General features: G+C 45.3%; 1 protein-coding gene, 2 long non-coding RNA genes and 1 other non-coding gene across 6 annotated transcripts; 1 reads left to right on the top strand and 3 right to left on the bottom strand.

The window, feature by feature from the left end:
- Positions 1–722: 722 nt before the first annotated feature.
- On the bottom strand, positions 723–2,960 carry LOC123838758 (glycosylation-dependent cell adhesion molecule 1-like). Its single transcript, XM_045867786.3, has 4 exons — positions 2,863–2,960; positions 1,929–2,000; positions 1,212–1,442; positions 723–959 (listed from the first exon to the last, which is right to left on the bottom strand). Exons 1-4 carry the CDS (start codon positions 2,924–2,926, stop codon positions 829–831), a joined length of 498 nt encoding a protein of 165 aa, XP_045723742.1. The 5' UTR covers positions 2,927–2,960; the 3' UTR covers positions 723–828.
- Positions 2,961–9,135: 6,175 nt separating this feature from the next.
- On the bottom strand, positions 9,136–11,131 carry LOC135364331 (uncharacterized). Its single transcript, XR_010411211.1, has 3 exons — positions 11,049–11,131; positions 10,345–10,411; positions 9,136–9,728 (listed from the first exon to the last, which is right to left on the bottom strand). It is a non-coding gene; the product is annotated as an uncharacterized LOC135364331 (long non-coding RNA).
- A 1,399-nt stretch (positions 11,132–12,530) lies between these two features.
- On the bottom strand, positions 12,531–16,301 carry LOC123838745 (uncharacterized). Of its 3 annotated transcripts, none has more exons than XR_006789501.3 (4): positions 14,956–15,076; positions 13,752–13,856; positions 13,269–13,337; positions 12,531–12,794 (listed from the first exon to the last, which is right to left on the bottom strand). It is a non-coding gene; the product is annotated as an uncharacterized LOC123838745 (transcript). The 3 variants fall into 3 exon arrangements; XR_010411210.1 differs by lacking the exon at positions 14,956–15,076 and adding an exon at positions 16,204–16,301 and having other exon boundaries at positions 12,532–12,794; XR_010411209.1 differs by lacking the exon at positions 14,956–15,076 and having other exon boundaries at positions 12,534–12,794; positions 13,752–13,918.
- Positions 16,302–29,774: 13,473 nt separating this feature from the next.
- Positions 29,775–34,638, top strand: LOC135364330 (uncharacterized). Its single transcript, XR_010411208.1, has 3 exons — positions 29,775–29,910; positions 31,260–31,421; positions 34,059–34,638. It is a non-coding gene; the product is annotated as an uncharacterized LOC135364330 (long non-coding RNA).
- The last annotated feature ends 26,310 nt before the right edge of the window (positions 34,639–60,948 follow it).

The raw sequence follows: 60,948 nt of genomic DNA, 5'->3' as shown, positions 1-60,948 counted from the left end.
TTATTTTCCCATTCTCTTCTTTCTCCACTGAGTCCCATATGCCTTTACAGTGAACACTGGCCAGGGTTGGGGGGAGTTTGGCACACATGAGGGAGATGAGTATGGTGTGTGTAGGCCCTTGGTGGATGTTTGGTGAGTGGGTCAATGGGAGCCACCCACCCTGAGGTGAAGCAGCAGTCTTGTAGATGGGGATGTAGAGGAAGAAAGGCGGAGAGAAGACAAGAGGGCACGGGATGGGACCCTGGGAACGAAGAGTGCACAATCAGGAAATGTGCCAGGAAAGGAATGGGGGGCTCGGAGAACCAGTCGAGTATAGCACATAGGAAGGTCAGTGAGGAGAAAGTTTCTAGAAGGGGTAACTGTGTCCAGTTCTGCAGAGATAGCCAGGAGAGTAGGGACCAGAAATAGCCACCGGGCTTGTTGCTGTCGGTGATTTGGGGCTGGCGGGTGTGAAAAGGCAGATGGCAGGGGGATGAGGAGTGCAGGGGGGTGAGGGAGCATGGAGGCAGTGGGCATGAGGAGGACGAGGGACAGCTTGAGGGGAGTCAAGACCTCGCAGAGGATATTTTGGGATGTGGAGACTTGAACAGGTTTGTAAGCTGAGGAGAGGTTTAAAATTAGAGCGACGGGGTAACTCAGGAAGCATCCTAGTAGAGTTGGGGCCTCCAGCCTTGCTTCCTGGCCCAACAAAGCCACCAGAGAGCCAAGCTGGGGATGCAACGCTTTAATAAGGAATGTGAGGGGCTGAGAGCTGGCGGTCGGGGCGAGCAGAATGTGGGTGCTGTGGACACCGGCTTTGGCCCAGCCTGGGATTGGGCCTCCTTGTCACTAGGGCCTCGTGACTTCATAGGCATGAGGGAGTAGGCTTTTCAGATAGTTCATGGTCTCTTTCATGATCTTGTCCAGATTCTTCCCGATTTTATGGCCGAGCTCGGCCAGTGTTCCCTCTGGGGTGGTTGCTGGGAAATATTGGGAAAGAAATGTCAAGGTGAGGCCAGTGCCCCCCATGCCTCCCCCACACTCCAGCCGCGGCCTTCCACGGTGCTGTTGCAGGCGGTCAGTGGGTCCTTTGAGGCTCATTTACCTTTAATTCTTGTACCTTCCTTATTCTTTCTAACCCCAACATTTCCCCCCAAGGGGGTGTCGGGCCCTTGCCTTTTTCTGTTAATTGCCCTCCCTCCCAGCTTCTTCCCCTCGGCCCTGGCTCCTACCAGTCCTCGGAGTGAATTCCGTAGTTTCTTCTGACTGAGGGGTAGTGTTTCTGAAACTGGCCTCCTGGGGGATGGGGTGAAGCAGCTCGAGCTTTTGACTCTTTGGTCTCCTGGTAGATTTGATCACATCTTCCTCTTCAAAACCCAGCTCTTCGCTGGAGATGGGAGTTTCCTCAGAAGAGTTTTCAATGGAGACATGGTCCTTTTCAGGAATCAGCTGAGTAGCTAGGACTGAGGACATAGAGGGAATGAGGGGTAGGGAAAGAGCTCACGGTAAGAAACAGCCAGCTGGTGCTCTGCCATATCCCTTAACATGCAGAGCGGGTCACCGCTGAGTCATTACCCAGTCGGTGTAGACCTGAATTGAGGTCCCATGCCAGCATCCAAATCTATGAGCACCTGAAAGGCACATCCTTGATTTTGAATGCCATGGAATAGGAATTCTACTTCTAGCAAGTTCACCAGCCTCCTCATTTCAGGGTGAGCTGACACTCCCCACCTGCTAGCATTTGGGTTTGAGATGTAGTTCCTATGCCCATCTTCAATGACTATGCAGCATGAAGTGCTGTTCAGATTGTTCCTGGCCCCCAGGTGTTGGCCAACTAGTGCAGCGGAAAGGATTAAGGTCCAGCACCAGGAGGGATGCCTTTGCTCTGCTTCCTCCTCAGTTGGAGAGTTCATCATTTGCTGGACAGTCTTTTACTACCACCAACTTACTCTGAAGGTGGCCAACATGAGACTTATAGGCATGTGTGGGCTGAGGCTCCAAGTGGATTTCATCTTCTTGCTCTGAAAAAGAAGAGGTTAAAGTCTCCAGGGGTCTTAAGACATTTAACATGGGAGATGCTTCTAGGTACCCCCTCCCACCCTAGCATGTCCACCTTCCTTATCCTGCTCTAGGTCTTAGCACTTCTAACGCACTATGCAGTTTATTTAATATGCTGATTCTCTGTTTCTTTCTCCTGGAAGGAAATCTCAATGATGACCGAGGTCTCTGTATTTTGTTCGTGTAGCCCAAGTGCCTAGAGCTGTGTATCTGCGACAGGGTAGGTGCTCAATAAATAGCAGCTAAATGAATGCGTGCGTATGTCTTGGCCTCATTGTTACAGAGGGAGGCAGGGAGGCCCAAAGAAGGCAGGCGTCCAGCATCCTCAGAGGTGGGAATCTAATCTGAATCTCTGTTGACCCACAGTCCACCTTGATTTGGGTCCAGGGGGCTCCTTGGGCCCCAACCCCAGGCTTTCTAGGGTACAGGATTCCTGGGGTCATGCGTCCTAGTCCCCTGCCTTCCTACCTCAGTCCTCCCAGGTGTGCGCTTTTTTTTTAAGATTTTATTTATTTATTTGAGAGAGAGAGAAGAGAGAGAGCATGCAGGGGGGAGGGGCAGAGGAAGAGGAAGAAGCAGATTCTCCATGAGAAGGGAGCCCAAATCGGGGCTTGATCCCAGGACCCTAAGATCATGACCTGAGCTGAAGGCAGACGCCCCACCGCCTGGGCCACCCAGGCGTGCACTTTTGGTTATGCATCTCCAAACGTCTCCACACAGCACATTACAGGATTAAGGAGAGCTCATCCTAGTGCTGAGGACTCTCCAGCTGACAGCTCGATGACCTCTGAGGACAACAAAGAGTGTGACAGAAGCCAGACTCACCATTAGGGATGGCGAGAGAGGTGGAAGCTAAGCTGACCAGCAGCAGGATGGCGAAGCATTTCATGGTGGAGCTGTAGCAGGATCTATCTGCCCTGGGGAGGCTGCTTAGCGTTGCTGAGGGAGCAGCCTGGCAGGGCCTTTATTTATCTTGGGGGTAGGGAAGGGCTCTGGGGAACCTGGTTCAGGATTGGATCTGGGGGCATTCCAGGTTTCCCCTCCCAAGTTCCCTATTCTATACATTTGTTTTTGGGAACTGGGTCTTCTGGGAAACCAGTTAAGAGGAAAGTGAGGCCCCTAGCATTCCCCTGGCTTGGGCCATGCCAAAGGTATGCCAGCCCCAGGCTCCATCTCGGGAAGTCCTTGCAATAACTAAGTGGGTGTGAGTTTCTCTCCTTCATGGTACTCATTATTGGTATAATTTTATTTTTATTTGTGTGATCACTTAATTAATACCTACCTACTCCAGGAGAATGGAACTTCCATGGTGGTGGGATTAGGTTTTTGCTTGCCATTATTTTCCCAGCACCTAGAAAGGAGCTGGGGCATAGAAGGCGACCAGAATCCGGTAGTAGGGCGAATGAACGAAGGAAAGGTTAGGCCGTCTGCTAGGCTACAGATAAAACTTCCCGTCAGCTCGGGAATGAAAGAGTGAGGCAGTTACAGGAATGCTGACTACATGGCAGGCACTGTCCTGAGTTTGTTCATGTGGGACATTTTATTTAATTCATCATGGTTGTGAGGTATGTGTTATTTATCAAGCCGAGAAAGTGATGTTCACAAAGGTGAGGTGACTCGCACAGGATCACAAATCTGGGTGGATTTGAACCCAGGTTAGTCGAACTCTAAACTCTGCCTGCCACAAGCAGGGTCTGGTGGTTCCAGGAGTGGGTGAGATGGAGCAGTGAGTTAGTTGCCCAAAGGGGCACATGAGAGGCAGTGGGGGAGGCACCTAGGACTTGGGGCTGGTCCTGGACCTAGGGCTGAGTTAGTTGGTCTCCTGTGCCCCTATCAGGTTGGAATTTTTTTCTTTTAAGTTTTTATTTAAGTTCCAGTTAGTTACCATACAGTGTAATATAAGTGTCAGGTGTGATTCAACACCTCCATACATCAGCTGGTGCTCATCACAAGTGCCCTCCTTAATCCCCATCGCCTATTTCCCCCAACCCCCCACTCCCCTCGCCTCTGGTAACCAGCAGGGTGTTCCGTATAGTACAGAGTTTGTTTCTTGGGGAATGTGTGGGTGGCTCATTTGGTTAAGCATCTTGATTTCGGCTCAGGTCCTGATCTCAGCCCCCCACCCCGTCAGGCTCTGCGCTCAGCAGGGAGTTGGCTTCTCTGCTTCTCCCTCTCCCACGGCCCCTCCCCCTGCTCACACGCAAGCTCGCTCTCTCAAATAAAATACATCTTTAAAAAAAAGAGTCTGTTTCTTGGTTTGCCTCGCTCTCTCTTTTTTCCCCCTTTGCTTGTTTTGTTTCTTAAATTCCACACATGAGTAAAACCATATGGTATTTGTCTTTCTCTGACTGACTTATTTCGTGTAGCATAATACCCTCTAGCTCCATCCATGTTGTTGCAAATGGCAAGATTTCATTCTTTTCGGTGGCTAATATTCCATTGTAGATATACATCACATCTTCTTTATCCATTCATCAGTGGAGGGACGCTTGGGCTGTTTCCATAACTTGGCTATTGTTGATAATGTTGCTGTAAACATCGGGGTGCATGTGTCCCTTTGAATTAGTATTTTTGTATTCTTTGGGTAAATATCAGGTTGGAATTTTTGATGATCTCTCCGGGACATGTTTTGGGATCCTCTCCAGGAAGGAGGGGGCTGCTGCACCCCGAGACTGAACCTCCTGTCCTCAACAGGGAGCACAGCTTGCTGGGCACGGGGCCCCAGTGAGGGTAAGACCCCACCTGTAGCCCACAGTGAGACAGCACTCTGTCACCAAGGGGAGGCCTTCTCCCTCGGGCAGCTGCCGCAGGGAAGAGCCTAGGGGCTGGTGGTCATCCTCCAATCGCTCTCACCCCTCTCTCTCCTTAGGCAAGCCCGTGAAGTGAAGGAAGTTTCTCTTGGGCCGCCTCCCACCTCCCCTCCCTCCCCAGTTCCCCCTCTCAGCGGCAGCCTCCCCACCCACCGCCCAGGGCACTTAGGAACAGGGCGGGGACAGATGGGGCCATTCACAGCGAGTCCTTGAGGACGTGGTTTAGCCCTGCAGGCGTATTTCCCAATATCCCCTGTAACCCATAAGTTTGGGCCTCTGTCGTTTGCATACTAGGTTACTTCAGTAGTTTCTCACTGGACTCTGGCCTCCAGTCTGTCTCCACTGCTGTCCACCCTCCATGCTAATGCTGGGGGGATCTTCTGACATGCAGGCCATGGCTCGCCTCAAAAAAGTCTTTAAGGACTTTTTGGATTTTAGAATCACCCCTAGGATAAAGCCCAACCCCCTCGGCCATGTGTTCCAGGCTTACCTTTCTGGCCTCATCTCTCACCCTGTGAATGACTCCCTGAAGTACTCTGTGTGTTCATGCTGTTCCTGGCTTGGGAAGCCTCTTTCCTCTCTGTCTGCTGCCTTCCCACGATCCACATCCGCTGTCATCTCCTCCCTGGAGTGAACCCAACTGGCTCACCCTTGAGCCTCCCTCAGTTGGTCACCTCACCTCTGTGGCCCTGCAGTACACTGTTCCTATCTCCATCTTTTCATTTTTCCATTGTGCTGCTATTTATCAAGGGCCTGCCAGGTTGCAAGTTTTGAAGATAAGACGGTGAGCCCAATCTACCTGGCGTTGGCCTCCGGGGACATTGTCTAGCATTTATCATACGCTATTGTAATTCTCTGTTCAGATCTATTGCTCCTACTGGTTAATTACCATCTTGAGGACAAGATTTATAGGTTATTTATCTCTGTATTCCAATTTATTTAGCGCAGATCTTCACACTAGCTAAGTGCTCCAGTCTAGTAAATTGAATGAGTCCATTTCTGTGTTCAAAGCTGGCCCCTTGGGGATATATTTACTTTTAGTGGGGAGGGAGGGACCTCTGAGAGGCCTTCTTCAGCAATTAAATATTTCAGAAGAATGTACTGAGTGTCTACCACATACCAGGCATGAACTAGGTCGTGGAGCTGCAACACTGGGCAAAACAGACCTCGTCCCTGCTCTCCCAGGTAGGGTTGCCAGACAAAAATGCAAGCCACTCGGTTACATGTGATTTTCAGATAAGCAGTGAATAATTTTTTTTAGCGTAAGTATGTCTCAAATATTAAATAGTACATACTTATACTAAAAATTTGCTTGTTGTTTATCTGAAATTCACATTTAACTGGTGTTCTGTATTTTATTTGCTAGATATGGCAATCTTACCCCGGGGCTCCAGACCAGCCTCCAGACTCCACCATCTGTCCCTCCAAGAGCCCAGCCTCATCCTGTGTTCTCAGTTAAGGATTCTGGCGTAGGGGAAAGATGGATGACAGAGGTGTCCAAGGGCCATGCATGTAGCTCCCTTCTGAGGAGAGAGGTCACAACGGTTCTCTGCACACAAGTTCCAGACCTTGGGCAGACGGTCCTGTTACTCTGGCCACTCCTGTTTGGTGAGGAAGTCAGGGTCTTATCTGGAGGTAATCACCAACAGGCTGGGTGTAAGGAAGCCCAGTGGCTTCTGTGGAGGCCTGGTCCTCTGGTCCTCCCTATTGGATGCTTCCAAATAAGTCAATGAGCTGCCTCTCAGTGAATTTGGAATGTGAGACGGAAAGAAGGAAAACTCACCAAGATGTAAAAACTATAGATGCAGAGGAGGAGAGGAGGACAGAGATGCCAAAGAGACAGAGAGAGGTCAGCACTCATGCTTGGGGGGCCTGAAGTTACAGCAGGATGGCTGCTGCTGGGGCACCCCATGAGGCCTGCCGAGATGCTTTCCTGATCTTCCTTTCTTCCCCTTCACGTCACTGGCTGTAACCTGAGTGAGTCTTATTAACCTGAAAAAGCCTATTTCATTAAAAAAACCATTAACTTTTAGTTAGGACACCTGCATTCAAATTCCAGTCGGTCATCACCTGCCTGTGGGCCTTCAGCAGCTGCTCCGCTCTCTGGGCCTCATTCTCCTCAACAAAGAGAAGAAAGGTCCACAGGGATGTCTGAGGATCACCAGGATGATCATTAAAAGAGGGGGTACAGCATCAGGCTGGTTAGTCTTGAACCTCAGGGTACCCCAGGATCAGCTGGGAAACTCCCTCCCCCTCCACTTAGCAGGTCTGGGATGCGGCCCAGGAATCTGCGTTTTGAAATCAGTGTCCAGGGCATTTCTGATGCAGCGGTGTTGAGGGACACACTCCCTTTGGCTGACAGAATGGCTTCTAGACCAAAGCTCAAATTTTTCTTTCTGAGAAGAATTTTGGAAGGCAGGGAGTCTTGTTTTGAGTGTGTGTGTGTGTGTGTATTTGTGTGATTATTATGGTGGTTGCTGGCTGGAATGTTGTAGGTTGGAGAGAAGGAGGAGGAGACTCACATTCTGTGAGATCTGACCTTGAGCCAGGCACACAATGAATTTAATTCTCCCACTGATCTGCAGGGTGGTATGGATGGCAGACTGGGATCCTGAGGCTCAGGGAGGTTAACCAGATTTAGCAAGGTGATAGAGATGTCACCTGGCATGACTGGGATTTGAATCCGGATCTGTTTGGCTCTGATTTCCGTGCTCTTCCCACCGTGGCTCACAGGACGGCAACCATCAGCCCTTGCTTTCCCAGTGGGGCTCCGTTTTACATATTCTGTGCTGTTTCTCCCACACCCATTGACTATCCTGGGAAATCAATGTTTCTGCCCGTAAACACCTCCCAGCCTGCATCTCATCCCCAGGGGCAGCAGGGGTCTGTTACTAGAACAGAGAGGAGAATAGGGCCATTGCCAGGGTTGCTCAGAGGGTAACAGAGCCAGAGGGAGGGATCCACAATGGAGGCGGAGAAGGAGGGGATTCAGGGGGGAATCAGCAAGGGGCAGCTAAGGGCAGAAAGATCTTACTTCCAGGGCACCCTGGAGCGTACAGGGAGGGAGAGCAGCGTCTGTCCTGCTTCTCAGTCAGGCTCCAGCCGTTCTTCCTGAGTGAGGCCGTTCTTCCCTTCTTCAGGGTCCAGTTTCTCTGTAGGAAGGTCTGAGCCAGACTTGGCTCTGCCTGGGCAGCCTGTGGGAAACCTTTCCATCTGGGAGATGGGGCCTCGAGAATGTTGCCCACGAGCCCCAGAAGGCCTGGCGCGCTGGGCTGGGGGTCTGTGAGAGCGGCAGTTACCAGGATGCCTCCTGAGCAGCATCCCCCCCTCCCCCCACGGGGCTCTGGGCATGCTCCTTCCCTCTCCTCTTCAGGCCCCTACCCACCTCCCTCCAACCACACACACGATGTCCACTCCACTGTTGATGCCCTATCGCCGTCTGATTCACAGGCCCCATTTAAATGTTGCCAGATGTCCCAGCAATGTCCCGTATGACACTAGGATCCAGTCCAAGATTACGTATGGAATGTCATTGTCACAGTTCCTTAGTCTTTCCTTGACTTTTGTGGCTTTTCCTCTTCAGCACCGTAGAGGCCCCCTTGTGTAGAATGTCCCCCAGTTTGGGTTCATCTGATGCTTCCTCATGATTAGATCGAGGTTCTGCTTTTTTGGCAAGAATATCAGGAAGTCATACTGTATTTTTCATAGTATATTCTATCAGGTGGTTCATAATTTTGATTTGTTCCATTTTTGTGGTGTTAACTTTGCTTGATCATCACTGATTAACGTGATGTCTGCCAGTAATCCACAGTAATCCACTGTGGATTACTCTCCCCCCGCTTTTTTTTTTTTTAAAGATTTTATTTATTTATTTGAGAGAGAGAGAATGAGAGACAGAGAACATGAGAGGGAGGAGGGTCAGAGGGAGAAGCAGGCTCCCTGCCGAGCAGGGAGCCTGATGCGGGACTCGATCCCGGGACTCCAGGATCATGACCTGAGCCGAAGGCAGTCGCTTAACCAACTGAGCCACCCAGGTTTTTAAAAAGATTTTATGTATTTATTTGAGAGAGAGGGAGAGAGAGAGAAAGAGCATGAGCAGTAGGGAGAGGCAGAGGGAGAAGGAGAGGGAGAAGCAGACTCTTCGCTGAGCAGGGAGCCACAAGAGGGGCTTGTTCCCAGAACCCCGGGATCAGGATCGGAGCAGAAGGCAGATGCTTAACCAAGTGAGCCACCCACTCTTTTCCCTCTTTGTAATTAATATATATTTTGTTGGAAGGTACTTTGAGGCTATGTAAGTATCCTGTTCCTCATCAAACTTCTACCAATTAGTTTTAGCCCTCATTCATGCTTCCTGGCTGAATTATTGATTCCTGTGGCTGCCAAATAGTGATTTTTCTAGTTCAATCATTCCCACTATGTTCATTAGCTGTCGTTCTGCTGTTAGGAAAATTTTTTCTCACTTCTCCATTTATTCATTAATTTATTTCTATCAATATGGACTCATGACTTCCTCTTTAGTCAATGAATTATAATTGTGTTACTATCATTATTAATTATTATTATAATCTTTTATAATCTTTTTCTTTTCCATGGAACGTGGTTAGCCTGAGACAAGCGGGCAGTGGTGGGGGTAAGTGGGCCTTCTGGTCAGCTCCCGTATTCTTTTGTCATGTCTCCGTCATTCTTTGAGCGCTTTTTGTTCCTTCTGGCACAACAAAGCATTCCAGACTCATCATGTTCTTTGCTCTAGCCCCGCCTGGTATCAGCCATTTCTCCAAGGACCTCTGCTCTCTTACTGGTATTTAGATGCAAGGATATGGGCTCTAGGTGTGCTCATGGTTCTTGAGATGTCGCTGCTTCCAGGCCCTTCCATGGTCACAGCTGGGAATATACGTAGGTATGTATGTACATACGTACACGTGTATGTGTGTATGTATGTGCATTTGTACAAATAAGTAACACATGCAACGTTTACATCTAGATGTATTTCTACATCTATTTATATATACTGAAAACTGTGAGTTCTTTTTTATTAAAAGATTTATTTGAGAGAGAGGGATAGAGTGCACATGTGCACACATGAGTGGGGTAGAGGGAGAGAATCCCAAGCTGACTCCCCACTCAGCACAGAACCCGCTGCGGGGCTCCATCTCATGACCCAGGAGATCATAACCTGGGCCAAAACTAAGAGTCCGATGCTCGGCCGACTGAGCCACCCAGGAGCCCCTGAAAACCATGAGTTCTTATTGTTACGTCCCATTTCAGTCTGGCACCAGACAGTTCAGGCCCACTCACCCTGCTATGGGTAGAGCCCCCTCCCCATGCTGCTTGGGCTCTGATACCCCACGCCAGGCCGCTATTTTCCCTCTTGCCCCTGCTGCCCCTGGGCGTCAGACACCCTCCTCATCTCTCTACACTTCCAACACCGAGCTCCGGCTTCCCAGAAATCCCCCTGCCCTGCCCTGCCCTGCCCTGCCCTGCCGGGGTGGATACCTACCCTGCTGGGCTCTGCCTGCTGGTGCTCCTACTGAATTATTCAGGGAGGAAGTCAGCAATGGGGCAGGCTGAGAGGAAGACAAAATGAAGCAGTTACGTTGTTATTGATTTATCTTTTAATTCATTGTTTACAGTTTAGTTTTGCTTTGTGGTCCAATCCGAGAATCTTTTGCTTTTAATGCATGAATGTGTGCTTTTTAAATTTATTCATATGAGAGGTGTGTTTGGTCCTAGTTTTATCTTCTTCATGCTGTCCTTCCATCTTACAATATTTTATCATTCATATTTTGCTATGTGATCTGTGTTTCTTTTTTCTCTTTTATGTGAAGTACTTCTGATAACATAAAAGATTCATAGTTTGGTTATGGTTCTATTGATTATCTTTATAACCATAACTTCAAATGATGTACTCAATTCTGTGTTATGTAGAGTTGATTCCCCCTACTAGCAATAATTAAAATAGTGTATTTCTACTTTCTCCCTTTCTCTTGACCATCTGATTTTCATGGATTATGGACTTATTACTTCCTCTAGTAATTTCCTTTATACTTTTGTTACTTGCTTTAGCAGGTTAAAAATAGTTTTTGATACTCTAACTACAAAAGTTGCTCACATCAGCTTATTTATATTAACTCCTGTTTGCTTTTCTACCCCCTCATCCCCACGCTGATCTTTGGTTACATACTCATAGTTCTTAACACTTACCTTCTGCCCTGTAATCATAATTCCTGCAACAACTTTAGCTTTTTTTCTTGCACTGAAATGGATTTAGCACTCACAGCTAATCCTTTTACCTCATTTTCTCTGTTTATCTCTTGGCTGGCTAGAGTTTATGTCTAATAGTGTTTTTGAAAAGGGTTCATAGGAATGAAATTCCCTGAATTTGGCATGCTGGAAATATTTGTCTGTTGCCTTTAGCCTGGTAAAATAGTTTGATTTAGTACAAAGTATTTGGGTCTCACTTTTCTTCTCCCAGAGGACTTTAGAGATTTCTTCACTGTCTTTTGGTGGTGTAGTCTGGAGGCAACCTGAATAGTTTTTTCCCCTCAGTAAATGTGTTGATAGTTTTGCCTAAATGCCCAATGACCCTTTCTTTGTCTTCGAAGATAAGGAATTTTATTAGGCCAGTTCTCAGCATTGGTCTTTTTTAATTTAACTTAATTTTATTTATTTATTTGAGAGAAGAGAGAGAGAGAGTGAACGAGCAGGAGCAGGGGGTGAGGGCAGAGGGAGAGGGAGAAGCAGGCTCCCAGCTGAGCAGGAAGCCCAATTTAGGGCTCAGTCCCAGGACCCCGAGATTATGACCTGAGCTGAAGGCAGCCGTTTAACTGACTGAGCCACCCAGGCGCCCCAGCGTTGATCTTTTTGAATCACTTTTTCCTTTCAACCTATAGATTAAAGTTTTCTACTTTTAATTTTAATTTTTAACTGTGGTAAAATACCCACAACATAGAATTTACCATAGAAACCACTTTCACTCTACAGTTCACTGGTTTGAAGTATTTTCACTGGTAGTTGTGCAACCAATGTCCAGAACTTGTTCATCTTGCAAAACTGAAACTCTATACCCACTAAACAGCTCCTGGTTTCCCCCTCCTCCCAGCCAGATTCCAGTTTTCTTCTCTTTTTAAGGATCGCTGTCTTCAATTATGTTTTCCTTTTGTGGAGCAGAAAGTATACATATGGCAGATCTGGTTACAAACAAGGTGTTCTTGATTTTGCTCTTCTGAGTATATCATGTCCCTTAGAGAAGTACGTTGTCAGCTCTGCCCATGAGCTGTCACTATGGGACCCACTGTGTCAGCATCCTCCCTGGATCTAATTCTAGTCAAGTGCCGGCTATCATTGCAGTGGCTCATTATTTTACTGATCTGATCTAATTAACCACTGCCATTCCCTTTGGCCCAGTGTAGGAAGTGTGAATGGAAGGCAGGAGGGATGAATTCTTATTAAGGGCACCAGAAAATGGCTTTAATAGAATGACTCAGGCTTTGACTATTTTGGGGATGACAAATCCTGGTTCTTTGGAGGTTGATTTAATTTTTGGAAACGCTAAAATGTCACTAGGCACTGTATGTGAAGGATTAGGCCAGAACCGGAGTGGCATTTGCAGTAGAAGGAGGCCCAGCACGTGGGGCGGTGGCTCAGTGTGAATAAAAGGGCTTGTTAGAGGCTGTATCCTCAGGGCAGGCTGTGACTGGCCGAGGGCCCGGGTCAGGACACCCAGGGCCTCTTGGCTTTCTAGGTAGGGCTTTGCTCTCCATCTCCTCCAGGACCCACCCCACAGAACACAGACACACAGCGAGTTGGATGCTTCAGTTTAATCATGCTGGGCTGCAAGCATGTTTAAGGCTTTGAGTCCAGGGACCCCATTCTTTTCAGCTTCTCAGACTGCAACTACATTGAGTTTTGCAGCCAAGTTTTTCAGATTTTTGTCCCATTCAGCTACATCTAGAAGGAAGCAGAGGTGAGAATGAGGTTCATGGGCTCCAGGCACCAGCCCCACCCTGTCCATCCCCCTCAACTCTGTCTTCTGCTTTCCAACCTCGCCCAGCCCCTGGAGGGCCTTGCACAGAAGTTGGAGGGATGGAGGGAGGTTAGATTCATAGATTCACCAAAGGCTGTGGGACATGCCCCTTCCCCACCTGGGCAGGCTCTGCAGTGAGAAGGCTGGGGCTTAGACCGCAGGGGCAATCTAGTATCAGGCAACCATGTGGTTTGAGTGTGGGTGAGAAATTGGGAGACATTTAAAGGCACAAATGGAGACATTTGAAGGAGGAAAGGTTCAAGGGGAGGGGAGGGGCTGTGGTGGTTGCAGGTGTCCTGTGTGGGGTGGAGTCAGGTGTTCCTGCCCACCTCTTGCCCCTGGATGATGGATGGTGAGTATTCCTGTTCCCACAAGGCTTTGCCTTGGGATGCACTCACCCTCATAAAGACGTCCTCTAAACTGAAGTCTTTTATGCATTGCTTTTTTTGCTCTTTCTAAGCCATGTCCTGTGACCAAGAGACTTTTGTTTGTCAGGGATTCTAATTTTGGAGCAGAACAATCACAGTAGCAGAAAAGTCACATCACTTTCAAGAAAACTCCCACCTCCCCCTCCCACCCCTCACCAGACATTGTCCCGATACAAATTCCTCAAGTGAAGAAGTTTTGCTGAGGGGCCCAGCTTCTTTCTTATAGGAAGGCCCTCTTATAGGAGGGTCAGGAAAGAAACCACACAGGCAGCAAAATCCTCCGTGGCAGAAGCTCCGTGTGTGGGTGCGGTGTGCACCCCCGTTTGTGCCTTCGTGCTCAGGTGAATGAATATGTGTTTCTCCCCGGGCTCGTCTCTGTGGGTGGAAGCGTCATGGAGGCCTGCCACCAGAGACTTCTCTGGGTTGTTATCTGGCATAGAGACAGAGACTTACTCAGTGGGTTTAGCTCTTCTGGACTTGGGGTGGCACCATGTGGCTCCTGGGCTGGCTCTTGGGGTGAAGCAGGTTTTGCAGCAGATGTAGTCCCTTCAGGTTCAGCTACAAACACACCAGTTGGTTGATTTTAGCAAAGTCAAAGTGTTTTTTATTTTTGGAACGAGTGGCAGGGCCCTGGGTTACCTAATACGTGCTGGGTGCCAGGACCCAGAAGTGATAAGATTTCTACACACAAGTGCCTGTTATGGACTGAATGTTCTCCCCCTCCAAATTCATATATTGAAATCCTAACCCGTCGATATGATGGTCCTAGGGTGTGGGCCCTGGGAGGTGATGAGGTCATGAAGGTGGAGCGCTCATGAATGAGGTTAGTGCCCTTATAAAAGAGACTCCATGGCTCTTTCTGCCATGTGAGGATATAATGAAAAGTTAGCAGTCTGTCACCAGGAAGAGGGTCCTTACTAGAACTCAAGCATGCTGGCACCTTGATCTTGGACCTCCAGCCTCCAGAACTGTGAGAAATAAATTTCTGTTGTTTAAGCTATCCAGTCTATGGTGATTTGTTGTACAGCCCAGATGGACTAAGACAGTGCCTCTTGGAAGGTGGGCAGGGTTGGGCACTTCTAATGGGTAGGGTTGGGGAGAGATTTGGGCTAGGATATTTAGGTGGAATCAGAGAGCATGTCAGAGAGAAGCTGGGTCTTGAAGGGCAGGAATTTGGCAGGAGGGATATTCTAAAGGAGCTTCATTGGGGGTAGGAAGTCAGTCAGCCAGGACTCAGGGCGAGGAATGTATGGGACAGGTGTGGGGAATGCAAACCAGTTCAATTTAGCTGATGTGGGCGGTACATGAAGGAGAAGCATGGAAAACAGGGTTAGAAATGATGTCTGAGGCTGAATAGTGGGCACCTTGCTAAGGAGTCGGGAGTGTGCAGGTGAAGGTATTAATACCACATGGGAAATTTCCCTTATCATTTAACCTCATCTTTTTCTCCCTTTTATTCACAACTTTCCCATTCTTGCTATTGATTTTGCATGCCTGGGTTGTTCCATTTCATCCTTAGGCTTGTCCCACCCCAATCCATTATCACCAAGAGCAGGACACAATCCCGCCCCCTACTTCCTCTCCCAGTCTCTACCCCCATCCCCTGCTGTCAGCCTCTCCCCTTGAAGGCAGGGACAGGAGGGAGGGAAGGACTCACTGGCCGCAGCCCCCGGGGTGGGATCAGAGGAAGCACTTTCTGCAGTGGAAGAAAGAGGCGACAGTGAGGACTGAACCTGACCCCTGTGAGCCCTCCTACCTCCCACTCCTTAGCCTCAGCTCTCAGGGGCATTTGTGGACACAGGGAGACCCATTTCCCTATTGGTTAAATGTGCCCTTCTGCCTCATTGGTAGATCCGCCAGGGCCGTCTGTCTGGTGTTTAACCCCTCCTACAGCTGTTTGAAGCAGGTTCTCCTGGGAGAAGTGTAACATTCTCTGAGAACTGCCCTCCCCGACATTACCCCTGGCTTGTGAGGGTGTTCTGAGATCCCCGCTGGGGAACCAGCTGTGGTTGGAGGGGCTCAGGCTCTTCTGTGGCAGAAGGGGACAGTGCACGGGCCATGGGCCATGCCTGAATGATTTCTGGGATTAGATCCCAGCCCTCATTCTCTTTATTCTTTCAACATGATGTTTAGCTCTCTGCTAAGTGGAAGGGATTCAGTGATGAGGAAGTGGAAAGACCCCGCCCTGACCCAGCGTCCATTCCAGTACATAATTCTCAAGTCATGGTGTGATGGTGCTGGAAGGGCAAGTCCAGCGTGGTGTGATAAGGGGTCTAATTTTTCCTCCATGTTCTTTTTTGAAGAATTGATATCTAAACTGAGATTTGACAGATGAGAAAGCGTTGGACAGGTGACATTCTGGGTTGGCTGGGGGAAGGGGACAGGGAGAGGAAAAGAGTTCCAGGCAGAGGGAAGAGCAAGAAGGAAGGTCCCAGTGTTCGTGGAGCAGCAGGGCTGTCCTGGCCTGAATAGTGCCTTTTTGGCTCTTTTCAGGAAGAGGCATCCTGAGAGACAAGGCCACTGGCAGGCCATTCCACTTAGCAAGTGGAGTGTGGGCTAAATTTTAGCCTCCACTACTCCCTGCCTGGCACCCTTGTGCTGGGGACAACCTGCCCAGCTATATTCGGTGGCCCAGAAGCCCTGCAAGAAGGCCAATGTGGTTAGAGCATAGTGGGTAAAGGATGGTGTGTGAGGGGATGAGCCGGGAGACCAGGCACGGCCAGGGGATTCCTGCTCCCCGACCAATGGGGTAAAGAGGCTACGTGTGGAGAACTGGGGGGAGGAGTTACTTGCAGAGGCAGGAGGAACCAGGACAGCACTGGGAGAGAAAGAGAGGAATGAAGAGTGGAGATAAGCCTGGGACTGTCAGGGTTTGGGTGGGGTGCAGGGGGAGGGCCATACTCACTGGCATAGACCAAGGCTCCAGCCAGAGCTGCTAGGAAGAGGAGAGCCGAGAATCTCATGCTGTGGGATGAGAAGTGAGTATAACCACAGAATCCTCAGAGGGTCCGGGAATACCAGTGCTGATACTGCTGGGCCCTTTTAAGGATACCAAGGGCCAATGGGAATCAAGTTTGGAGGGGTGTGACTTCCGTGTCCTCCTCCTCTTCTTCCCGAAACTGTCACTCGCTAAGTCAACAAGGGCTAGCTGGGGCTGGCTGATGCCTGGCATCCTTGCTGGGAGGTCCTTTCCTGACTGACTTCCAGCCATCCCTTTCCTCCCTCTTTTCTTCTTCATCCCACTCGCCCTATGGTTTCAATCTCTGGGATCTCAGGGACCAGAGGCAGAAAAAGTTTTGTTTGGGGAGATCCTGGAATGTGTCTGTTGAGGGTATTGGTAGGACTGGCATCACCCCAGGAGGAGGTTGGGGGTTTGGAAGATCATGTTGTCTACCCCTTGCCTTGATCTGCACAGGACTTAGTGCAGAGGCTTGAAGGTTTCCCCACACTAAGTGAGTTTCCTTCCCTGGGAGGCCACACTCAGAACATTTGGGGACTGAGTTCATGGCTCCTTTCTCCTCTTGAGGGGATGGCTTTGGAGGCATGAATGACTTCTCTCGAGTTGTTTCCTGCTCTTGAAGTTATTATCTATCCCCTAGGAGGAACTCCCCAAACTCCACATGGGCCCCTGTCAATGTCTATCTTCAGGTCCAACTGATGGGAGCCCACATTTCTGAGAGGATCTTCTGATTACAGGACCATGGTAGTTCACTGAAGTTGGAACTTGGTTCTCCCTTCAGTAGGGGAGCTGATCCATGGTGTCAACAATCAAGAAAAGCAGATAATTCTCTTTGACTTGGGATTTCTTCCTTCCTTGAGCTAGGATTCAAAAGGCCCAGACCTTGAGTTCTGGGTTTGTCATATACATAGGGCAGTACACTGTTATATACTGAAAGACTTTCGGGTTTTCCTTTGTCATCTAGGAGTTATGGCTCCTATGTAGAGGACAGTGATGGAGATTAAGATAATACACGGCAAAGCATTTTTTAGACAATAAATTTCTATGCAGATGTGTGGGATACTTGTAGTTTGCAGAGGGCTCATCTTTCTGGGTAGGTTTGGCTCAGGCTGGTGTTAAATGCTAAATAGAATGGAATCATGGAGAAACAGGAGCCATTTGGGGGGCTGGTGAGAAGAGAATAGGGTCCTGGATACCAGTTTGTGATTCTCCATTTGCTCGGTGTTGGCTTTCACCAAGCCCCAGGTTGTTCTCCAGGCTTTTCTGCCTCAAGGCTACTCTGGAGATTGGTGTGGAAAGGGGGTATCAGGAAGTTTATAACATGATGGTGCTTGGCTGCCTGGGTTCAGAGCATTAGTCTCCTCATTAGATAAAGGAAGAGAAAACTGATCAGGTGGGACATTACAGGCATGAGGAGTGGGTCCTTTTGGGCTATCCTTAACCCACATTTCACCCATCCTTAACCTCCAGGTAAGATGACCGTCACATTCAGGAAGCTGATCTGCTCCAGACATGGTGAGTGGGAACAGGGTTAAATTAACTGCTCGCCCACTACCTCCCTGTGTGATTTGATATTTAAGATTTATATGGCATCTAATGGTGGCCAGTAGGTGAAGAAGAGGGATGCATTGAATTAATGGAGGAATAGGACTTGGCATTGACTGCCTGCCTAAGGGTCCAGGCCTGGGAGCCTTGAAGATGGTGGTGGCCTTAACTTGATGGGGAGATCTTGAAGGTCAGGAGAGAGTTTTGACTACATCAGTGCCCTGGGTTGTATGTGCATGTGTTTGTGTGTCCGTGTATACACCATAGTAGGAGAGGCTCTGACTCTAGATCCCAAACAGTCTCCATGAGCACATCAAAAAATCCAGCAGGAGCAAACCATGATATTTACACAAGTTTTCTAAGAGGAAATTAGAACTTTGGCATCAACACTAGAGCTGTCACAGAGCAGGGTCTTTCCAAATGTCACTGCTCAGCCCTTTTCTTCTCCTAATCCTCCCCTTGGCCTCATGAATTAAAGAGGCAGGTATTGACATAAATGGGAGTGAGACATTTGTTACAGAAAAACATTTTTTTTTAACTTATTTATTCGACAGAGAGTGAGCACAGGTAGGGGGAATGGCAGGCAGAGGCAGAGGGAGAAACAGGCTCCCCACTGAGCAGGGAGCCCAATGTGGGACTCGATCCCCGGACTCCAGGATCACGACCTGAGCAGAAGGCAGATGCTTTAATGCCCTGTCACCTTGTAACAGGGCCCAGGTGAAATATTACCCCAAAGTATAGGGCCTGGAAAAGAATTGGATACAGATATTAAAGAAAAGAGATACATCTCATGTATCTAGGTGAAGAGCTGTCTTCTGTGATGTCTCGTCTCCTAGGGTATCTGACCGCCATGATGACCCTGTCAGTTGCCCATGTGTCTTTTCTCATGTTCTGGTTATTCTCTATTCATCGTTCTTTGCTCCCCTCCCTGCTTCAGATTTATTCTCTGCCCATCTCTGCACTGGGCTGGAAGGATGACCTTTGTTGGGTACATCAACTGGGCTCTCTTGTCCTCTAGTGTCTACTTGAGTTTGGCCAATGGGAGACACCAGTGGGAGGTCAGAATGGGAAGAGAGAGAGGTCGAGGCATTTGTTCCTTCTGTTCTCTCCCTGCTTTCGCAAGTGTAGCAGGTAGGTGCCTTGGTAGGTAGACTTCTAAGATGGTTCCCAAAGATCCTCACCTCCTGGTATTCATTCCCTTGTGTAACACTCTCTGCCAAGCATGGACTGGACCTAGTGATTCGCTTCTGACAAATAGAAAATGGCAAAAGTTATAGGATGTCATTTCTGAGATTAGGTTATAAAAGACCATGACCTCTGTCTTGCTTATACATGCGCACACACACACACACACACACACTCTCTCTCTCTCTTCCTCTGGGTCTTCTCAGCTTTTTCACCCTGATGAAGTGAGCTGCCATGGCATGAGCTGCTCTGTGGAGAGGCCCACGTGGGAAGCATAGCCTGCAGCCAGGGAGAAACAAAGGCCCTCAGTCCAACAGTCTATGAGAAACTAAATCTTACCAACAATCATGTGATTGAGTCTGGAAGTGGATCCTTCTGTAGTTGAGTCTTGAGGTGACTGCAGTCTTGATGATATCTTCATCATGCCTTGTCAGAGACTCTGAGCAGAGGACCAGCTAAGCTACAGTTAGACTCCTGGTCCACAGCAATTGTGAGGTAAGAAGTGATGTTATTTGAAGCTGTTAGGTTTTGGAATAATTTGTTATGAAGCCATAGATAATTAGTGCAACATGGAGTAGCAATGGCTGTGTTCTTCCATGACAGTTGCTTCTGCCTGGTGGAACTGGTTCCACAGCTCCATTTCCTAACTGGTGTCAGGGAATGCCATTTCCTCACCCTGCTGCTTCACTGCTAGGAATGCTAATGCCTTTCTGCTGTCATGAGTACTTACTTGCACCTCTGTAAATATATTTTTTTTTCATTAAAAAGTCTCTTAAAAAGGTCTTTCTGAGTGTGCCATCTGTTTTCCGCCAGGACCCTGAGTGATACACCCCACCCTGTCTGACCCATGCTGAATGTCTTTTCCTTGTTCCCCTCCTCCTGGGTGTTAAACCCCGTCCTGGGGTTAGAGGGTTGGCAGACACTCCAAAGGAGGAAGTGACACAGCCTCTTGAGGTAGATAGCTCACATATTTAAGACACAGACATAAGCTGTATTTACGAGGGGTATGTTACCCTGACTGCTGTGGTTCACGTGGCTGGTCTTCTCTGCCAAGCTCTTATGCGCTTGCCCAAACTGCCATACTCTACTGATGCCCCTGATCATTCATCTTACCAATGGGGGAGGTATGAAGACAAAGCAATAGAGTGGAATTTTTTTAAAGACTCTTTCTTATTCTACTTATTTAACAAACATACAGCATGTAATATGTGCCAAGCAAGCACTGTTCTCAGAGCTTTATAAATTTTAATCTCATTTAATCCTCAGAACCAACCAATGAGATAGATACTATTAATGCTCTCACTTTACAGATGATGAAACTAAGGCAAAGGCAGGGTAAGGGAATGGCCCATGATCACACAGCTGGTATGGGGCATAGCTGGTTTCAAACATGGGCTTTTTGTCTCCAGAATCTGTGCTATCAACCACAAGTCCATGCTTGAATATTAAAATCTATTTTATATTAAACATTAGGCCTCCATAACATTAAGTTTCTCTAGTCTTAACTAATCAGTACCTGTGTTAATCAGGGTTCTCTAGGGAAAACAGAGCTAATTGTGTGTGTATATGTATTTATTTATTATTTTAAGGAATTGGCTAATATGATTATGGAGGCTGGCAAGTCCAACATCTGTAGTTCATGTCTGAAGGCTGTCTGCTGGCAGAATTCCCTCTTGCTCAGGGAAGGTCAGCCTTTTGTTCTAGCCAGGCTTCAACTGATTACATGAGGCCCACCCATATTCTGAAGGGCAATCTGCTTAACTCAAGGTCCACTGATTTAAATATTAATCTCATCCAAACCCTCCTCACAGAACCATCTGGAATAATGTTTGACCATATATCTGAGCACTGTGGCCCAGTCAAGTTGACACATAAAATGAACCATTACAATATCCTTCAACATTTTGATTTTGGAAGGTTTAGTGAGCATCAGGTAGGGCCTAGAGGGAAAAAAATACATGTCGTGTGCAACTTCAGGAAGCTTTTTCCAGACCTTAATGTGAAGGACTCTTTTTTTTTTCCCCCTGTTCCTGGTTTCACAGGTGAAGTGGTGAGCTCCAGGGAGCCACAGAATAAGTCCATAAAGAACAAAGAGCCAGCCCTGTTGCCTATGGTCTAAGCAAAAAGAATTCCCATGGCTCCCATGTGATCCAGCTACTTCCCTTGGCAATGACCAGATAGGGATTGAAGTGAAAGGCCAGGGTTAAGGGTCGCAAATTTCAATGACTACAGGAGTCAGGCAGGTAACATAAATGAGCCAGGCAGGCCAGATGTAAGGCAGACAACAGTGCAATGATAAATGGTGTGTCCCTCTACCTTAGGGCTAGGGAATCAGGAGGAAGTGGTAGAGCTGGAACAAACTGGGGTGTGCCTGTGCTTTCTAAAATGGTCAGCTGCCCCTCCCTGGAGCTGATCGTTGCCAGACATTCAACCTCTTCAAGGGAAACTGGAGATCTGGATTTTCATGTGAAATCTCCTGATTTTATTTATTTCTTTTTCTTCTTCTTTTTTTAATGTAGTATTTTTACTTCTTATTTTGAAATAACTTCAGACTTACAGGGAATTTGCAAAAATAGTACAGAGTCTTCACATACTCTTCCTAGGTCCACTGGGGACTGGAGTCCCCAAATGTTAACATTTAATCATGCTTGCTTTATCAATCTTTGTGTCTCTTTCTCGTGTTTTCCTGAACTTTTTGAGAATCAGAGCTGAATTTTTAGTAGACCTGACAGAAGACCCCTTCAGAGCTAAGTGTTCACTTCATGACTGTTTCCATGATGGCAGATTCTGCTCCTTGTGGGCTAATTTTATCTTTGGAAACAACAGTTAATTGACCAGCCAGGATTTGGTGAAGTTTTCTTTTTCTGCAAAGAGTGCTTCCAAATATGTCAAATCTCCCTTTCCCATTTTTTAGTGACATATTGAGCAGATTCCACATTTTTTAGTGTCTTTCGGTTATTAAGAGTCCTTCCAGTTTAAAACTTTACCTCCTTTTTTTCCACCCCAGCAGACACTTAACTGGAGAGACATGAAAGGGGAAGGGGTCCAGTTTTGAATCTCAGGGAAGTGGGACAGGGCAGGCAGAGATCTTCTGAGGAAACTGGTCACTGTTAATAGAGGGCGAAGTCCTCATTTTCTGGCTTGGTCTCCATTCATCTGCTCCTCTGAGAACTTCCACTGATGCAAGGTATAATGGTCTCCAGGTGGAGGGTGCTCAGCTTCACCCCGGCTCTTGCCATTGCTGAGGAACCCCTCAACAAATGGCAGTTCCCTTGGGCCCTGCCCGTGGCCCATAGCACATTGCTCTCACCAGGTGCTGCCTCCTTTCTTCTGGCCTGGAACCCCCCTGGGCAGACTCTTGGCCCTTGACCACTCTTCTAAATGCATTCATGAGAGCAAAGGGAAATTTCAAGTTCTCTTCCTCGCCCTCCAAAGGCTTCGGGAGACTGAGGTGGGAGTGTCTTCTTGCATCTCTTCTATGGCCTACCATGGAAAACTTCCTGCCTCTAGAAGTTTCAGATGACAAGCAGGCACATTTCGTTGTTCACTCTGCCCTGTGGGAGAAATTGCCACAGGGACACCAACATTCATTCTGATCATCTTCCTACTGGACATTTCCCAACCTTTGCAGTTAAGTGTGGCTGTGGGACCGAGTTCTTGCCAACGATGTATATCACTTGCTAGTGTAGCCCAGACAAACCTCCAAGCAATCTGTTGCGTGCTCCTTCCACTCTTCTGCAGTTGCAATGGTGATGAAGATGACAGGTATTGAAGATGACAGGTATTGGAAGATGGCAGAACAATTGCCAGGCTGAATCCCTAAATAATTACATGGAGAAGACTGACTACTGCCCCATTCCCTCAAATCTGATACATGAGAAAGATACAAACTTCTACTGTGTTTGAGCCACTATACTTTGGGTTATTGTTTATAGTAGTGTAGCCTTCCCTAACTAATATATTCTTGCTACCTGGGGACACAAGCTCTCCCCAAAGCTGTCCTACTGTGATCCAGTCTGGGAAGCTCCAGGTCAGTCTAGAGCGAGCATCCATCCATAAAGGGTGATACCAGTCTCCTCTTAACTAGAACCTGCTGTCTATGAGTGATTCCCACAGCCCCTTACTTGACTTGAAGGATGGTGGGGGCATCTCCCTCCCTTCTTTCATGGGGACATTCAAGAAAAAGCTCTTTGGTAGGAGCACTGCATTCCCCACAGAGCTAGGGACCCTGATGATTCCATTTTTCTCCTATCCGCAGGGCAGGGAATGCTAGTCTTGGGGCTGATTGGGGTTGGGTGGCTTTTCCAACTCTTGATAAGTCCTACGGTGGTGAAATGCTCTAGGTGTCAGAAGTTCTCCATGGAATGTAGGGTATTAGTGGCCTGTGGTTTCCAGCTGTGCACCCTAGTGCCAATTCCACGGTTGTGGAAAAAGTCTCACTCAACGGGACACCTGGGTGGCTCAGTCAGTTAAGCGTCTGCCTTTGGCTCAGTTCATGATCCCAGGGTCCTGGGATCGAGGCCCGTATCAGGCTCCTTGCTCAGCGGGGAGCCTGCTTCTCCCTCTGCCTGCCTCTCTCACTCTCTCATTCTCTCTGACAAATAAATAAATAAAATATTAAAAAAAAAAAGTCTCACTCCACATTCTGATGCATAACAAAATGTCATTGGTCAGGGAAAGCAAGGAGTAAGAGGGCAACCAGTTGGGAATTGAGGCTCAGCCCCTGCAGACATGGGTGAGGGGGTGGGTAAGAACTTTATGGGGCCTGTGCTCTCTGAAAAGGCTCGGTCTGGAAGCTGTGGTTCAGGGTGAAGGACCAGGGTGCTCACTGATGCCTCATGGGGGGCTCCCCCATCCTGTGGGCACCTGACTATGCTTTTCACGTCACCTCTCTTTAAGGAAAACACACACATACTCTAAGTCTGATGCTTTCAGTTTAATAATGTTTTTTTAATGTAATTAATTATTAATTATTTATTTTTTTATTTTTTAGGTTTTATGCTACTGTCTTAAAGCCTGTTGCTTCTGGGCATCATTTCTTAGTTTCTCATTACAGTTTTGGCCCCAGGTTCGGTTTATCCTTAATATCATGGATGACATCATATAGGATAGCTACAGAAAAATGAGAAAAGGAGGTGGAAAGACAGAGGGAGAGAGAGTTGAGGATGGAGAGGGAAGAGTGGGGGGAAGAGAATATGAATGCTTCCCAGGCACCAGTCCCCCCCTGTCCATCCCCCTCAACTCCATCTTCTACTTTCCAATTTCACCCAGTGCCTGGAGGGCCTTGCACAGAAGTTGGAGGGATGGAGGTTAGATTTCCCAGAGGCTGAAGGACCTGCCCCTTTCCCACCTAGGCAGGGTCTGCAGTGGGAAGGCTTAGACCCCTGGGCAATCTGGTATCAGGCAACGATGGTGGTTTGAATGTGGGTGAGAAATTGCAGACATTTGAGGGAACAGCAGGAGGGAAGTGAGGGTGGGACATGATGAAAACTTGTGAACAACCCCTCCCCGCCACGTCCTCTTCCTCCTGCTATTCAAGACAAACTTTCCTATCTTTCGGGTTCACCCGCTCCACTTCCAGACAGGGATGCCCTTTTCCTCCCCTAGGCTCTGTCTTGCTCCGGCACACGATTGATTTTCTCTTTCAGAAAGTCTCTCCTGTCCCTGGCTCCTAGAGGTCGGTATCCCAGCCCCCCTTCCCCGGGATCCCTCTTCTACTTCTCTTCTTTCCTGCACTCACACCCCGGCATTAACCCTCCCACCCAGGGCTGGAGCGGGGAGGAGAGAGGAAGGACTCATGGTTCACCGATCCCGGGACAGAGGCAGCCTCTGGGTCATTGGCAAGGGAGGGCAGAGTGGCCTTGTCAAGTCAGGGGCAGTGGGTAAGCCAGATCCAACAGGGGCTGCCTGAAGCTCCCAGACCTCTAATCACAGGAGGGTGGGTGTGGACAGATGGGAGAGAAACCTCTGCCACACTGGGTCCACCAGAAAGGCTTTGTAATATCTAAACCAAAGCCCTCTCTCTGTTGTCCTCCCCACGGACCTAGGCGACTTCTAACAGCCCTATGAGAACGGAAGCATTTTCTGACTTTCTTCCATACCTTGTTAGATGCCCGAGTTTCATAATTAAGATGGAAGGGGCATGATCTGGTTGTAGTGATGGGACAGGACGGGTTCTGATTATTGCATGACATGAGGCCCCCAGCCCTCCATTCCTTCATTCTTTCCACAACAGGAATGAGGCACATATCAAGCACCAGATATTGTGTTAGAAGTTGAGGATATAGCTTCAAGGAAGCTAGTCTTTGCTTGGGGAAGCTGACAGTCTGTGGGGGATTTGGAGGAATTAACGAAATTACGTGAACAATGATTCCATTACAGGGTGATGGTGGTAGGAAGGACGCATACAGGAGGCAGTGAGATGGATAGTAGGGACCGAGACTGTTCTGGGGCATCAGTAAGGTCAGTAAGGCTGCTCTGAGGAAATCAGTCCATTGTTGTGGAGAGGTGAAGGGGCAAGCATTTGAAGATCCGATAGGAGGGGGTTGATGGCTGGGGGGTGGGTGGGTGGTAAAAGAATGGGGTGGGGGATGGGCAGGCAGCTGTGTAAGAGTCCGGGCATGTGGGAAATGTCGGCTCATTGGGGGAGAAAAAGAATGCCCTAGTGGCTGAAGGAGATGGGGCAAACCAGAGACCAGGCTGTGGAGCCAGGTGGGCACCAGAGGATGCCTGGCTTCCTTTGATCAGTGGGCACGGGCCCTTGTGTGGAGAACCTAGTGGGAGGCAGGAGAGGGCTACAGAGACACTCGGGAGAACTGCCTCTGTGGAGGAGGGGAAGGGAGGAATGAGGGCAGGGCCCGTCTTATGGGGGCTGTAAGGATGGGTGCAGGGGAAGGGCCATATTCAAGGGCACAGACCAGGGCCCTAGCCAGAGCGGCCAGGAAGAGAAGCCGTGAACCTCAGGCTTCCATGTGCCGGAGTAGGTACACCACAGAATCCTCAGAAGTCCTGGCATGAGTGGGAGGAGACATCACACCCTGGAAGAGAAAGCATGTCCCTCCTAGTCCACAGGGCTGGGGGTGGAGTTCTCTTCCACCGTTTCGTAGCTGACTGATTTGGGGCACGTCTCGTGGTCTCTGACTCTGTCTCAGCAGTGTGCAGAATCATCCGGGGCACTTGTGAAGTTCGATGGGAAAAGCTCAGGGTAGACAGACAGGGAGAGGCTCCTCCCTGAGCTCTGGATGTGCCCACCTCACCTCCTCAGGAACCCGTTCCGTACAGCAGCCCCTGCTCTCTCCTGCTTGGTTCACTGTGATCTCCTCTTGGCTTTCTCTTTTCAACATACAGACATCTTAAAAACAAACAAACAAAATGTGTATGTTATTCCTTTCTAGCTTCTTTCCAACCCTTTTACAAGCCAGCTTTTGAAAAAACTACCTCGCTATCCTGGTTTTACTTGATGTTCCTCATGCCCTGAATTATTCCCACCACCATCCTTGGGACAGAAACAGTCCTTGCCAAGGTGCTCAAATACAGTCTCCACTTCGCAGCCTGTGGGCTTTTGATGCTGCTAACTCCTTACCCTTTTCAATGCCGGGATGCTCTCTCGCTCTTCCTCCCCTCCCCTCCCACCCTCTCTTTTTGGGCCACCCTTCACCCTGCCCCCTTGACTCACCTCTCCTTGTCCCTTCACTGTTCTCCCGTGTTCTATTCTTATCCCTTGCCTCCTTTCCTTACATCCACTCTGTGTGACTCATTCTTGGAGTCACACTTACTACTCCCACCTCTTCATTCCAGCCTTGACCCATTGCCTGAACGTGAACACCCACCCAGGAGGTAGTGAAACCTATCAAACAGAGCTCTGGGCTGGGTGCTTTTACAGGCTCCTTGTGCTTCCCCCTCTCTCTGCATCAGTCGGCCTATCCCCGGGGTTGTCTGCTCAGGGCAAGTTCTCCTGAGCCAGACTTTGAGCTGTGTGGTGTGGGGACCATCTTTAATTTGTCTATACACCACCCCCAACCTGAATCAAGATGCCTAACACAGTAAGAAGGCAGTATTTTTTTTTTTTTTTTAATGGAGTGAGAATAAATGTGTGGAGCTACATGCTTTCAGAATTTGGGCTGAAGGCATGTGGAGCTGGTAGACTATGCTTAGATTAATCTTTTGGAAACTGGGAATTTCACTTATCTACCCAGCCACTTGATGTACACTTCGCTGGATTATCGATGGGTTTTTTTTTTTTTTTTAAAGATTTTATTTTTATTTTGAGAGAGAGAGAATGAGAGACAGAGAGCATGAGAGAGAGGAGGGTCAGAGGGAGAAGCAGACTCCCCGCTGAGCAGGGAGCCCGATGCGGAACTCGATCCCAGGACTCCAGGATCATGACCTGAGCCGAAAGCAGTCGCTTAACCAACTGACCCACCCAGGCGCCCCTCGATGGGGTTTATTAAGTGAACCTAGCCCGATAGCTCCCTCTGTCTTGCAAGGTGGGCTTGTGCCTGCAGTGTAAAAATCTGGTGATTTAGGCCATAGAAGCTTCCTTGAGTTTGGAAAGAGACCTGGCATGTTCTCAAAGGTGTGGAGAGTCTCGTTGGGGCTCCATGGTGAGGAGGGCTGGCACTGGGCCCCGAATTCCTAAGTGGTCCATGGTGGGACTCCCCAGGAAGGGCGCTGGGGACAGGTTAAGAAATGGGGAATATTTTGCTTGAGAGAGAATGTTGCTACTATGTTTAACTGATGGCTCCCAGCAGGGTCTTCAGAAGGAAGGGTCAGCTAGTTCCTGTCGTTCAGGGTGGGAATAAAGTTGGGAGTCAGGGGGTAAATCAAATCTCATATCAAAGGTTGCAGGGAGGCCGTTGTGGGGAGGAGCAGGGAGAATTCAGAGGAAGGTAGGGTGGGGGTTTCCAGTCCTTCTGCAGGGACTGGGCCCTGGCATCAAAGAGGTAAGTGTGGCAGGGCTTCTACCCTGTGGAGCTCACCGTCCAGGCTTGGTAATAAAGTTAAACTAAGGAATCTGATATTAATATGGCCTATAGTGAGGAGAACCAAGAAGAGGAAAAAACATGAAGGTCTAAAGTAGTGTAGGGCTGCTGGGGGGAGAAGAGAAGAAGTGTTAGATGAAATGCTCAGAGGCATTATGGGCAGGAGAACGAGGGATAGATGGTGCTACATTCCCGGAGATCTGAAACTAACTGCAGAAGAGGGTCAGAGATGGGAGTGGCTCAGGTTGCAGGAGAGCACGGGTGTGTTTGTGTGTGTGTGTTGGGGGGGTATGTGCTGTGTGTGATGTGTGTGGTGTATATGTGTGTGTGTGTGGCCGTGCGGTGTGTGTTTGAGTGGAAGGTATGTGTAAGCAGAGGAGGATGCTTTCTTCCTAATTCAGAAGTCATCTTGACAGATCATTACACAGCCAACAGGAACAGTTAGTTCTTGGCTATTTGCACAAATCTTTTCCAGGAGGGGATTAGCCCTCGAGATGCTGGAATCAGCACTGCCAACAGCAGCCTCTGCACCACCGCCCTGCCCCCTTGACTCCCTCCACTTTCTGGGCTTCCGGAATTACGGGGGCTGGTACTCCCAGGAGTGGTGGTGAGGGGTCAGAGGTCTGCATCGTAAGGACTTTTTTCCCATTAATTTAAAACAGGATGTTTTTCATGAATTTAAAACAGCTTTGTAATGACCCATGACCAAGCTGAGGCTGTTACCCAAATTGGAGAGGGAGGGGATGTGGGGAGGGAGCAGACAATAGGGATGATGCCCTGAAGACTGCAAGTCCTCTTTCCCTGGACGTGGTTAAAGAAAAGTACACCCCAGGCCTCTGGGGTATTTGAGCGGGAGATTGTTCCTAGATGCCTGGTTAAACATCCTGGTGATTGTTGGGGTGTTGATCTGACCCTCCTTCTGTCCTCTGGGTTCCTTCCCATTCTTCTCTACCTGGGTGCTGAGCCTGATCCTCAGCAGTAGGCTGGGGGATGTGGAATACAGAGGGAGAGGTGACCCTTCCTTTAGGAGGATGGGAATGATGTTCCCTGAATCTAAGACATGGATAGAAGGTGCCTTTCCCTGAATCTAAGACATGGATAGAAGGTCATCTCACACTGACCACTCTGAGTGACTTCCCCAGTCTTTCTGGTAAGCACCTGTGTCCACTGCAGTCACAACCTTTTTCCCTGAGCTGGCAGAAGCTGACCGGCCACCTTGGTCAAGTGCACCAGGTATGACTAGGAGGTAAACTGGCTGAATTTTACTGAAGCTTGCCAACAAAATGTTCTCAGAGTCAATGTCCCAGGCTTTGGATATCTCAAAGTAACACATCATGTACTTCTGAAAGGTGAGCTAATATTTGGAAATGATCAACTACCACTTGGAACCAAAGGCGAGAAAGAAGGTGGAGAGAGGTTTGAGCTGAAATTCCATTTGGTTGCCTCATCCCAAGGCTCCCTTGTTGTCTGGCTTCCAGACTAATTCGGAAAGTCGTTTCGAAAGAGGAGACCATTTTGGAGCAATGGAAGTCCGCTGGCATGAGTATGGCTTTCCAAAGTGATGAGTTTGAAGAATGTAGAGAAGTTCAAATAGATTCTCCCCTCTAGTACCATCCAGTTAGCACTTGGCCTTTGCCAAGTCTTTGGAGCACTTCGCACGCAGCCCCTCAGTCCCTTTATCCTCCCAGGATGGAGAGTCGAGGACTATCAGACCCCAGAGAGTTGCAGGGGAGGGACCAATCTGGGGAGACTTCGTGGACCCAGAGGCCCCAGGAAAGGAGCTGGAATGTGGGCCTTCAGGGCTGGGGACTGTAAGTCTTACTTAGTGTAAGGCTCGGATGCTGAATTGGGGAAAATGAATGAGTGGAAGTGATGTTGGGCACCAGCAGAACAAGGAAATACCAGAGGAGAGGCAGAGGGGGACAGCTGGTAGAAAGCTGAGGTAAATTGTGACGGTGGGGCTTAAAACAGGAGGAGAGGGAGGTCGTTGTGGTTGCCCGCTGCTCTGTGTCTTTGGATAATCGGAGGCGGTTCTGAAGTATGGCCAGAACGGGAGGTAGGTCTGCATCCTCCTCCACTTCCGGTCCTGGCAACGCACTTCCTCACCCTCCGAGGTGCTGGGGGTCGAGCCAGGCGGCGTGGAGAGCCGGTCTCTTCGTGGAGGTGACTTGGACAAATAGGATTTTTATGTTCTTGTTAATTCATGTGGGAGCCTGGGGCCTTGTGGGGCTGGAGGTTGAGGAAAGGAGCTGCCCGTGAGGTTTGCAGGAGGCAACTAGTCTTGTTCTCTGCTGAGATTCTAGGAACTCCAGAGGCCACTGGCCTGAAATGGCCCCAGTTGGCCACAAGTCCTGGCTCCCTCCAGTGCCCTGGCTCTCTCCTGGGTAGAATTCCAACCTCTTCCCCACTTCCTGTTCTGAGTTAATGACAAGGAAGGGGTCCGCCCGCCGGGCAAGTGGGATTATTTAACCTCCTTAAAGACTTAGAAACACTTGGCCCAGGAGGGTGTCAGGGAGAAGTCATTGCATCCACAGCCATCTGAACGGCAGAGAGAAGGGAGGCCGATGGGCCAGGCTGAGGGTTTAAAGGAGAGGACAAGAGAGGCATTCCTTCCCCTGCCTTATATTCTGAGTGTCAGATTTCTGCTGTATCACTCATTCCCTGTGTCATGCCTTGGCAGTCCACCTGTCTCAGTGTAGTCGCAGGGAGGATGGCTCTGGCTTTATGTCCTTTCTCTGATACTTGTTTTTAAGACCTAATCCATAGACTTGATCCCCCTTCCCACTGGGAGAAATCCAGCTTCCTTGTCAGTATCTGTGTGGATTCCCAGGAGCTTCTGCTCTTCTGAGCCTTTTCCCTCTGGCTTTCTTCCCGCTCAGCTGTCGCTATCATTAGGTGTCTTGATTCCTGGAGCTGTTCTCTATGACTTGAATACCCCCAAATATGGGACACAGCCCCTTTCTCTGAATTTTTCTGAGCAACACCAACATAAGTTTCTTGTCTTTGCTGAAAATTTGGGGTTTAATTCCAGCACAAGAATGCTTTAATAGTGAGTATGAATCATCTGTGTCCCAAATTTCATTGGCCCTGACTGCCACAGGGAACGTCACACCATCTCTCGCTCCCTAGACCTTCACACTCTCCAGGCCATTATCTTTCCCCTGCGCTCTTACTCATTCACCCATTTTTCATCTCCTCACTCCGTCAGTGTTTATGGACATCTACCATGTGCACTGGGCTAGTGACACATTAGTTTAAATAGCTGAGTTCTCTTTGTCTCCTACCACGCAGGGAACCGTACCTTTCTCCACGGAGAATGCAGAACCCACCCCAGGCATGTTGCTGTTTTTACACCACATACCTCAGCTGGAGAGAAAACTTCGTATCCTGAGATACATCACAACAAACCACAACTCCGTGAAGCACTATTCCTCTATTCTGACCCTTTATCCTGTGAGTTGTTAAGTGTGTTTCTACCAATGAAATAAGGAACAGACTGACCGTCACTTGGTTGCTTTCCTTTACTTTCTGTGTGTTTTATCCAGAGAGCCCAGTTCTTCCAAAGGAATTCCTTGTAAGCACTGCAAATAAAGATACTTTATTTATTTATTTATTTATTTAAAATATTTTATTTATTTATTTGAGAGAGAAAGAATGAGAGAGAACACATGAGAGGGGATAGGGTCAGAGGGCAAAGCAGACTCCCTGCCGAGCAGGGAGCCCGATGCGGGACTCGATCCAGGGACTCCAGAATCATGACCTGAGCCGAAGGCAGTCGCTTAACCAACTGAGCCACCCAGGCGCCCAAAGATACTTTGTTTTAGATGTTCAAATTTGCCTCTGAGTTTTCTAGTTTTCTTTTGACATCCTTTCTTTGGGTGTTAACCAGAGCTCCCTGAAATGTTCTCTTCTGCACAAGAAATGTACAGCTGGATATTTTGCAGGGCATGCGGTCTATAGCCACTTATTTTTGTTATAAATTATTCTATAATAAGAACGATGTAGGGGGCGTCAGGGTGGCACAGTCGGTTAAGCATCTGACTCTTGATTTGGGCTCGGGTCGTGCACTTGCGGTTATGAGATCGAGCCCCATGTCGGGCCACCCTGGTGGGCATTGAGCCTGCTTGGGATTCTCTTCTTCCCTCTGCCAGCAGGTTTGGGAAGTAGGAGGTGGCCTGGACAGCCTGTGGGCCCTGCCAGTGCACGCTCCCTGGTAGGGTCAGGATTCTGTTAGCTGGCCTGTTTGAATCCTGGGTTTTTGTTTTTTAATTCCTCATTTATTTTTCTTAAATGAGATCATGCTGAACAGTCCGGACTACTTCTGCTGGGCTAAATGAATTAAACAAAAAGTATTTTTCTATGCATGAGCCAGGGGGGATTTCATGGGCCAGAATGTGGTGAGACGGCAGTGACACCCTCTAGAACAATTCATGACAACAGCTTCTGGCCTGGCCATCCCCCCTCTCTCTTCCAGCATAAAGCTTGTACTTGGAGGCCCCTGGGTGGCTCAGTCGTTAAGCGTCTGCCTTCGGCTCAGGTCATGAGCCCAGGGTCCTGGGATCGAGCCCCACATCAGGCTTTCTGCTCAGCCGGAAGCCTGCTTCTTCCTCTCCCACTCCCCCTACTTGTGTTGTCTCTTTCTGTCAAATAAATAAATAAAATCTTTAAAAAAAAAAAAAAAAAGCTCGTACTTAATGTTTCTGAATTTAGAGTTAAGAAAAGAGGACAATTTTTATATCCAGGGATAATTTAAAGGCTGAGTCTTCTAAGAGGGTCAGGGTTGTGGGGAATGGTGAGAAAACTAGCCCTCTTCGAGTAGAGCATCTGGCTGAGATCTAGGAGTGGTAGAAAGGGACGCACTGGGTAGGATGGTTTCTGTCAGAACTGTGGACATATTCTGGGTCTGGATGGATCTTCCCTTGGGCCCCAACCTTGTTTCCATATCTATTAAGCAGAGTCACCTGGTACTAGCGCCTGTCCCTTTGTCTTAGGATGTTTTTTACTTCTGCCACACTGATGCTTACAAACGATGAGTTTCTGGCCCCTGGTTGTATCACGTCCATGGGCAGCATCCTGCCACATGTCTAGTTCACCTTTGGTCTGTGAACGTTGTTCCCTGGGAAATCTTTCTGCGGAGTGGCTGGGAGAGGCTGGATTCTTCTCACGGCTCTGCCAGGGGTACCCTGGGTGTCCTTGGAAAGCTCCCCCCCCCGACCCTTGGCTTCTGCCCCCTGCTGCATAAAACAAGAGGTTACCCTTAGATCCCTGCCAGGCCCACATCAGTGCCCACCATCCCAGTGAGGGGGCTGGCCCCTCCCCAGATCTCCCAGTGCTCTCTGGTTGATGTCAGACTGCCTGCCACGGGGCTGGAGCCTTGTCTAAATGGAAAGTTCCCTTTCCAGGGAGGACTCTGAGTCCATGCTCTGGACTGACAGTGTTCACACCTTTTGCCCCCCAACCCCTCTTCCCCCAGCCCCAGGACACTTTTGCCTGAGAGAAACACTGGCCTAAGGACAGTTTTCTATCAGGTTTGTGTGTTTTCTGCTTCTCCCAGGTCCCACAGTCCATTCTGAAGATGTGGAGGCTGCCCTCTGAGAGAATGAGGAGCGGGGAGTGTTGGGGGAGGCAGTCTCAGGAGGAGAGGCCCTGACAGCCATAGCAAATCCTGGACAGCAGGGGGCGCTGTGGGAGCGGCCTGATGGTCCCCATGGCAATCCTTTCCCTCCAGAAGTCATCTCAGGCCACCCCTGCCTAAATCAGACTCTCCCTCACCCACCCAGTCCAGCCCCCTGCCTGTTTCGTTTTTGTAATTCCACAGCGCACTTACATAAAATCTTTAAAAAATCTTTGGTGTGTGTTTGTCCATTGAATGAATAATGGAAAGAAACAGAAATCTCTCCCAGGCTCCTACCTTCTATGGGCAAAGGAGAGATGTCCTGACCCCAGCTGGTCAGCTGTGCTTCACTTGCCTTGTCAGGGGACTGAAGTCTCACTCTAAGGCCTGCTGCTTCCAGGTTGCCAGAGACCATGGAAGTGGGTGGTGTGGAGTCCTGAGCAGTGGTCTTGAATCATGGCTCTCATTATGTGCAGGTTCTGTTCTTTATCCGACCAAATCCCAGGGAGCTCCATCCAACTCCAAGGATATCCCTGAGAGGGAGACTCACAGGCGGGGCTGTCGGCAAGCCTCAGACCAGGACCGTGCACTGGAAGGAAGGTGGGAATGCCCTCCTGTGGCCTCTGATGGGAGGATAACCAAGAAACTGAGGTTCTGGAAGACCTGGGGACCTGGGCCAGCATATCATTCTCCTCTCCAGGTGGTTCTGGGGCTCCGTGTCAGGGTGAGGCCTGATGTGAAGAAGAAGGGGGTTATGGCCTGAGCTCTGTAGCCTGGTTCATGGGGGAAAGAAGCCAGACTGCTGAAAAAAGGATATATATTCCCGAGTAAGGAATGTGTGTAGGTCAGGTGTTAGGGCCACTGAGTTCCATGCCCTCGTATCTATCGTCGCTGTCACCTCCCAGAATCCTCGAACTCTCATTTGTACTATGACAATAACCTCTTGGTTGGTCTCCTTGCCTCCATTCTTTCTGCCCATGGTTTTGCCAGAATGAGCTTTTGAAAAAGCGTATTAAGTCATGTCAGCTTTTATTTTCAAAATCTTTCAAAATCTTTGTCAACCTATTACCTGCAAGATGAATCTTAAACTCCTTAGCCATAACCCCGCTCTCCTTCAGATTGTCATCAGGCTTTCTGATGGCAATGCTTTGTGCAAGAGAAAAATGGGGACACCTGGCTTGCTCAGTCCATGGAGCATGCGACTCTTGGTCTCAGGGTCATGGGTTTGAGCTCCACATTGGGTGTAGAGATTACCTAAATAAAATAAAATAAAATCTTTTTTAAAAAACAACAACAAAAAAATGGGAGTAACATATTTAAGATTCCAAGGAAAGAAAATGTGAACCAAAAATTTTAAATCACTGTTACCAATGTGCCCGTCCTGAGAAATCTGCTAGAGAGTGAGCTTCAGACAATCAGGATGACTAGAGAGATCTTACCAGAAGGAATGGTGGCAAGCATTAAAAATACAGTTACAGGGACGTCTGGGTGGCTCAGTCGGTTAAGCGTCTGCCTTCAGCTCAGGTCATGATCTCAAGGTCCTGGGATCGAGTCCCACATTGGGCTCCCTGCTCAGCGAGGAGCCTGCTTCTCCCTCTGCCTGCCACTCCCCCTGCTTGTGCTTTCTCTTTCCCTAATAAATACATAAAATCTTAAAAAAAAATACAGTTACACGTAGAACTAAAAGTAAATGAGCGTCTAAAAGGCAAGCACAGCATGAGCTGGTTATATATTCAGTTGATTGATGTATGGGGGTATGAGAATAAGCAGAGAGTGCAGGTAATTTAAAAACATATTCTGAATTAACATAAGAATAAAATTTAAAAAAATAAAAATAAAAACATATTCTGAGTATTGGAGGTAGTGGTATTAATATTGTTATTTTCAGACTATTATTGTATAATGTCAGATAATGTAAATGATGGGCCTGTTTGATCATCCTGTGTTTTTAAGAATCAGGAATCATTTTTTTCCCCTCAGGACAACAACTTGCTGGGATTTTTATTGGGATAACATTGAATCTATAGATCAATTTGGAGATAATAGACAGCTTTACAATATTGAGTCCCTCTAGTCATGAACATGATCTATCCCTTCATTTATTAATAATTTTGAATTAGTAATAAAGTATTAACAATGTTTTGTAGCTGCTGTGTAGAAAATTTTCCTTAACCTTATTCCTACAATTTGGGCTTTTTGATGCTATTTTAAAAGCTACTTCTGGATCTCATTTTCTAATTGTTCCCTCCTTGTGTATATAGAAATACAATTGATTTTTCCAAATTGAACCTATATCCCATGACCTTGCTCAAATTACCTAATGATCTGATGGCAAGTTCTTTGGGATTTTCTACATCTACAATTATGTTGTGATCATGTTGTGTGGGGGTGATGACAGTTCCATTTCTTCCTTTCCAATTCATACATTTTTTTCTTGCCTTTTTTGCAGTGGCTAGGGCCTCGAGTGCAATATGGACAGACATGGTGAAATCAGGTATTCTTGATCTCAGGTGGAAAACTTTCATTAATTCACCATCAGTATCATCTTTAATGTAGGTCTTTTAAAAAAGATACTCTAGATTCACAAAGCGCTTTTCTATTCCTAGTTTGCTAAAGTTTTTATCATGAATGGGTATGAAACTTAATCAAATGCTTTTCTGCATCTATTAAGATAGTCATATTACCTTATTTATTCTGTTAATGTGTTAATTCTGTTAATAGGTAATAATTTATTCTATTAACATAATCAATTATATTCACTAATTGATTTTTTGATTCTTCCAGCTTTACTGGGGTATAATTGACAAAGAGAAATTGTAAATATTTAAGGTGTATAATATGATGTTTTGATATACATATGCCTTGTGAACTGATCACCACCATCATGTTGATTATCATTACCTCATGTAGTTACAATTTTTTTTATAAAGATTTTATTTATTTATTTGACAGAGAGAGATAGCAAGAGCAGGAACACAAGCAGGGTGAGCGGGAGAGGGAGAAGCAGGCTTCCCGCGGAGCAGGGAGCCCAATGTGGGGCTTGATCCCAAGACCCTGGGATCATGACCTGAGCCGAAGGCAGACGCTTAATGACTGAGCCACCCAGGCACCCCTACAATTTTTTTTTAATGGTGAGGACATTTAAGATTTTTCCTCCTAGCAAATTTCAAGTATACCATCCAGTATTGGTAACTACAGTCACTATACTGCAATTAGATCTCTGGAACTTATTCAACTTGCATAACAGAAACTTTATACACTTTGACCAGCATCTCCTGGCAACCCCCATTCTACTCTGGGCTTCTATGAATTTGGCTATTTTAGATTTCATATACAAGTGAGATCATGGGTCATTCGTATTTCTGTGTCTGGCTTATTGGTCACGTTTGGAAGATGATGGGAAATTAATCCATTATCTTTAACTGATAAATAAAGGGAAGTAATTGAGCACTTATTCTGTCTGTATGGACTGTAGCAACTGGGTAACCATATGGTAGATGAAGGAAGTGTCTCTTAATAAATGCATTCCAACTAATAAATGAAAAAATGTTAGAATATCACCACTTTGCGACTCTCAGTTAATTAATGGATTTAGACACTGGACATCAGTAACTTTTAACATCATGTATTAAAAAGAGAATCAGATATTATTACCTGCCTCTTGGTGAAAGGATACAGCACTGCATAGACAGTCTTATCAAAAGGATCAAACATCAGTCTGACCCAGGCTCTGGATTCAGCTGTCAGTTTGCTGAAAATACAGAATCAACAAAAATCTGGGCTGTCAGAAACCATGCAGGTCAACTGTCTATCTACAGGTCAAAGGTTATCTTCAATAGATACACTGAAAGGAAAAGAAAGGGACAAAGGGGGAAACCTTTGGATTAAAAGGGGCTTAAAAAAAAACATTATAAAATGTAAAAAAAAGGAATTTTAAACTATGGTGGACAGGGATGCACAGTTGGGCAATAAAACCATAAACAAACACAAGGAAAATGTTATAAACATTAAGATGGTGGTTACTTTTGGGGGGAGGAAGCCAGGTGTGATAGGGACGGAACACTTGGACAGGCTTCTATGGTGGTTGGCAACATTCTATGATATGGGTGGCGGGCCATATGGGTTTTTGCCTTAAATAATTCAGTAAACTACGCATTTTGGGGGGTGGTCTTCTGTATCTGTATTTTGTTTTACAATACAAAGTTGTAAATAAGCCTAGTCCTTTTCTAGAAAGTTCTCCTTTCCATACTGCAGTCCCCATGCACCCTTTGATATCTCCATTCTGAGCACTAGTCAGTGGCCCTTCTGACAGATCAGTGCTCTTTCGCCCACCAGAACTTGGCATGGCTGCTCCTTTTGCTTAGAATACACCTCCCGGATCACTGAGCTAATAAATTGCCAAGTTGGCACTGCACCCTGGTTGGCTGATTCTTAGTCCTGGCTCTTTCCACGATTATACACTGCTTTCCTTTCATAATCCAAGTTGATTCAGAAATCTGCCATGTTCTAGCTAGTACCACTTCTTAGGTGATAACCCTTCTGGGCTTGCCCAGTGAGGGGGACTAAGGGTCTTTCATTAATGCTTAATTCTTGGAGGCCCCCATCTTCTTTTAGGGCCCCTGGCTTTGGAACTTAAGACTGTGTTCCTTCTACTGATTTCCTTACGAGATTATGGTGTTGGGCACTGCCCTCCTTCTTCTTGGCAACCTGGGAAATTCTAATCTTCTTAGTTTTAACTTCAGGCAAGGATATACCATATGCAATTTGGCTTCCTTTTTGGTGTTTTAACCACTCACATTGCAGGTGAGAAGGCTGATGAATCCAAGAGAAGGGGAATATTTGGCTTTAAGTTCTTGCATTAGAGAGGCAGCCAATGTAGTGAAAGATGAAGAACCAGCACCAGGCTCAGGTGCAAGGTCATGTTTCTTTCTGTTGACCTCATGCTCTGACCTCTGTTCCCCAGATTCAGCACCAGGCCAGAATTTCTGTGTTACAGGGATTTTCTGCTCACAGCCACATGTTAGGCTGGAAACAGCATGCCCAGCATCCCACCCTGGGCCTTTTGTAGTCAATTCGCTTTTGGAGACCTCTGGTACCCTTTTCTGTCAATAGACCCCACCCACTGAGATAACTTCAGTCAGTGAGGGGGAGTGTGTTACTATTTAATCTCAGGAGGGTAAAGGTCAGTGTCTTGATCCCCCTCTTCTTGGCAGTTTCGTTGGACTCTGCATATTTATCTACTTTCACCCCAGGGATCTGCTCTAGCTAGTGGAGATCTTAAATAAACTAGCTTTGTCTAGCCCACATAGAAAAGGTCTGATGATACTGTTTCCCTGGGAGAGTGGGTACCTACCCACCTTGCAACTATACAATTAAAATAACAATTTACTGGTTCCTAACATAATAATGAAAATCTGCTTAGAGATGACCCTCTTCCCTTTAGACATATAAGAGGCTGGTGAATCTTTTTTTCTTTTTTAGAGAGAGAGTGTGTGCATGCACCAGGGGGGAGGGGTGAAGGGAGAGGGAGAGAGAGAATCTTAAGCAGACTCCACGCCCAGTGTGGAGCCCAACTCAGGGTTCGATCTCACGATTCCGAGATCATGACCTGAGCCTAAATCAACAGTAGGATGCTTAACTGACGGAGCCACCCAAGTGCCCCGAGGCTGGTGAAATCTTTCTTTTTCTTTTAATGTGTTTATTTTTATTTAAATTCAATTAACATATAATGTATTATTGGTTTCAGAGGTAGAGGTCAGTGACTCATCAGTCTTATATAATACCCAGTGCTCATTACATTGCATTCCCTCCTTAATGTCCATCACCCAGTTACCCTATCCCCCCACTCCTTCCCCTTCAGCAACCCTCAGTTTGTTTTCTTTTTTTTTTTTTTTTTTTTTTTTTTTTTCATTATTTTTTTTTTTTTTTTTTTTTTTAATTTTTTTATTCTTATGTTAATCCCCTTACATTACAACATTAGTTTTAGATGAAGTGTTCCATGATTCATTGTTTGTGCATAACACCCAGTGCTCCATGCAGAATGTGCCCTCCTAAATACCCACCACCAGGCTAACCCATCCTCCCACCCCCCTCCCCTCTAGAACCCTGTTTGTTTTTCAGAGTCCATCGTCTCTCATGGTTCGTCTACCCCTCCGATTTCCCCCGCTTCATTCTTCCCCTCCCGCTACCTTCTTCTTCTTCTTCTTTTTTTTTTTTTCTTAACATATATTGCATTATTTGTTTCAGAGGTACAGATCTGAGATTCAACAGTCTTGCACAATTCACAGCGCTTACCAGAGCACATACACTCCCCAGTGTCTATCACCCAGTCCCCCCATCCCTCCCACCCCACCCCCCACTCCAACAACACTCAGTTTGTTTCCTGCGATTAAGAATTCCTCATATCAGTGAGATCATATGATACATGTCTTTCTCTGTTTGACTTATTTCACTCAACATAATACCCTCCAGTTCCATCCACGTCGTTGCAAATGGCAAGATCTCATTCCTTTTGATGGCTGCATAATATTCCATTGAATATATATACCACATCTTCTTTATCCATTCATCTGTCGATGGACATCTTGGCTCTTTCCACAGTTTGGCTATTGTGGACATTGCTGCTATAAACATCGGGGTGCACGTAGCCCTTCGGATCCCTACTTTTGTATCTTTGGGGTAAATACCCAGTAGTGCAATTGCTGGATCATATGGTAGCTCTATTTTCAACTTTTTGACGAACCTCCATACAGTTTTCCAGAGTGGCTGCACCAGCTTGCATTCCCACCAACAGTGGAGGAGGGTTCCCCTTTCTCCGCATCCCCGCCAACATCTGTCGTTTCCTGACTTGTTAATTTTAGCCATTCTGACTGGTGTGAGGTGATATCTCATTGAGGTTTTGATTTGGATTTCCCTGATGCCGAGCGATATTGAGCACTTTTTCATGTGTCTGTTGGCCATTTGGATGTCTTCTTTGGAAAAATGTCTGTTCATGTCTTCTGCCCATTTCTTAATTGGATTCTTTGTTCTTTGGGCGTTGAGTTTGATGAGTTCTTTATAGATTTTGGATACTAGCCCTTTATCTGATATGTCATTTGCAAATATATTCTCCCATTCTGTCGGTTGTCTTTTGGTTTTGTTAACTGTTTCCTTTGCTTTGCAAAAGCTTCTTATCTTGATGAAGTCCCAATAGTTCATTTTTGCCCTTGCTTCCCTTGCCTTTGGCGATGTTTCTAGGAAGAAGTTGCTTCGGCTGAGGTCAAAGAGGTTGTTGCCTGTGTTCTCCTTTAGGATTTTGATGGACTCCTGTCTCACATTGAGGTCTTTCAACCATTTGGAGTCTATTTTTGTGTGTGGTGTAAGGAAGTGGTCCAGTTTCATTCTTCTGCATGTGTCTATCCAATTTTCCCAACACCATTTGTTGAAGAGACTGTCTTTGTTCCATTGGACATTCTTTCCTGCTTTGTCGAAGATTAGTTGACCATAGAGTTGAGGGTCCATTTCTGGGCTCTCTATTCTGTTCCATTGATCGATGTGTCTGTTTTTGTGCCAGTACCATGCTGTCTTGATGATGACAGCTTTGTAATAGAGCTTGAAGTCCGGAATTGTGATGCCACCGGCTTTGCTTTTCTTTTTCAATATTCCTCTGGCTATGCGGGGTCTTTTCTGGTTCCATACAAATTTTAGGATTATTTGTTCCATTTCTTTGAAAAAAGTGGGTGGTATTTTGATGGGGATTGCATTGAATGTGTAGATTGCTCTAGGTAGCATTGACATCTTCACAATATTTGTTCTTCCAATCCATGAGCATGGAACGTTTTTCCATTTCTTTGTGTCTTCCTCAATTTCTTTCATGAGTATTTTATAGTTTTCTGAGTACAGATCCTTTGTCTCTTTGGTTAGATTTATTCCTAGGTATCTTATGGTTTTGGGTGCAATTGTAAATGGGATCGACTCCTTAATTTCTCTTTCTTCTGTCTTGTTGTTGGTGTATAGGAATGCCACTGACTTCTGTGCATTGATTTTATATCCTGCCACTTTACTGAATTCCTGTATGAGTTCTAGCAGTTTTGGGGTGGAGTCTTTTGGGTTTTCCACATAAAGTATCATATCATCTGCAAAGAGTGAGAGTTTGACTTCTTCTTTGCCAATTTGGATGCCTTTGATTTCTTTTTGTTGTCTGATTGCTGTGGCTAGGACTTCCAATACTATGTTGAATAGCAGTGGTGATAGTGGACATCCCTGCCGCGTTCCTGACCTTAGGGGGAAAGCTCTCAGTTTTTCCCCATTGAGAATAATATTTGCTGTAGGTTTTTCATAGATGGCTTTTATGATATTGAGGTATGTACCCTCTATCCCTATACTCTGAAGAGTTTTGATCAAGAAAGGATGCTGTACTTTGTCAAAAGCTTTTTCGGCATCTATCGAGAGGATCATATGATTCTTGTTCTTTCCTTTGTTAATGTACTGTATCACATTGATTGATTTGCGGATGTTGAACCAACCTTGCAGCCCAGGGATAAATCCCACTTGGTCATGGTGAATAATCCTTTTAATGTACTGTTGGATCCTATTGGCTAGTATTTTGGTGAGAATTTTTGCATCCATGTTCATCAGGGATATTGGTCTGTAATTCTCCTTTTTGATGGGGTCTTTGTCTGGTTTGGGGATCAAGGTAATGCTGGCCTCATAAAATGAGTTTGGAAGTTTTCCTTCCGTTTCAATTTTTTGGAACAGTTTCAGAAGAATAGGTATTAATTCTTCTTGAAATGTTTGGTAGAATTCCCCTGGGAAGCCATCTGGCCCTGGGCTTTTGTTTTTTGGGAGATTTTTGATGACTGCTTCAATTTCCTTAGTGGTTATAGGTCTGTTCAGGTTTTCTATTTCATCCTGGTTCAGTTTTGGTAGTTGATACATCTCTAGGAATGCATCCATCTCTTCCAGGTTATCTAATTTGCTGGCATAGAGTTGCTCATAATATGTTCTTATAATTGTTTGTATTTCTTTGGTGTTGGTTGTGATCTCTCCTCTTTCATTCATGATTTTGTTGATTTGGGTCATTTCTCTTCTCTTTTTGATAAGTCTGGCCAGGGGTTTATCAATCTTGTTAATTCTTTCAAAGAACCAGCTCCTAGTTTCGTTGATCTGTTCTACTGTTCTTTTAGTTTCTATTTCATTGATTTCTGCTCTGATCTTTATGATTTCTCTTCTCCTGCTGGGTTTAGGCTTTATTTGCTGTTCTTTCTCCAGCTCCTTTAGGTGTAGGGTTAGGTTGTGTACTTGAGACCTTTCTTGTTTCTTGAGAAAGGCTTGTATTGCTATATACTTTCCTCTTAGGACTGCCTTTGCTGCATCCCAAAGATTTTGAACAGTTGTGTTTTCATTTTCATTAGTTTCCATGTATTTTTTTAATTCTTCTTTAATTTCCTGGTTGACCCATTCATTCTTCAGTAGGATGCTCTTTAGCCTCCATGTATTTGAGTTCTTTCCGACTTTCCTCTTGGGATTGAGTTCTAGTTTCAAAGCATTGTGGTCTGAAAATAGGCAGGGAATGATCCCAATCTTTTGGTACCGGTTGAGACCTGATTTATGACCTAGGATGTGGTCGATTCTGGAGAATGTTCCATGGGCAGTAGAGAAGAATGTGTATTCCGTTGCTTTGGGGTGGAATGTTCTGAATATGTCTGTGAAGTCCATTTGGTCCAGTGTGTCATTTAAAGTCTTTATTTCCTTGTTGATCTTTTGCTTAGATGATCTGTCCATCTCAGTTTGTTTTCTATGCTTAAGAGTCTCTTGCTGTTTGTCTCCCTCTCTGGTTTCGTCTTGTTTTATTTTTTCCTCTCTTCCCCTATGATCCTCTGTGTTGTTTCTTAAATTCCACATATCAGCAAGATCATATGGTAATTGTCTTTCTCTGATTGACTTATTTCGCTTAGCATAATGCCCTCTACTTCCATCCATGTCATTGCAAATGGCAAGGTTTCATTTTTTTTTTTTTTTTGATGGCTGAGTAGTATTTCATTGTATATAGATACCACATCTTCTTTATTCATTCATCTATTGACAGGACATTTGGGTTCTTTCCATAGTTTGGCTATTGTGGACATTGCTGCTATAAACATTGGGGATGCATGTCTTGCTCTGCATGCTTGTTCACATCTCTCATGGGGCTGTGCTGGGCTTTCATATTAGATACACAAACCTCTGTGTGTGTGTGTGTGTGTGTGTGTAGTATATATTTGGCATGAACATCTATGTTTGTGTTGCAAGCCATTCATAGGAAAAATAATAACTGATATCTTGAAAGTAATTCTGAATTTCGAAGTCAACATGCTGTCACAAACATTGCATTATTTAAAGAGGCTCCGAGAACAAAACAGACATCTCTAGACGCTATGCCCATGTGTACCTTACCTGCCTGTGCAACTTGCACGTGAGTCTGTGCGTGGCACACTTAGCAGAGCCCCTCATATTCCTGGGAGAGACTGATGAGGGCGAAAGTACCACCTAGAACCCTCAATCCACAGCAAGAGCTCAAGGAGCATGCTTGCTAACTCATCTGTTTCCCATTTTCTCATTCTCCTCATTCTCTTCTGGGTCAACTTTCTCTTCTGTGTGCTTCCCCCAGCCTCCGTTTCCTTAGAGCCTTTACTTAAGAAAACTTGATAGAAATTGTAAGTTCTTGGGGCGCCTGGGTGGCTCAGTCGTTAAGCATCTGCCTTCCGCTCAGGTCATGATCCCAGGGTCCTGGAATCGAGCCCCGCATCGGGCTCCCTTCTCCTCTGGAAGCCTGCTTCTCCCTCTCCCACTCCCCCTGCTTGTGTTCCCTCTCTCACTGTGTCTCTCTCTGTCAAATAAATGAATAAAATCTAAAAAAAAAAAAAAAAAGAAATTGTAAATTCTTTTTCTGCCTCTTCAAGATCTCTTAAAATCTCTGAAAGAGCTTCTTGTAGGTTTTACAACCTGAGGACTATCTTTCTCAGGGCCTGGGAGCCATCTCTTTGAAATGTAGTCCACAGGGACTGTAGGGCTTGCTCTCCCAGGCCCCAGGGAAGGTAGGAGTCATAACGTGCCTGGCTCCAAGCAGCAAAACCACCTCCTCAAGATATGAGAAGGGTATTTTTCCTCTGGATAAAGGCAATTAGCCCAGGCACATGGCCACCCCAGTTACCGGGTGAGTTTAGGATGAACTGCGCATGACAAATGGCGCTGTCGAGTCCTCTTGCTTGGGGACTAGGTATCATTAGCTGGAGAACATGTATGTAATGTGACGCACGTACTTGGCTATTGAAGAGGGTGAGATTTTTTTCTGTTTTCTAAATCTCTTTAGTGAATTGCCTGTGATGTGCGTCACATTCTGGCTGAATGCTTATTCAGTAAGAAAACGGTTTCTTTGTCTTCCACTTTTGTGGTAAGATATTCTGGGTCAGCTGGAGATTTTGTTTTGATAGTATTCCCCAGCTCCTCCTTCTGCAGACTTCTCTTCAGCCTCCTCCTTTGCCCGCTCCTGAAATCACATTATGTTACCAAGAAATACCCAATAAACCTTAAAGGACATTTATCCTCTTCCTCATCTCTCCATAAATGTTCATTTATCTGGATTTTGCTCTAACAGTCCTTTGGAAAAAAGTCCTTTAAGGCTGACGGGATATTTCTTTTACGAATTTAATTTTGCTGAGTACTTTTCTTTTTACAAATAAAAGTATTCACTATTTTTCATTATATTTAGTTTTTAAAAGATTTGTAAAATTTTATTGAAAATATTTGAAAATATGGATAAACAAAATCCATATTTTGGATTGGATAAACCAATCCATCTTTAAGAATATTTATTGAACATGGGGCACCTGGGTGGCTCAGTGGGTTAAGCGGCACACTCTTGATTTCGGCTCAGGTCATGATCTCAGGGTCTCGGGATCAAGCTCCCTGTGGGGCTCCCCGCTCAGAGGGCAGTCTGCTTCAGGATTCTCTTTCCCTCTGCCCGTTCTCCAGCTTTCTCTCTCAAATTAATAAATAAATCTTAAAAAGAAGATTTATTGAACACTGGAGGGAGCGCAGACTGGAGGGTGGATTGGAGTAATGAATTTGGTTTCTAAAATGTTGTATTGAGCTGGCTGGGTGTTATCCAAGATATTACATAGGCAGTTCAATATATAAGTAGGGAAACCAGGAGAGAATTTGGGGCTGGCTATCCAGTGGTGGCAAAAATAAGAGCGTGAGTGTGTACCAGATACTGTGCCAGGAAGGAGAGCAGGGGGGCCTGGGCCCTAATCCTGTTAACATCTATGTGTTTTTAAAAATTAGGAAATGAAAGCAAGGGCTGTTATGCAATTTGTCCAGGTTAATAAGCAGCATAGATGGCATTTGCCTCCAGGTCACCTGTCTCCCGAGGGCATGCTCTAATCTCTACACTGTATTTCCTCTCTCAGTCTTTCAATTCAATCTCTTATTCCTAATTTGGACATGGGGCGGTTTGGGTTTATTTGTTTTAAGAGATGTTCATCTTTTAATGTATTTTCTTCTAGCTCATGCCCAACTATGAAGGGATTAATTCATAATCTTAATATTTGATTTGTTCTCTCCTATTCGGATCCTGTGGTTGGACTTTTTTCTCCTATGGGTTTTCCAAAAGCAAAAATAACAATCTCGATCCCATGTCATTCGAGCAGGAGAGTAGTTCATAGTCTTGACTGAAGGGTCCTTGAATCCTCCAGAATTCTCTGTGTGTCTGGTGAGGGCAATATCCCTCTCCCCTCCTCCTGTTTCCAGAGTGACTGGCTGAAGGGCTTGCCCTAGAGTGAGCCTACAGAGGAGTGGACGCAGACTTGCACTAGCTCTAGGCCCTTAGGTCGTCACAGATGAGAAAAGCAAGCAGGACCTTCCTTAAGAGGAGACGCCAGCTTGTCTGTTGGCTCAACTTCTATACAACCACAGACCTTAATGGGAAACCCTTCGGTCAGCGTCCTCATCCTATATGCCCCTTTAGGCCTGCCAGGAGAGAGATCTATCATGGAAACTGACATATAGAAAGTTGTAGAAACCTTTGCCAGATATTTATAGCATTACTAAATGCCAGGAGAGGGAGGCCTAAAGGTACCTTGATTAAAACAAAGAATTAACAAATATTTGAAGGAAGCGAACAGTTTGAAAAAGAAGAACTAAGACATACCAGAATAACCGATTCACAATGAAAAAAACCTTATTTTCATTTCATACACAACAATTATTTAGAAAACATCGACTGGATATGAAATCACAGAACTAGGGTAAATTTCCATGAAGAGCCATTAAACAAGAAAGATTTAAGATTTTATTTTATTTATTTAAAAGATTTTAAAAATTTATTTGAGAGAGAGAGATAGAGTGAGAGTGCACCCACGAGCAGGGGGGAGGGGCAGAGGGAGAAGGAGAAGCAGGCTACCAGTTGAGCAGGGAGCCACATGTGGGGCTTGATCCCAGGATCCCAGGATCATGAGCTGAAAGTCAGACACTTAACCGACTGAGCCATCCAGGCACCCCAAGAAAGACTTAAGATTTTAAAGATGATGTAAAAAGAAAGCAATTACTAGGAGGGCTGAGTAACTGAAAGTACTTGGCTAAAGATTTGGAAATTAAGTTTTTTTTTTAAATGTAAAACAAAAAGGCAATAGAAATGATGGGTTGAAAGTTAAGAGATACAGATATGTCCAGAAGAACAAATATTCATTTAAGAGAAACTAAAGAGAAGAAAACAGAAGGGAGACAAAAAAAGCCAAGGAAATAATAGAAGGAAATTTCCCTGAGGGCAACTTACACTAAAGACTTTAGATCCCCATAGGGGAAGAGAGGAAAAAATAAAACAAGATGAAGCCAGAGAGGAGGACAAACCATAAGAGACTCTTAAACATAGGAAACAAACTGAGGGTTACTGGAGGGGAGGCGGGTGGAGGGATGGGGTAACTGGGTGATGGGCATTAAGGAGGGCACATGATGTAATGAGCACTGGGTATTATATGAGACTGATGAATCACAGGCCTGAACCTCTGAAACCAATAATACATAATTCAATTAATTGAATTTAAATAAAAAATTTAAAAATAAATTAAAACTAAGTATGAAGAGACAAAAAAACCCCAACCCCCCCCCCAAAAAAACGCTTTAGATCTGAAGTGCCCCCTACGGGTAGGTAGGAATACTGAAAGACACCCCCATCTAAATTTCTGATTTTTATGGGTAAGGAAAAGACTTATTAATTTACAGAGAAATAAGCCACTCACAAAGGAAAGCAAATCAGATTAGCAGTGTCTTATCTGCAATACAGAAAGCTGAAGGACAATGGAGCAGAGACTGCAAAGGTTTAAAGCTGCATATCTGTAGTCAGTTAAACATTGAGGCCAAATTAAAGAGCTATCAAAGCATATCACTAAGACTCCCTTTTTGGAATAATTGGTCCACAAACAATACAATTTCAAGAAAGGAGAACATGATATAGAAGAAAGAGTGATAAGCAGAGAAGCCCATAGAATTTATAACTAAATGTAAAAAGTTCTTGTTATTATCATTGTGTTTAATACAATTATAAAAAAGTGATTCCTAAAATAGAAATATAGTCTCCATTATATCGACAATTGTTTACTATTTTATGTTATATATTATATTGACATGAAAATTAACAATATCTGAAATAAAATATGTTATTTCCTTAAAATCTTGGAAGACTGAATGGAACAGAGGGGTAAATCATACATACTACAGATCTAATTTTGGGGGGAGAAACTCATGGATATTAATTGTTGATACTGATACAAAAATAGATTTAAATAAGTTTGCTAGATATTTATGTATATTTACTAATAGAATGAGTCCAGTATGTAGATAGCAGCAATGTGTTACTTGCTTACTTAGTATCCATCCTTGCTTTCTTCCTTAGTAATAGAATGCTGATTTCATTTAGGGAGGTAACGTGTCTATTTAAAGGACAACGTTTCCCAGCCGCTCCTGCAGTAAGTGGTGGCTGCATTACTAAATGTAAATGGAAGTGTTGTGTGAAATGTCCGGAAAGGCTTCTTAAAAGGAGCTGACCCAGCTGACCTGGGCCCTTTGTGGCCTTCACCCTTCTTTCTTCCTCCTGCTTGGAAATTGGACACAATGGCTAAAGACGCCTATGGTCTTAAGAAATAAGAGTTGTGTTCTAAGGATGGGGGACCCGAAAGAGAAGAGCTGGCTGGATTTCTGAGGCCAGGGGAGCCTCTCTACCAGTCCTGGATTGACTTTCCTCTAGACTTTTTTTTTTTTTTTTTTTGCTTGGGAAAAAAACCCCACACGCCTTTAAGCTGTTTATTTTGGAGTTTCTATTCCATGTGGCCAAACTGAATCTTAACTGATTTACAGATCTTCCAAACTGATAGAGAAATAGGAACAACAACAAAGACTTGATCAATCCAGCAAAGGTTAAGAAAGAAAAAGAAAAAGAAATAACGAACAACAAGAAAACAAAATAAATAAGTGGCAGGTTAGAAAGTATACTGAAATCATAGATTTCTTTTATAAAAAACACACCAAAAAAATGATGCACAACAGTTGAAAATAAAGGGGGGTTAAAGACATGTGAGGTGAATGGGGTGGCAATATTCATATCTGGCAGAATAGATTTCAAGGCCCAGATAGTTAAAGGAAGCGTAAAGTGCTGTCGCAAATAGCATTGCTAGAAAAAAGGTAAAATGTGCCAGGAAGATATAATAGTTACAAGCTTTTATGCACAGAGCTTGCATGGGAACAGAGCAAAAACTATGATAAAAATGAGGTGTATCCGACAAAACCAAAGTCTCTGTATGAGACATCACTCTGCGAGTCTCGGGAAGTGACGATTCCTGTGAACCAGATATAATTCTGTGTATAGACAATTTGAACAACACAATGGACAAACTTGCTTTGAATGTTATACTCAGTGAAGAGAGAGTAAATATTCTTTTTAACACTCACAGGGCTTTGCAAAATCAATTAAACACTAGGTACCAGAGGGGCGCCTGGGTGGCTCAGTTGGTTGAGCGACTGCCTTCGGCTCAGGTCATGATCCTGGAGTCCCGGGATCGAGTCCCGCATCGGGCTCCCTGCTCGGCAGGGAGTCTGCTTCCCCCTCTGACCTTCCTCCCTCTCATGCTCTCTGTCTCTCATTCTCTCTCTCTCAAATAAAAAAAAAAAAAAAACCCACTAGGTACCAGAGAAAATCTGAATCAATTCTTCAAGAAGAAATTATAAAGGCCACGCCTTTTTATAACCTTTATAATCTCTTAACACAGGATAATACAAGTTAGAAATTAAAGATGAGAGAATTAATGATAATTAAAAAAAAAGAAACCCAAACTAACCACTGGGGAAAAACAAGTCTTCGTAATAATTGTTGGGTCGAAAAGAAAACTGAACCTTGAATTCGGATTGTTTGGAAATGGGTATTATGTGAACACGATACATCTTCACCTGGGTTGTAGCCAGTGAAGTTCTTAGAGGACCCCTGGTGTTTAGTGCTTTTATGAGAAAAAATACCTAGCAAAAATAAATTCAGTGGCTGGTTTAGTGGCTAGAAAATTGCCAGCCAAAGACCCTGGAAATAAGGAGAGGAGGGGATTAATTGATATAAAACCAGAAATTATTTAACTAAATTTAAAACGAAGCAATCCCAACAGAAAGAAGCACGGCTCTCCGCAAACATCTTCCTTTCCCTCTGAAATGTGGCTCGCTCATACTCCCACAGCTGAGCCCTCAGGTTGGGCACAAACATGTCGATCACCTTGGACTCCGCTGTAGTGGCCCGACATACCACTAACAGCCCCTCCTGCAAGGAGTCCTGGGTCCTCTGCCTACTCCTCCTCATTGCTGCATCTACTGAGCTCCCTGACAGCCCCCTTCCTTCAAGGAAGACTGAGTCCTGGATGGTGGTCTTCCCTTTTATTTCAATATTCTGGACAGCTGCAAGGATTCGTGAGCTTGACCCACTCAGCAGTCTGTGTTCCCTGTTCCTTGTCCTCATCTTGACTTTCATCCCAACTCCCATGGCCAGTGCCTGGACCTGGTCATTTACTCAGAGCTACTCTACTTCTTAAAAACACTGACCACAATCTCTGATCTTCCAAAGCTCTCATTCTGATACTTCCTTTATACCTATTTTTCAAATTTCACTTCCTTGACCTCTATATTCTCTTTTTATATGTTTGCTGATTCCGGTCTTTACTTGCTTCCCTTTCCAGGTTAAGTTACACGGTCCACCACGTAGACAACTCTTTTACCAATATATGCTACTCCCTGGCGCCATTTTTATGAACTCTGGCAAAACTTCCACCCTTGATGACTCGAGTTATCTGCCTTCTCTGGTCTTATTCCAAGTTTATTGAGCACATCTAGTTAAGAAAATACACAAAATTATAAAGATGATACCTTCACACTTCTGGTTTAAACCTCAGGCCCTTGACTCTCCAAGCAAACCCAGAATGCTTGCCTAGTTAGCACTGCCTCCCATTCTCCACAGAAGCCAAGGCCGACCTTCTTCTAGCTCCGGAAACCTCCCATCCCAGCACATCCTGCCTCACCCACAGCAGCTAAGCTCATCTGCTTCACAGAGAAAATAGAAGGGTTGGACATAAATTCCCTTTGTTTCCTGGCAACATTTACAATCTTATATGTACTTACATGCACTTTTTCCCTCTTCCATAATTATGATGTTCAGAGTTGGCCTCTCTTTTGTCTAAGACTTAACCCTTCGTCTAGGCTCTAAATTCCATCTTCTGTCCTCTCAGAACTCTTGCTCTGTGGATTATCTCCACTCCCTCCTGCACTTTAATTTCTCCTGGCATTTTTAAAAACAACAATTAAACAGGGCTTACAAGGTCCTTTGCGATCCGGCCTCTTCCTGCTGCTCCCCAGCATCCTCCTGTTCCATTTCTCACCCTTTAGTCTATGTCCTGGCCATGCAGGTTTTCTGTCAGTACCTTCAGTGTGTGCCTTGTTCTCACTTATCCTGGGATTTTGCACATGCTGATCCTTATTTCTGGAATGACACCTTCCCCTTCAACTCCCGTCTTTATATTTGAGTAATGCCTTTTACATCTTTCATCTTATATCCCCTTCTCTAGTGGACTTCACCCACACTCCTCAGTAGCCCTATCATAGCACTTATCATTTTGAAATATACTAAGAGATTTATTTTTCTGGCCTTCCTCATTCTTGTTTTCTCCAAAAAGACCAAGGCTGTCCTATTCAATGTTGAACTCCTGGCATCTGGAACATGTCTGACCTACAAGAACCATTCAATATTTTTTGTTGGGTTGGGTCAACCCAATGACTGAATCTTTGGCCTTAAAGCATAATGCAGAACTTTAGGAAGCTTAATTGGGTCATATGGGAAGTATATTTTGTGTGGTTGAGAGTCCTAAATGGTGCTATTCATCAAGCCAGAATTGAAATCTTGGGATTTTCCAGTTGGGAGAGATGAAGTCCAAAATCATCAGTGTCCAAAGAAATGAGCCAGAGAGAGGTTTTCACTGTACATGGTCATATTTATCTTGTTCTGTTCCTGACCCCAACTAGAAGACACGGCCAATGAGGGTCTGCCATCTGATCTGGCCTCTTCCTCCAAGCATTTTCTCTCCTTGAAAAGGAGTTAAGAGAAATCTTGACTTTCCCCTAGAGACGAATACAGTGATATATTTCAGCAGAGAAGCTTAATCAATGAAACTGAAAAATAATATTTGAGTTCTATTAATGCAATTCTGCTTGGGCGTCTCACACAGTTTAGGTATTCTTGACAAATAGCCCTTATCTGAATAGTTTTTTTTTTTTTTTTAAGTCAAAGGATTTGATTATTACTTTGGGATTTTGTATTTTCTGTGGTGGAAGCAAAGAGTATAAAATGCTTAGAGTGGGTATTGAGTAGGGTGGCCATATGCCCTGCTTTGCCTGGTGCAGTCTTAGTCTAGACCTATTTTTTCCCAGAGTCTGGTCTGTGTTAGCACGTGACCTGGAATTTTTATATGCTAGCAAAAATTAGTATTATTATTAATGGTTACATTAAAATAAACTGAGGTAGTCTGGTAGACCTTCACTTTGCATTTCAGTGATGTTCTCACTGGGTAATGTGAGAAACCCACACTCTCACTTTAACACATGGTTAAATCTGAAAGACAGCTCATGATAACCTTTCTTCTTCTTATCTTTTATAGATGCGATTTGACTAACACCTCCCTTTGAAAGACAGCATGCAGGACACTCTCTGATACAAAATAGTGTGCCTACTTGGAACAGTTAGGGACAGTGATTTCCTTTAGGTCTTGGATGGTGGTGGGAGAAATATTTGACATGGTCCCCCCTGCCCGCCACTTGGGGTGTCAGCCATTTGGGGTCTCACCCTGTGAAGTAGCCTGGGAAGTGCAACAAAAATCAGGGCATAGGCTGACAGGCAGCAGGAAAGTTGGGCAGTTATGGGAGATATTTGTGGGACCAGAGGTCTGTAATAGGCAGACAGTAAATAGCCAGACTTCCCTTGTGACAGTGGTTTTGGTCAGTTGTTTTATGGTACAAATCTCATTTACTTATTTTACTGTTTGGTACGGTTTTAAGAATTTTGAACACTTGGGCGCCTGGGTGGCTCAGTTGGTTGGGCGACTGCCTTCGGCTCAGGTCATGATCCTGGAGTCCCGGGATCAAGTCCCGCATCGGGCTCCCTGCTCGGCGGGGAGTCTGCTTTGCCCTCTGACCCCTCTCATGTGTTCTCATCTCATTCTCTGTCTCTCAAATAAATAAATAATCTTAAAAAAAAAAAAAAAGAATTTTGAACACTTTTGGCAGCAATGAACTAAAACAAAACAAAAAAACCAAACAAAAATTAAGTAGCAGATACTCATTTCCTAGAGAAAGTTGTTGATGAACATGACACTTGTACAAAATGTTTGACATTTACTATCCATTACAGAAACCATAGTGCTATGGTTTGAATGTTGTAGCCCCCTAAAATTCTTTTTTTTTTTTTAAAGATTTTATTTATTTATTTGAGACAGAGAATGAGAGACAGAGAGCATGAGAGGGAGGAGGGTCAGAGGGAGAAGCAGACTCCCTGCCAAGCAGGGAGCCCGATGCGGGACTCGATCCCGGGACTCCAGGATCATGACCTGAGCCGAAGGCAGTCGCTTAACCAACTGAGCCACCCAGGCGCCCTCTTTTTTTTTTTTTTTTAAAGATTTTATTTATTTATTTATTTATTAGAGAGCGAGCGAGAGAAACAGCATGAGAGAGGAGAGGGTCAGAGGGAGAAGCAGGCTCCCCGCTGAGCCGGGAGCCCGATGTGGGACTCGATCCCAGGACCCTGGGATCATGACCTGAGCCGAAGGCAGTCGCTTAACCAACTGAGCCACCCAGGCGCCCACCCCCCTAAAATTCTTAAGTTGAAATCCTCACGCCCAGTGTGATGGTATTAGGAGGTGGGGCCTCTGGGAGGAACTGAAGTTACGAGGGTGAAGCCCCCATGAATGGGATAAGCGTCCTTGTAAAGAGACTTACAAAGAGATCTCCTGTGCCCCTTCTACCAGGTGAGGAGACAACAAGGAGTTAGCTGTGACCCAGGAAGAAGACCTCACAGAGTTCAACTTGATCTTGGACTTCCCAGCTTGCAAAACTGTGTGAAATAAATTTCTGTTGTTTCTAAGCTCCTCGGCTTATGGTACTTTTGTTATAGCAGCCCAAACAAACCAAGACACAAAGTCCTATCACTGACCACAGGAAAGCCAGAAGACACAAGCCTGCTGAAGAAGCATTACCATATAATTTAAGAAGACTGTGCTCAAAGGCAAAGCTTTACCATCTACAGCTGCAGAAAGCATATTTTTGTATTATTCTATGGGAGCATGGCTTTTCATTTAGATGAAATGGCTGCTCTAAACTAATTTTGTTAATTTTAAATTCCAAGTTTCCTAGAGTGTGTGTGAAAAGCGAACTTCTGGCTGTTAAATTATTGGCTCCATTAACAAAAGACTTGGCAAACATTTAAAAGATGCCCATTTTACATGAATGTCATCAGATATTTTAAGTAGAAAATCAACTAATTCCGGAGCACCTGGGTGGCTCAGTCGTTAAGCGTCTGCCTTCAGCTCAGGTCATGATGCCAGGGTCCTGGGATTGAGCCCCACATCGGGCTCCCTGCTCAGCAGGAAGCCTGTTGCTCCTTCTCCCACTCCCCCTGTTTGTGTTCCTGCTCTCGCTCACTCTCTCTCTGTCAAATAAATAAATGAAATCTTTAAAAAAATGTTTAAAAAAAAAGAAGAAAATCAACTAATTCCAAAATGGTTTGGTTGTTTTCCCATTCAATTCTTAGAATCAAAATAAAGATTTTGGAAGTCCACTTCACATTATTGGGGATGATATTGTAAATTTAGTTAAGCAGTTTAAATTTGAAGATAAAAATTATTTGGGGGTGCCTGGGTGGCTCAGTCGGTTAAGCTTCTGCCTTTGGCTTAGGTCATGATCCTGGGGTCCTGGGATGGAGCCCCATGTCGGGCTCTCTGCTCAGCACAGAGTCTGCTTTTCCCACTCCCTCTGCTCCTCCCCCCGCTTGTGCTCTCTCTCAAATGAATAAATAAAATCTTTTAAAAAATTATTTGTTTTTATGGTGATATGAATATAAGTTTTAGTGGATCATAATGTCATGGTAAAAGTTTAAAAATTAAAAAAATAGGAATGTGCTTGTGGTGCACATATAATTTATATTTGGGACCAAATAAATGACAATATTCTACCAATCCAAATAGGGCTACAGTTGTCAAAATTTATAAATATACATTAAATTTATAAATATATAAAATGACAAGCTAGCATATAATTAATATATGTATAAGCATACATATACACATAATAAACATGCATACACAAGCATAAATCATAAATTATACGGATATAATTTATGAGGAAGGTGATACCATCAACCTAATCATAAAAAATAAGCAGAAGGACGCCTGGGTGGCTCAGTCGGTTAAGTGTCTGTCTTTGGCTCAGGTCATGATCCCAGGGTCCTCGGATGGAGTCCCGCATCGGGCTCCCTGCTCAGCGGGAAGCCTACTTCTCCTTCTGTCTGTCGCTCCCCCTGCTTGTGCTCTCTCTCTCTCTCTGTCTGACAAATAAATAAATTAAAAAAAACAAAAACAAAAAAATAAGCAGAGTAATTATTATTGGTTTATATTCATGGACATTAATCTGTGAATTCTGAGTACATTTTGTTTAAAATTCACTGGAAGTCTTTAATCAAAGTATTCGTTAAACGAAATGCCAAAAACTTCAGCATTTGAAGCTTTTAATAAATTGCAATGATTGAAAAGAAAGCCTGCAACAGAAGGACACTGAAATTTATTTCCATAAAAGCAAGTGAAAAAACAAACAAATCAAAAGATCTGCACTCAAACATTTCACAAGGTTTAATTTTGAGATTTTAGAATAGCTCAAGCTTGTGGGAAGAATGTTTTGATAGAGCTTCCATATTTAAACAAACAAATTGACATTTTATTCTGGAATTTGATGCAATTAAGAAGCCCTATGACGTTGCAGCAACTCAATCTGGTGAAACATTCAAAGAATCATAAGGAAAAATTACTTGTCAATTCTTTTTGCCTTCTAAAAATATTTGTCAAGTAATGCTACTCTGAACAGGATAGAAGATAGTATCTGTGGAAATTTCTGGGGTGAGATATTTACACATTTCAATAAGAAAAATTAGAATAAAGTATTTTATTTGGCAGAATTCTCTGTGTTTACCAGATACTTCAGCAATTGCAGAGAGAGTGTTTTTCTCACTTAAAATATTATGATCTGCAGAAAAGAGTTAATTAAAGGTGCCAACAATTTCAAATTTATTACCATAAAGTGCAACTTTGGCAAAGGTTGGCAGAGGTGAAAATAATAAAATCAAATTGAAAGAATATTCTGGAGAATAAAACCAGTTGACATGGCGTCAGACAGACATGGCTGAGACACATTGAAGTGTGTGAGTACACACCCTGAATAATTATTCTGCTTACATTATTTTTTAGTGTATGGTTTGAGGCATGATGTGTGTATTACATTCTATGAATTTCAACAATTGTACTATAACTTGCTAAAAAATATTAAGTGATTACCATTCTGTAATTTTCTGTGTTGTTCTCTGGAACTTTAAGAATAAATGATCTTCCAGAAACAGTCCACCTTGAACTCCCTGGGTGAGCGATGTTTAATCACATTACCCACCAATTTCTGGGGACCTCTGGGAAACTGTCAGGTCATCAGAATCAATAGAGCAGAATATTTAATACCTTGAAATGATTTCTTTGTCAGAGATAGGGCACTGAGTTCTCTTGAAAATACAGCACTGGAAGCTGGCCCGGTCACCCTTCCTATCTGACTTATTGTTTAGGCAAAGAGGAGAAAGAACATCAGTGAAACTTCCAGTGACAAAGGTGGCCCTTAGTTGTCAGGTCTGACCCCTGTGGAGAGGAAAAAGCCAAAGCAGGATTTTAGGAAAGCTTTATTGCTAGAATCCGTGTCTTAGAGAAAGAAATCCGTGTCTTAGAGTGAGAAATCAAGAGGAATGGAGAATTCAGGAATACAGCTCCATGGCTACATTTCACAAAATGGTAAGCAATAATCTCAACGATCATAATCTCTTATGATTTGGGTCACCTGCACAACAAGTGTTTCTCTACTAGTTGAGAAACTAAATATTGAAAACATGTTAAGGTGCCATGTGAAGACCTCCCCCCCCTCCAACCAACCTCCTAGAGAATGAGTCTACAATAATCTGGAAAGGAGGCAAAAGATTGTTCATGGACACTTAGACCATGTGAGATAATCTGGTGTTGTTTATCCACGATGTTTAATAATAATTTAAATAATAATGCAGTTTGCACAAAATTGTTCATACTTTAGCTTAAATGAAAAGAAGTCTGGCATAGAGTCCTTACGCACAATAATGACTAAGGATCCCAAGCCTGCCTACTTGGCACCTATCTTTCTTCACCTGAACATTGTTGGAGAAAATAATAAGCTGACTGGTCTTGGTTTAAATGCACTGCTACAAACCTACACTGGGCACTTATCACTGCCCATCAGCCCGACCACATTCCTCCAGTAAATATGCTCCCCACTCTCTCCTTGCCTTCCCTCCTCAAACCTTCCGTGAACACTGAGTTACTTTCTGTGCTTGGGGACTTTGCATGACTTTAACCATCTTTTTTACTGATCAATCCCGTCTCTTTCTCTCTATCCCAGGTCACTCATCAACTTCTAGACTTGTCTGTACAACTTGCTGGTGGACTTCCACGGAATGTTTCACAGGTGTTTCAAACTCAATGTCATCTTTATTATCCTCACCCCCCACAACTGCTCTTCCTTTGGTGTCTCTCATCCCACCTACTGGCATGAATACATTCTTAGATGGCCTAGTGAGAAATCTTGGGGTTGCCCTAGCTTTCTCACTCATCCCCACATCTAATTAGCTATACAAACCTGTAGAGTCCTCTGGATTCTTCCCCTTTATTTTCAGTGCCAAGCCCTGACTGTTTCTCATGCCAGTGAGTTTATCTGTCCATGATCTGATCCATCCTCTGGTTGTTGCCAGAATGGTTTTAAAATTTAAATATGATCTTGTCATTTCCTTCTTAAAATCTTCCAGCTCTCTCAGCTGCACTTCAGAATAAACCTCTGATATTTAGCAGAGCAAACATGGCCTTTCATGATCTGGCCCTGCCACGTTTTTAGTTTTTTCTCTCCTCGATCCTTATTTGATGTTATGCTTTCGACACAGATTTTTTTTTTTTTGAAAGTTTTCCATTAACTTGTAGTTTTCCTCTGTTGTTTCCTAAACCTGAGAGCCCTTGCCTTACTTCAAGCTTGTCTAAATCTACTCATTCTTTCAGGCTCAGATTAAGAATCTCTACTGAAAACTTTTCCTGGAGTTCTCTGAATTTTCCCATTCTTTCAAGTCTGGGTCAGAGATTTTGCCCCTGGGCTTCCATGGCACCCTGTGGAGTATGGGCCCAGTGAGTTTCCTAGGACAGGCCCTGTGAGAAGTGTTGAAGGGAGGTTAAGGCATGTCTGGTTGGTGGAGAGCAGCCCTGCGCCATCTGAATGGCTGCTTCTTGTAGGGGCTGGTGTATAGGGAGGAAGGTCAGGTATGTCTGCAGGAGGCACTTGGCTCATTGGGAAGTAAATGGAAATATAGTGATCAGGAATTGGAGGGTCTGCGGGCCAGTTGGTTCTCTGATCAAGAGTGTTCAGGAGAGATTCCTGGCAGCGAGGGGTAGAGTGGGGGGGCATAGTGGGAGAATGCGACAGGACAGGCAGGTGTGGGTCCTTGCTTCTCCATCAGATAAACTTTTTGCTGGGCACTAGTTATAGAGAGATAACTATGGCAGATTCCCATCATCAAGGGATTCACCTTGGGTTTGGGATTAAATTTGAGATAGAGAATATTTAATTTGCCTTGCTCCTAACAGGGGATATCCTAGAAGAGATAAAATGAAGTTGTGACGTACTTCAGGGTCAGTGGGTAGAGAAAAAGGGATTTCTGGATAAATATTTAAAGGCCGTATGGACTCGGCAGTTGGTTGGGTAAAGGGATTAAGGGAATGAATAAGGGCTGCTTGTCTGAGGGTTTGAGTCTGGGAGTGCACTGGTGAGTGTGTGTGTGTGTGTGTGGAGCGTATGGATCGGTGGTGGGCAAAGGGAAGAACTCTGACTCTAGGACCCAAATGGTCTCCAGCAGCAGAGCATTAGAGCTGAGCACTAAGCCAACCATTGCAAACTTTGCAATTTGTACGTCTTTCCTAAGAGGGGATTGGATCTCTGACACCAACACCGGAACTGCTTCAGGGCAGGGACTTTATAAACATCACTGCTTACCATTGACCCATTCCTCTAGTTGCCTCACTCCTGACCCCAGGAGTTAATTAGGAAATTATTGACAGAAACGGGGGCTTAAGAAATAGGAGCACATGTTCTGAGTATTTTCCCCCTTTATTTAATAATAAATCCCAGGTTCGGGGCGCCTGGGTGGCTCAGTTGGTTAAGCGACTGCCTTCGGCTCAGGTCATGATCCTGGAGTCCTGGATCGAGTCCCGCATCGGGCTCCCTGCTCGGCAGGGAACCTGCTTCTCCCTCTAACCCTCCCCCCTCTCATGTGCACTCTCTCTCATTCTCTCTGTCTCAAATAAATAAATAAATAAATAAATCTTAAAAAAAAAATAAATCCCAGGTTCAATGTTATTAAATGTAAAGGAAGGGAAGGAACTGAACGTGTGTGTTGGGGAGGTACCTGTTTCAAAGAAGATGCCTCCTCTCACATGTGTCCTGTTGAAGGACTTTTCTCCATGAAGTCCTGTTAGAGCTGAGGAACTTCTCTGTATTTGCAAAGTTGTGTATCCTCCACCCACCAGACTTTTCTGAACTTCTTTTCTCATTCTGCCTGCTTGTGCAGATCTTGCCTAGAAGTGGAACTCCAAATAAAGACCCCAAAGGGAGATGGTGACTTTAACTCATTGGAGTTGAAATGTAGATAGAGGTTGCACTTTGAGGGCCATCTTACCCTGACTCCTGCAACCCACGTGACCGGTCTTCTTTGCCAAGCCCCTCTGATGTTGCCGCTTTGCTGCTCTGAGACCTTTGACCCTTCACCTTGGCCTGTGTGGAGGGCGGGGGAGACAAGTGACTGGAAAGCAGTGGAGCTGAATTTTTACTGGAGCCTCAGAAGATCCTTGATTCAGTCCTTGAGAGTCAACATGTGGCAAATCTTGGTCTGTTGTGGGTAAATTTGATTTTTGCCAACAGTTATATCAGTGTTATTTTCTATCAGTGCCTCCACTTTGGCTTTGTTGAATCTTACTTTCCTTTAATGACTCACTGGGCAGATACCATGACTTTCTGGTCATTTGATTATTGAGGGTCCATTCTTGAAAATTTACTTTCAAGCTTTGTATAAACATCATATCACTTTTTTCTGTCTGTGCAGGCTAAGCATGTGGGTGGAGGGAGCACCAAGGGACAGGTGTGTGGCCTCGTGGGAAGCCTCATGTTCGTTGGACAAAGGAGGCCCCAGCCTACATTTTCTGTTCAACCCCATCTTATGCTAGTCCCCCTGGGCTTCCCTCCAGCTGACCCCTGGGCACTGGGGTCAGAGAAATTAATTTGACAAGATTCCTCCCTACAAGAAATTTACAGTCTGGGACTGATATTGAACTTAACACAAAGCATTGTGAGATTAATCGAACTTGTAATAAGAAGCCTCTGGAAAAGAAGGGTAGTAGTTCGGGGACAGAGGGAGTAGAGGAAAGGACATGTGTTGGGTAAACCCTGCAGTGTCTGTGCAGACAGGACTTGGCAGTT

This window comes from Mirounga angustirostris, unplaced genomic scaffold (genome assembly GCF_029215605.1).
Source record: "Mirounga angustirostris isolate CCGP_5_RB_7025 unplaced genomic scaffold, mMirAng1.0.hap1 SCAF_5, whole genome shotgun sequence".
NCBI classification, from domain to species: Eukaryota; Metazoa; Chordata; class Mammalia; order Carnivora; family Phocidae; genus Mirounga; species Mirounga angustirostris.
Note: the sequence above shows the minus strand (reverse complement) of the source record. Positions and strands in the feature narration are given on the sequence as shown.

Bases quoted from the DNA above. Each gene is read 5' to 3' on its own strand.
- LOC123838758 (XM_045867786.3), bottom strand. From the start codon at position 2,926: ATGAAATGCTTCGCCATCCTGCTGCTGGTCAGCTTAGCTTCCACCTCT. The intron at 2,001-2,862 runs GTGAGTCTGGCT...CTTCTTTTTCAG, and splicing joins CTCTCTCGCCATCCCTAATG to AGCAAGAAGATGAAATCCAC. The intron at 1,443-1,928 runs GTAAGTTGGTGG...CTATGTCCTCAG, and splicing joins TCATGTTGGCCACCTTCAGA to TCCTAGCTACTCAGCTGATT.